Here is a 72,089-nt window from a genome sequence, read left to right on the forward strand (position 1 = left end):
AGTCTAAGGATTTTTTATTCAAAAATCAAGTGATAATTTATTTTTAAATAATAATAATATAAAATTAAATTAATCCACCTAACCCACCACATCTACCAAATTCAATTAAAGTCTCAAACCCTAATTCATTTCCTACCTATGTTCTCTCTATCTTCACTATCTTTATCCCTCTCTCTTCACCTACCTGACACCTCTCTCTTTTGAGGTCGGCACTGTTCCTCTGGCATGACGTGATCGTTGATCCTGTTTAATGCACACGGCAAAGCAGTATCGATGCGTGTAGCTGCGCTTTATTGCGACAGCACCGTTGGTTTCAGCGTCGGCACAACTCTTCTGGCATGACGCGACCGTCAATTATGTTTACTGAGCACGACGAAGCAGTATCTTTGTGCATAGGGGGCAAAACTCCCGAATAGAGATGGCAAAAGAACCCATTCAACCTGATACTCGTAGGTCCCCACCTCAAATGGTGTGGGAAATACCCGCCTAACCGGGTAAATGTGAAAGGTATGCCCCCATGCGGGTATGTGGCGAATATGGGAAACATAGTCCCGGCCTCGCTACCCGCTCCATTTAAAGCTAATTTCAAATTTAAGTTTTTATCAAACAAAATGATAGATTTATCATCATTTTTAAAAAGAACCTAACAAATCGGTAAAAAAGCAAAAATATTTACTAACTAAAGCTATAAATAATAAAAGCAAAAAATAAAATAAATAAAAAATAAAAAGAAAAAATAAATGAGGCAAGGGACATACCTCGCCTCGAACTCGTCTTGTCCCGTTTTAATCGGGTATGGGTATGGGTATGTGTATGTAGTAAGATAACAAAAATACCTGACGGACGAAGGTGGGAATGGCCGACACGTCCCATACCCGCTCTGTTGCCATCCCTACTCCCAAACCAAACTGAACTAAATTGAATCGGACCCGAACCAAGTTGAACCAAATTGAGTGGTTCTTCTTAAGCTAATTATCCGTAAAGAGAGACATAAAAGAGACATAAAATTGTACTACGTTATTTTATAAGAGTTATAATTGAACATATCATTAGTAGAATTAATGCAACTTTATAAATATTAAAAAAAATTAATTATAGTACAGAACTTAGAAATCAAGTAGAACCGAATCCGGATGGTTTTATAATTAAATTTGGATCCGACGATTTTACTTACTAAATACCCGAAAATTTAGGGTTCGATTCGGTTCTCGTTAGAATTTAATTGAATCGGACCTTGTCCAGCCTTAGTTGTGCTTAGCAACACTTTGCTGCGAAACATAGATCTAGCGTGGTTGGGCCTCGCAGCAGTCGTCTTCTACAGTAATTTTTTATTCGGTTTGTCGTAGGTGGTTTACGTTGTGGATATTGGAGTTTTAGGGGGTTTGTTGATGTTTTGCAAAGTGGTGATGGTGTTGCAGGTGATGGTTGTGATGGTTTTGGTAGCAATGGTGCTGGCAGAGGTGATGCAGTTCTTAATGGTGGTTCTGTAGTGGTTTTACGTGGTGGTGGTTGTTTCACGTGGTAAGGTAACATTCTAGCAGGTGATGGCGGTGGTTGTAGCTATGGTCATACCGACATGGATGCTGTAGTTGGTGGTGATTTTGGTGGGTTGTTTCGAGTGGTGATGTGGCATTCTATTGGTGGCCATGGTGGAGTGGGGCGTGGTCGGATTTTGAGTGATTTTGACAAATAAATTGGTTAATTTGTGATTAAAAATAAATATGTAACTTAAAAATATGATTGTGACTCACAATTTATTAAGTTGTTGGTAGTAGATTGGATCTGGTCGTGGCAATTTTGTTGTGGTAGTGGTAGTGCGATTTGTGGGGGTTGCAATGATGACGAGTGAGGGTGGTATATATATATATATATATACCCGATTTGTGATATTTTCCCTTAAAAATAATAAAAATTTCAAGTCAAACCAATATTTATTTTTAATTAGACATTTTATTAAATTTTTTTTATCAAAATTTTTAGTATATTTTACTTTAATTTACACGAAAAATGAGCTTAATGCTCAGGTTGCTTTTCACTATGTTTAGTGGTCGATCTCTTAACTTGACTGCTTTATGGGCTCATCGAACTACTCATTTTGAAAAGTTCGAAATATTTCTTTTAAAGTTGATTTGAAGTTGATCTTTAATAGAGACAATCAATATTTGTAGGTAATATTGAATTGTAGGGGTGTACATTTTTATCTCGAACAATCTAACAAGACCAGAAACGAACTAAATTGAGCTTTCAATACAATACAATTTCAATTAAAATAAGTCTGGTTCTAAATTCGTAGAATTAAGAAACAAATAGCTCTTGTATGGTTTTCGGCTCTAACTATGGAACTAAACTTTGATATGGTTCTAAAACATTTTCTTTATTAACTTCTTAATTAAATTATATATATGAATTAATATGTATCCATAATCTATTTATTTTTATTATTCAAAATAGAAAGCGTGAAAAGTGAAATGAGAAAATTACCGCAACAGTTTGCAGAATACAATTTATATTTGAAGCATAAAAGAATTGAATCATATTGTTTTAATTTTCACAGTTTCCAGTGATGAATCGATTAAATTCGACCTCAAAATACTCGAACTGAACAATGTGGTGCCTACCTCTTATTGATGTGTTGCTAATAGTTACTCTTAATATTGAAGCGGTGAAATACAAAATAATCCGGTAATGAGAAGCTTAGGTGTAAAGTGAAAATATTATAATTTGATAACATTTCTTTGAAGTTGTGAACATATAAAAAGACATGATAAGTTCCATATTATCGAAAGGTAAAGAATTGAAAAAATAGGCTTAGATTAGATTGGACCATGTAATTTAAGATTAGTTCGACATTTTTTTTTTCATCAGTAAATGTGCAATATACTGATAAAAAATCATAGATAAGTACATTGGGCTACTCAGATAATCAAAGATCAAGTACGAATACAAGTTCACAAGCATACCCAGACAAAGAAAGATCAAGTACAAATACATATATCCCGAGCATATTCGGGCAAACAAAAAGGAAAAGATGTACAAATGAGAAAATCTAGCAGTCTAATGCCTTAGACTGAAAGTAAATTAAAACATACGGATACAAAGAAAACATAATTTTATATACGTGTGTTTTAATTTGTCTAACAATGCTATCAACCTACAATCTAAGGCTCTCAAAAGTCTTCCCGTTTCGTACCGTCCATAAGTGGTAAACAGTGCTAGCAAAAGCAATTCTCTTAGCTTTACTATGTCAAATCATCCCTCGAGATTCCTTTTTAATCGACTTCAATACACAAGGGATCGTGGACATAAAGCGTCTAATGCCAAGCCATGCACAAATCTTTCCCCAAACATGTGCACTGAACTGACAGGTGAAAAATAAGTGTTGTTCCGTCTCTATCCCAACTCCACAAAATTTCAATTTCGGTCTATCTCTAAGTGTCTTAATTTGTCCTTAGTTAATAACTTGGAATTAGCACCAAGCCATAAGATAAAAGCATGCTTAAGGGTGATGGAAACATTCCAAATAGTTGCCGCCTAGTTTACATCGCCCTTCGGTTTGAAAATATCATATGTGATTGAAATGTTGAAGTTGCATAAAGATATCCAATTGGACAACCTATCCCTTACAGCGGCCTGAACAATTCGTTTAGGTCGAGTAATCTGGTCATGTATTTCCAATAGCCTTTTAAACAATGAAGAACTTTCTTCATGGTGTACTTCCAAATATCAGTCCCACGTAGAAAAATCTGATTTACCCACTTTACCCAAAGAGTGTCCTTCTTGCTATGAATGTTTCAAAGAGTTTTAACAAGGAGTGTTGAGTTCCAACATTTGATATCTCTAAATCCAAGCCCTCCCTCATATTTCAGCAAGCAAATACTTTTTCCAAGCAACCAATGGCTTTTTAAAATCCCAAAGAAAGTTACGACGAAGACTAAAACTCCTTGATTTAACTATGATCGGAATAGGTAGAATGGAAAATCAAAAACATTTCACACCTTGAAGAATGGATCTCACAAGTTCCGCTCTCCAACATAGGCTGAAATTTGTTGATAAACGAGTCATAAGAGATAATTTCAACTTTTCCCCTGCAAGTGGTATTCTCAAATAACGAAAAGGCATAGATCCCTTAGCCATATTTGTTAATTGTTGAATATCCACCAACTCTTGCCCATGAACTCTCGCCGTGTACAAGTTAGACTTGTTCACATTCATCCTTAATCTTGACATGTCTCCAAAGTTGAATAAGCACTCCATCAAGATGCCAACCGAAATAACATTCCCTTTAGTAAAAATCATCAAATCATCCGCAAATGCTAAGTGAATTGTCTTCAAAGGGTCACATTTAGGAATGATAGTTGAACTCACTATTATTGGTTGCTCCCTTTAACATTCTAGAGAAATATTCAAGACAAATAACAACAAAAATAGTGGTAAAGGGTCACCTCGACGAAGTCCCCTCCGCCTCTTTATGAATCCATAAAGGTTCCCATTAAGCGTAATGGAAGAAGTTGGTGTGGTAATGCATTGCATCACCTATTCAATGAATTTTGTTGGAAATCCAAGCCCTTCAAGCACATTTTTGGGAACTCCCAATTAAACGAATCATACGCCTTCCTAAGATCAATTTTCAAATGGCATCTATGAGCAACTCTCTTACGGTTGTATTGACTAAGAAGCTCTTGAGTAAGGTGAATGTTTTTCGTCATGCTTTTACCTTTCACAAACGCGGCTTGTGCTTGCTCAATAATAGTACTAAGAGTAGGGCCCAACTGAGAGGCAAGGATCTTAGTGATAACCTTATACAATACATTACAACATGCAATATGCCTATAGTCTTCCATGGTAGTTGCATGATTTGCCTTAGGCATCAAAGCAATGATCGTGTCATTCATTTGCTTAAGTAGTGAGCTAGAATTAAAGAATTCTTTGACCACTCGCATAAATTCTCTACCAATAATACCCCAAGACTTTTCGAAGAAGCAAGATGAGTATCCGTCCGGACTCAGGGATTTATCATCTCCAATAGAAAATAATGTATCTTTGATCTCTTGTCTCGAAATCTCCAAAATTAATGCCAAACCATGCTCTTTTGATAACATGAAACCCCTCCCCCCCCCACCCCCGGTCTTCAATATATCATTGTTAATAGGTTGCCTCGGGCTGTTTTTCCTAGTAAGTCACTGTAAATTTGCTTGAATTCATTGGCCATTTCTTCCAATAAAGAAGTATATGAACCATCTCTTCACACACGGTAGCAATGAAATTCTTTTTGGCATTCCTCTTTACCATCGAGTGAAAGAATTTGGTGTATTTATCACTATTCTTAAGGTGCTCACATTTAACTTTTTGGTAGTAAAAGCTCATTTCCCCTTCACAAAGATCTAAAGCTTTTTTCCTCATGCGTGCTACATTACTTTGAAGTTCAACATTGAGACGATCATCATGTAATTCCACTTGTGTCTCTTTCAAAGCCAAAGTAGCCATATCCGCCCTCTTGGAAATGTGGGCAAAATGTTTCTTATTAAGATTCTTAAGCCTCACCTTAAGACTTTGCAACTTTTTACATAGAGTGAGTTGCTTCGTTCCCCTAACCTCAAGTTCCCGACAATTTTGTACAACCTCATGGAAGCTTTCATGGTTGATCCACATATTGAAGAACCTAAAAGTCTTTTTCTTGCTTTTATCAAGCCCAAAGAGTGATACAATGCATGATGAGTGATCGAAAAGGCATCTTGATGGTAGAAAATTAGCAAGATTATTAAACCCCGCTTGTACCCAATCATTGTTCACCTTAGCCCTATCAAGTTTACTGCACATCGAGCTATTAGTTCAAGTGTAGAAACAACCAATAGATCTCATATCTATTAATCCAATATTGAGGCACATATTAGCAAGATCCTTTACCTCATACGGAGTTAACATCCACCCCATTACATTTTTCATCAAATTTGAGCACATTATTGAAATCTCCCATGATCAACTAAGGCAAGAAACAATTTGATCCATGCTCCAAGATGTTATTCCAATGTAGCCTATTATTCACAATAGTATGAAAACCATAGACAAAGCTAACAAGAATAGTAAGTGAACTAACCTTAGAAGTTGTAGAGCAATGAATAATTTGAGATGTAATCTCCAAAATATTCACTTGGACTTTCATAGAATTCCACAAAATAAAAATCCGTCTAGCTTGATGGGTATGAAGGTTGTTGATTTCCGAGAAACCTCCAAATTTATTTCGCATCACCCGGTCTAGCTTAGGTTGCCTTAACTTAGTTTCCAAAACACTCATAATATCAATATCATACTAGTTTATGAAATTCCGAACCTCATTTTATTTTGAGGGAGGTTCAACCCCCTAATGTTCCATGAAGCAATCATCCTGAAAATATAACAAGGGAATTACCCCTCTTTAATCCTTTTTGATAGATGTGGTCCTTTGCTCCTCAATCTTTCCGTTTAGTTTATCACTGCATCCTGTCTTGGTAATCCGCCCATCACAAACTGATTTAGTTCAAAATGGTGCCAGTTTTGTCCCAAACTTGTGCAATCAATTTGTAGTTAATCAAACGTAAGATAAATTGCACCAGTGGTCATCGAACTTTCACCATACTTGCAACTAGGTCATTGAAATTTAATCTGATGTAATCAAGTCACTGTACTTCGATTTAAGAGCAGTCAATTCATTCCATTTAGTTCCATTGATAAGTATGTTGACACATTCACTAAAACTAATAATTTATGCTACGTGTCAGCCCGTTTTCCATGCCAACTAATCTAAAATTGTATTGGAGGCTTACTAAACTTTCACCATACTTGCAGTTAAGTTACGGACTTCATTTCGTGGAATCATAACCCTATACTTTAATTTATGAGAAATCAATCCCCACAACACAATTGGACATAGATTTTCTATCAATTGTAACATCAATGTGATGTTGTGAAAAAATAGCGATCCTTAGAATACTATGGACAATCAATAATCCAAGTAGCGGATTTTCTAGATACAAGGGAATCGAGATATAATGTTAAATTTATTGCTGAAGAGTTGAAATGGATATTTTAGAAAAAAATAAAATTAAAATTAAAATGGGATCATAAAGAATGCTTCATTCCTTGGTTTAAGTTCTTGGTTTATATTAGATGTCTTTCATATAAATAGATTCAATCACTTAATCGGCCATTTTAAATTAGCTAATCATAGTAGGCTGGTTGACAAAATCCAAATGAACAGACCTAAGTTTAATCGTGCATAAATTAAGTATATTGTCCTAATTGCATCAAGGTAAATTCCGATTGACCTATTTGTAAGTATGGTAAAAGTTGAGTGACCTCCAGTGTAACATTAGATTAACTGAAGTGGAAAAATGGATTAATACAGTGGTTCGGTTTTTAGAATTGACGTAAATATGAGCAGATTTTGTCACTCAATTTTCCTTTCTAATTAATTTAGATTTATTTTGGAATACTTGCTTTCGACAATATTTGTATAAAAGATGTAAAAACTTATAATTACAAAATTTATAAGCATTTAAAAAAAAAAATTGAAAGCTAAAAATATCATTCAATTATAAATCTCATGACAACATAGATTCAAATTACCCTATGGGTAGGGTACCACAAAAGAAAGTTGATCTAACTAGGACTATAATATGCTATAGGGGTTGAACTGTTCGTCCATTATAGTTATATATGAGCTGAGTTGAAAAATTCATAAGATAGTTCGATCCATATTCGATGTGGCTAATTGTCATTCCGAGAGGCTGAAAGAGAGATTTGCTTTACCTGATCCATGCCCCTATGTATTCTACTCGTATCGTAGCATGAGATCCCACAGGAATGATTTAAATATACCAATATCAGCCATGTCATCTGAGAGCTCATGCCAACCTTCAAGAATATCATCCTAAATGTTGTAGATAAAAGAATGACAAAACAAAGTTAGTGAATAGCATGACACTTGTGCGATGATTGCACATAGGTATCTTATAAAGCACTTTTAGCCCTTGTTTGGTTCTTTAAAAAAAAAAAAATTTAATTTTTTAGTAAAATTTGATGAAATGTATTGTTGAAAAGTCGTTAAAAATTGTGGGTCAAGTTGGCCTATAAGCTTTGCCTTCTTTACATGTAGATCTATATGATCTTCGCATGGATAGTCCTTACGACCAACTTCACCCCTCTGATGAACCACTCTTCGCTAGAAGTTTGACAGTAAATTGCCAATAGGTTTAATGCCATTCAAGGCATAGTGCCCTGGCAACTAATCCTTAATTTGACTGTTGGCGTATCAATGATCTTCGGACCATTTTTCTAAAGGTGACCTTGGTGCTTAATGATTTGTCAAAGTGTACATCTAACATATAGATAGATAGCAACGCGACAAGTGTTTTGTTGATAGTAAGGTCTGTAAACTATTTAGTTGAACACACTTCTTTCTAAGCTTGATCATAATCACCAGGTAAGATTAACATCATGAGAACTAGGGGTGGGAATCAAGTCGAGCGGTTCATCGGCTCGGCCGCTCGACTCGTGGGTAGCTCAGGCTTGTATTTGAACGAGGCCGAGCATGAGCCGAGTGGGCTTACCGCAAGGTGACCGAACCCGCTCAGCTCACCAATGGGCGAATGCCCACGAGCCTAAAGTTCACTCGTGGGCTCGTAAAAAAATGGGAACAAAAGAGTTAAAAAAAAATTTAAAAATATATTTTGAGCTTGTGGCTTAGGTCAACTTGTGAGCTCACGAGTTCATGGGCCGAGCCGAGCTCGACCCTTGAGGAGTAACGAGAAGAGTTCGTGCCGACTCGGTTCATTGTCATCCCTAATAAGAGCTCATATCACATTGTGATGAATTCTTGTTTAAACATACATTTAAATTAATTATCATATTCATAAAATTCATACGATTTTTAATTAACTTCACACTTCTGTTTTTCATTCTTATAGAATCCTCAGCTTTTTCTTGTAAATAATTTGTAACATATGGCATAAACGTGAACATTCACATAAGCAACACGTATATCCATCCACAATTTCATCTTTCTTGATTATAAGTATAATGGAATCATCATTAAGAAATCCCATAGCCTATTTATGATTATCATAACTCAAGATATCTTATAAACATATAAATCATGGTGTACTTCCAAATATCAGTCCCACGTAGAAAAATCTGATTTACCCACTTTACCCAAAGAGTGTCCTTCTTGCTATGAATGTTTCAAAGAGTTTTAACAAGGAGTGTTGAGTTCCAACATTTGATATCTCTAAATCCAAGCCCTCCCTCATATTTCGGCAAGCAAATACTCTTTCCAAGCAATCAATGGCTTTTTAGAATTCCAAAGAAAGTTACAACGAAGACTATAAATCTTTGATGTAACTACGATCGGAATAGGTAGAATGGAAAATCAAAAACATTTCACACCTTGAAGAATGGATCTCACAAGTTCTGCTCTCCAACATAGGCTGAAATTTGTTGATAAACGAGTCATAAGAGATAATTCAACTTTTCCCCTGCAAGTGGTATTCTCAAATAACAAAAAGGCATAGATCCCTTAGCCATTTTTGTTAATTGATGAATATCCACCAACTCTTGCCCATGAACTCTCGCCGTGTACAACTTAGACTTGTTCACATTCATCCTTAATCTTAACATGTCTCCAAAGTTGAATAAGCACTCCATCAAGATACCAACCGAAATAACATTCCCTTTAGTAAAAATCATCAAATCATCCGCAAATGCTAAGTGAATTATCTTCAAAGGGTCACATTTAGGAATGATAGTTGAACTCACTATTATTGGTTGCTCCCTTTAACATTCTAGAGAAATATTCAAGACAAATAACAACAAAAATAGCGGTAAAGGGTCACCTCGACGAAGTCCCCTCCTCCTCTTTATGAATCCATAAAGGTTCCCATTTAGCGTAATGGAATAAGTAGGTGTAGTAATGCATTGCATCACCTATTCAATGAATTTTGTTGGAAATCCAAGCCCTTCAAGCACATTTTTGGGAACTCCCAATTAAACGAATCATATGCCTTCCTAAGATCAATTTTGAAAAGGCATCTATGAGCAACTCTCTTACGGTTGTATTGACTAAGAAGCTCTTGAGTAAGGTGAATGTTTTTCGTCATGCTTCTACCTTCCACAAACGCGGCTTGTGCTTGATCAATAATAGTACTAAGAGTAGGGCCCAACTGAGAGGCAAAGATCTTAGTGATAACCTTATACAATACATTACAATAAGCAATATGCCTGTGTCTTCCATGGTAGTTGCATGATTTGCCTTAGGCACCAAAGCAATGATCGTGTGATTCATTTGCTTAAGTAGTGAGCTAGAATTAAAGAATTCTTTGACCACTCGCATAAAATTCTCTGCCAATAATACCCCAAGACTTTTCGAAGAAGCAAGATGAGTATCTATCCGGACTCAGGGATTTATCATCTCCAATAGAAAATAACGTATATTTGATCTCTTGTCTCGAAATCTCCCAAATTAATGCCAAACCATGCTCTTTTGATAACACGAAACCCCCTCCCCCCTTCAATATATCATTGTTAATAGGTTGCTCCAGGCTGTTTTTCCTAGTAAGTCAGTGTAAATTTGCTTGAATTCATTGGCCATTTCCTCCAATAAAGAAGTATGTGAACCATCTCTTCACACACGGTAGCAATGAAATTCTTTTTGGCATTCCTCTTTACCATCGAGTGAAAGAATTTGGTGCATTTATCACTATTCTTAAAGTGCTCACGTTTAACTTTTTGGAAATAAAAGCTCATTTCCCCTTCACAAAGACCCAAAGCTTTTTTCCTCGTGCGTGCTACATTACTTTGAAGTTCAACATTAAGATGATCATCATGTAATTCCACTTGTGTCTCTTTCAAAGCCAAAGTAGCCATATCGGCCCTCTTGGAAATGTGGGCAAAATGTTTCTTATTAAGCTTCTTAAGCCTCACCTTAAGACTTTGCAACTTTTTACATAGAGTGAGTTGCTTCGTTCCCCTAACCTCAAGTTCCCGGCAATTTTGTACAACCTCATGGAAGCTTTCATGGTTGATCCACATATTGAAGAACCTAAGAGTATTTTTCTTGCTTTTATCAAGCCCAAAGAGTGATACAATGCATGATGAGCGATCGAAAAGGCATCTTGATGGTAGAAAATTAGCAAGATTATTAAACCCCACTTGTACCCAATCATTGTTCACCATAGCCCTATCAAGCTTACTCCACATCGAGCTATTAGTTCAAGTGTAGAAACAACCAATACATCTCATATCTGTTAATCCAATATTGAGGCACATATTAGCAAGATCCTTTACCCCATACTGGGTTAACATCCACCCCATTACATTTTTCATCAAATTTGAGCACATTATTGAAATCTCCCATGATCAACTAAGGCAAGAAACGATTTGATCCATACTCCAAGATGTTATTCCAAAGTGGCCTATTATTCACAATAGTATGAAAACCATAGACAAGGCAAACAAGAATAGTAAGTGAACTAACCTTACAAGTTGCAAAGCAATGAATAATTTGAGATGTAATCTCCAAAATATTCACTTGGACTTTCATAGAATTCCACAAAATCAAAATCTGTCTAGCTTGATGGGTATGAAGGTTGTTGATTTCCGAGAAACCTCCAAATTTATTTCGCATCACCCGGTCTAGTTTAGGTTGCCTAAACTTAGTTTCCAAAACACTCATAATATCAATATCATACACTTTATGAAATTCCGAACCTCATTTTTATTTTGGGGGAGGTTCAACCCCCTAATGTTCCATGAAACAATCATCTTGAAAATATAACAAGGGAATTACCCCTCTTTAATCCTTTTTGATAGCTGTGGTCCTTTGCTCCTCAATCTTTCCATTTAGTTTATCACTGCATCCTGTCTTGGTAATCTGCCCATCACAAACTGATTTAGTTCAAAATGATTCCAGTTTTGTCCCTAACTTGTGCAATCAATTTGTAGTTAATCAAATGTAAGGTAAATTGCACCAATGGTCATCGAACTTTCACCGTACTTGCAACTGGGTCATTGAAATTTAATCTGATGCAATCAAGTCACTGTACTTCGATTTACAAGCAGTCAATTCACTCCATTTATGTTCCATTGATGAGTGTGTTGACACGTTCACTAAAACTAATAATTTATGCTAACGTGTCAGCCCATTTTCCATGCCAACTAATCTAAAATTGTATTGAAGTCTTACTAAACTTTCACCATACTTGCAATTAAGTTACTGACTTCATTTCATGGAATCATAACCCTGTACTTTAATTTAAGAGAAATCAATCCCCACGACACAATTGGAGATAGATTTTCTATCAATTGTAACATCAATGTGATGTTGTGAAAAATAGCGATCCTTAGAATACTATGGACAATCAATAATCCAAGTAGCGGATTTTCTAGATACAAGGGAATCGATGTATAATGTTAAACTTATTGCTGAAGAGTTGAAATGGATATTTTAGGAAAAAAATAAAAATAAAATTAAAATGGGATCATAAAGAATGCTTCATTCCTTGGTTCAAGTTCTTGGTTTATATTAGATATCTTTCATATAAATAGATTAAATCACTTAATCAACCATTTTAAATTAGCCAGTCATAGTAGGCTGATTGACAAAATCCAAATGAACAGACCTAATTTTAATTGCGCATAAATTAAGTTTATTGTCCTGATTGCATCAAGGTAAATTCCGATTGACCTATTTGTAAGTATGGTAAAAGTTGAGTGACCTCCAGTGTAACATTAGATTAACTGGAGTGGAAAATGAATTAATACAGTGGTTCGGTTTTTAGAATTGACGTAAATATGAGCAGACTCTGTCACCCAATATTCCTTTTTAATTAATTTAGATTTATTTTGGAATACTTGCTTTCGACAATTTTTGCATAAAAGATGTAAAAACTTATAATTACAAAATTTATAAGCATTTAAAAAAAATAAAAAATTGAAAGCTAAAAATATCATTTAATTATAAATCTCACGACAACATAGATTCAAATACCACAAAAGAAAGTTGATCTAACTGGGACTATGGTATGCTCTAAAGGTTGATATGGTTATGCATGAGCTGGGTTGAAAACTTCACGAGACAGTTCGATCCATATTTGATGTGAGTAATTGTTATTCTGAGAGGCTGAAAGAGAGATTTGCTTTACCTGATCCATTCCCCATTGTATTCTATCGAATCGTAGCATGAGATCCCACAGGGATGATTTAACGTAGTGGGGGGGGGGCATGCTGGGCTGTAGCCCAACACTACTCCTCAGCCCATATAAAAAATTAAGAAGAAAATGTAGAGTTTTTGCCCAAATGTTAGCATTAGCACACTATTCTCCAACCCATATAAAAAATTAAGAAGAAAGTGTAGAGTTTTGACCCAAATATTAGCATTAGTCCAACTCTAGCTTGAATCTTAACCCAAGTCCAATGTTCAATTATTTAAATTGTATAAAAACACTAATTATTAATTACTCGTTTCATGAAATTCATAAAATGTGAATATTTTATTGTCAAATTAGATATTCTATTTAATGTATGTTTGACTAAAATTTACTTATAATTATTAAGTAAATTTTATTTTAGATAATTTGTATTGATTAAATTTAAAAGTAAATTACTTATTTTAATAGTTAGAGACACTACATATTTTTCAAAATTTAAAAGTAATTATTATTTTTTATTTCTGTGTTTGTTTTTATTTATTATTTATTCATATTTATTTTAAAAAAATTACTTATTTTGACCATAAAATAGATATTATGATTAAAATAAATAACTTACTATAGATTTGATATTGACAATAAAAGAATATTTGATAAAATATATCTATTTATGAAGTAATATAGATACGAGTATATTCTTGAAATTGAGCAGAAAATGGACGTGAATTTTATTTAATTTCTTTAACCCTCGAAATTCTTAGTTGGCTTTTCTTACTTTGATTGAGATTCTTCACTCACTTTGAAGTGCAATGATATAGAAGATCGATGAAAACGCCAAATAACATTTTGAGACAATAACATATGGATTATAGTGATATATTATTGATTGCATGTTTCAATCAAGTTTCAGTTGTACGAAAAGATTGGTTGTAAAAGTTATTAGAAGAGTACTCATTCAGTATTTTTTAAAATTTTCATTTGTTTATTTCTATTATGATTCAGTTAGTTTATATTTTTTAAAGTAAGCGTTTAGTAAAAAAATACAAAGATTTAGTAAAATATATTAATGTGAGATATCTAAACTTATTTTTTTTTTCATTGAGTGTCGTATACTTTTTATTGTGAATGTCACAAGAATAGCCTCCAAAACCGATTTCTTGTGGCGTAAGTTCATTAAAAAAAAATTTAAGTTTCAATCCATCCTAACATTATTTTCTGGCTCCGTCCCTGAATTTAAATATCTATTGTCATGAAACAAGTGTAAAATAAAAACATTTACAAAGTAAAATATAAAATTATAGAAATCTTAATATTTACAATTGTGACAAATACATAGTTTACGATTGATACCCAACATACATGTCATCTGAGAGCTTATGCCAACCTTCAATAATATCATCTTAAATGTTGTCGATGAAAGAATGACAAAACAACGTCAGTGAATAGCATGACACTTGTGTGATGATTGCACATAGGTATCTTATAAAGCACTTTTATCCCTTGTTTGGTTCTAAAAAAAATTAAATTTTTAGTAGAATTTGATAAAATTCGATGAAATGTATTATTGAAAATTCGTTAAAAATTGTGGGTCAAGTTGGCCTATAAGCTTTGCCTTCTTTCCACGTAGATCTATATGATCTACGCATGGATAGTCCTTATGACCAACTTAACCCCTATGAACCACTCTTTGCTAGAAGTTTGACAGTAAAGTGCCAATAGGTTTGACGCCATTCCAGGCATAGTGCCCTGGCAACTAATCCTTAATTTGACTGCCGGAGTATCAATGATCTTCGGACCATTTTTCTGAAGGTGATCTTGGTGCTTAATGATTTGTCAAAGTGTACATGTAACATATAGATAGATAGCAACGCGACAAGTGATTTGTTGATAGTAAGGTCCGTAAATTATTTAGTTGAACACACTTCTTTCTAAGCTTGATCATAATCGCCAGGTATGATTAACATCATGAGAACTAGGGGTGGCAATCGAGTCGAGGGTTCATAGACTCGGCTGCTCGACTCGTGGGCAACTCAGGCTCGTATTTGAACGAGGCCGAGCACGAGCCAAGCAGGCTTGCTCGCAAGGTGAGCCAAACTTGCTTGGCTCACCCATGGGCGAATGCCCACGAGCCTAAAATTCACTCTTGGGCTCGTAATAAAATGGGAAAAAAAGAGTAAAAAAAATTTAAAAAAATATATATTTTGAGCTCTTGGGTCGGCTCGACTTGTGAGCTCACGAGTTCATGGGCCGAGCCGAGCCGAGCTTGACCCTTGAGGAGTAACGAGACGAGTTCGTGCCGACTCGGTCCATTATCATCCCTAATAAGAGCTCATATCACATTGTGTCATTGTGATGAATTCTTGTTTAAACATACATTTAAATTAATTATAATATTCATAAAATTTATACGGATTTTTAATTAACTTCACTTCTGTTTTTCATTCTGATAAAATCCTCAGCTTGTTCTTGTAAATAATTTCTAACATACGGCATAAACATGAACATTCACATAAGCAACACGTATATCTATCCACAATTTCATCTTTCTTGATTATAATTATAATGGAATCATCATTAAGAAATCTCATAGCCTATTTATGATTATCATAACTCAAGATATCTTATAAACATATAAATCACAATAATTTATTAGTCACACATGACACTTAAAACGCATAATCTACGTACATGAGATCATACTTGTGATTTTGGAACATATAAACATTCTAGTAAGAGGCAGAGCCAGAGATTTCGTCCAGTGTGAGCACAAAAGTATCGGCGACCATGAGTTTTTTTGGTCAAAATTAGTCTATGAACAAAAAGAGTTTCACGTGATCAATATAGAGTACATTTTTTTAACAACGGATAAGATGTTGAGGTCCATTTTACAAACAATAAATTAATGGGCCAATAAATTCGTAATGGGGCCTATTTTTATTTTTTTTCCTCGAAAAGCCTAACTGAAGAAAAGGCCCAAAATCTAAAAAAATTAAAAAATTGACCCAACTAAACTCTTCTTCTTCCCTATCGCAACTGTAAATCTTCTTCCTCCTTCCCTTCTTCTATATTGGCAACTGTAACTCTTCTTCCTCCGCCACTGCTTGCAAGCTCACTTTTTCTTCTTCTTTCTTCCCTTTTCTTCTTCTTCTTCGTCCAGTGTAGGCATACTGGAGTTTCCCACGTCAATGTAGCTCCGTCCCTGGTTCTAGTCACCTCAAGTATAAGATGCAAAACTTAATTCATTCTTCCATTTCTTTTCTCTATTTTATGATCATTCCTACATATTATCACTTTTCATTTGGTACGTTATAAGTGACTATTTATATGGGCTAGCTCGATAAGTTAAAAATGAAGTTTTTGATAGTCGAATATTATCGATAAATAAAATGTAAATTCGTACTATTTTCAAAGTTGTAGGTAATGGCACTTGCCTTAACTTCCATAAATCTTTGACAAGTTTCACCACTCACAACCAAAAATTCTATACGAAAATTGGGAATGGAAAATTAATTTTTTATCGTTTCTTTCAACTATATCCAATAAAGCGATTTAAAATCCTACTTGAACATGCGTTCTTTTTCTTCTCTTAAAGGCAAGTCCCCACATGCCACTGGTTACAATTAATGGGCGATTCTCTTATAAGTGGAATATATTTAAGAAAAGATAACATGAGCGATGATGTGTGTACAGAGAGCATTTTTCATAGAATGGCCATAGAATACTCATATAGGGGGGGGGTGAATTTTTTGGCATTTTTTATTACACCATGGGACTCACCCGTGTGAGTGTCTGGAGGAATTGTGTGAGAAGAAATTTTGTACAAATAGCATTTTTGAGGTAACGTTACTTTATATGTTTAAATTAATGCTTTAAACTAGTGCTTACAAATATCAATTTATGTGATAATAAGGTTACCGTCTCATTATTCAATAAAGTTAAGATATATTTTAATTCATTGAAAAATATGATAAATGCCATATCATCTAATATAAGCACCGCATAAAAATAACATTAATCTTACTCTTATTAGTTAGACATGTCACACTATAAAATGATGAATCTTCTTCGAAATTAATGGGATCTCTTAGTTGATGTATATGTGTATGGATACATAAATAGACAATATTTTATTTTTTTTAATTTTTTTTACTATATATACACTTATATATGTGTTTATATGTACACATTTTTATTGAAAATAATTAAATATACATTTACATGTAACATTTCTTAACTATTTTTTCTTTAACATGACTAATTAGCCTATGTTTGACAACCATTAAATGGAAAAAAAAAAATCATGTTTTAAATAGTTATTTTTGGAGAATGCGTGATTTAAAAGTAGGAAAAATATTGAATTTATGTACAGAATATTTATTATGTGAACACATGATTGAAAATGAGTACTAAAAAAAAAAAGTTTGAAAATAATGGTTGTCAAACAGATTCTTAACATTCAACGATTATTTAAAGTATGCAAAATTCCTATGAGATGCAACTTTTAAAAATTTAGGAAATCTATATTTAAATGAATACTATCTAACACCAATAATGCCAAACACATGTCAGCATATCATAATGTCCTATCAAATGGACATAATTCGTTGTAGTTAATTGAATCTGTAATTTAATGTTACTAGTATTGTGACATGGTGTTAAATATTGGTAATATTAAATAGCATTACTCTTTCTAGATATACATATTAAATATAATAAAAAACTAAAAGTATTATATTGTTACAAACTTACCAAAATTTCAAACAAAGTTAACTGATTGTTCATAAATTATATTAGTCTTATTGTACTAAATTGAAGTTCAATGATCTAAATACAAGTATGAAGAGAGTTCAATAACCTCTACTGCAAGAAAGAGCTAGATATGTTTAAAAATCAAAATGTAAAATTTGTTAAAATACCTCATAACCAGGTGACCCCCTTGAAATCTATTTGTTCCTAGACTCTTTATTTTTTTTTTATTTTTTTTTGAGATCAATGCCTAAATTGACTTGAAAAAGAATCAAATTGAAAAGAAGAATTTGTTTAGAATTCTCGACTATCTATTCGATTCTTGACTATTTTAAATAAGAAGATTTTGTTTATTTAATTTATTGACTACCTATTCGATTCTCTCGACTCTATTTATTGAGATCAATGTTCTAGCTGACATTTAAAAGAATTTAAGAAAAATGAAAAAAAATTGAAGTTGATCAATATGATCAACCAAACGTATTTCTTTATTTTAAATAGTGATTTTTTTTGTTTTAATTTGTTAATAAGTTGCTGAAATTACGATGTAATAAAAATGAGCGGATAATATATAGGTAATAATTATGATTCATATAAAATCAATAATGAAAATTAAAAGTTGATATTAGCTTTTAAGTGATTATAAATTTTCCCAAATAAGCACTACACAATTTCCATTTTGCTAGGTTTGATTTATATAAAAGCAGTCCATAGCCTTCCTTCCATTTTCTAAAGCCCACTCATCAATATATAAAAATTTAAGATGACGTGACAGCCTGTTGTCTGGTGCACGCTTTTTATGGGTCCCTCATGTCACTGATATTTTCATACACCGATTAAGCATCTTCCACGTGTCAAATTTGTGGCCGTCAATTCTGTCTGTCCACTTTCCGCACGAGTCCCTCGCATGCTTGTACTAGAGAATATGTCATGAGAATATGTGCAGGAGTTGACATCTGCTGTTTAAAATTGACTGTATAATTTATTGTCTATCAAATGATTAATTGATACTTCATTTTTAATTAATATGTTCAATTTTTCTTTAACTATCATGTGTGCTAAAACTATATATAAAAGACGTATCGGTGAATTATTGAGTGAACAGTTAATTTTGAACAACAGATCTCAATTCGTCAGGTTGGTGACTCTTATTTTTATATTTAAATTGTATATATAAAATCTTTATTGGATCTTTTTTTTCCTTAAAAAATTTATTTTCAATCATATATTCATACAAAATAATTTACATGTTATAAGCCCTTGTTTGAGCTCCTTTAAATAAAAAATACGCATTTTTAAAATTTGTTTTTAATTATATTTTTTAATAAAATAATATTATATATAAATTTAAAATTTTTTCTTACTTTATAACTACACATACTCTAAAAAATTACTGTTCTAACACATTTTTTTTTTTTTCAAAATCTCATTAAAGTGGAGCCCAAACCGGGATTATATTTTTTATTACTTTTAACTATTAATTCTGGAAAAATTTTAGTTCTTATAAATTATATTTAAAAAATAAGGCTCAAGTGGGAGAAAATTTCAATAAATAAAAAAATATTATAAAATAATTCTACCCGTCCACTACCTCTCGTTGCCATCATCAGCTGGGGTTCAGAGTAAATGATTGCGTTGAAGAAGCATACTTTCTGTTAATATTCTCCAATAGACGTTTGCCATGTGTCAGCTATGCAAGTGGCCAATGTATCATTATTCATTTGATGATTTGTTTTTGTTTTTGTTTTTGTTTTTGTTTTTGCCTGATTTGATTAGGACTAGTCATAGCATTGAGAGAAAAAAATATTGAAATTATAAGATCTTAAAATTTTGGAGACATAATCAATTCGGCGATCCACTCGACTGTGAACACCAACCAAGAAAATCGTTATGCTTTATAGCAAAGCATCAAAAGCATTGCACGCATTATCTAGCCCCCGTTTGATTTTTATTTTATAAAAAATTATTTTTTCAAAATTTATTTTCAATTACACATTTTTCAATAAAATAATATTATACGTAAATTCTTTTCTTTAATTTTTAATCACACATTCTCCATTAATTTACTATTCAAAATGCATTATTTTCCTCAAAATAGGGATCAAATAAGGCCCTAACAAACATTTGTAAACTAATAAAAATGAATATTGAATATATGAATTTTAAGTAAGACAAATCGCTTGCTCCATGCACGAACCAAGTTGACTTGTTCGTCCTAGAGGCAAGTCGAACTAGATTTTCCCCCTATTAGCCACAATGACTCACATTGGAGGTTCGTCGGGTCGCATAGACTCATTCAAGAGTCGAGAGGTGAAAAAAAAATATGCGAGTCGACTCAACTTGTCGTGTGACGAGTTTATAGGGCAAGGGAAGTCGAATTTTTTCAAGCGAGTCCCATGCTTGGCTCACTCCAAAGCGAGCATGGGCCAATTCACCTTGTGGGTCGAGTGGAGCCAAGCTTATATTTCGACGAGCTGAATCGAGCTATTTAATGTTTCTAGATAAATAAGTTGATAGTAGTTATACATTTTCACAAAATATATAAATAGAAAGGAATATGAATTTTAGCAGTACTTACAAACACTTGACCAACATAATTGGGATGGTCAGTTCAGAAATATTAAGATAAATAATTGGTTATAACTTTTTGTAGCATGGTTTACACTATGGTATATAATTTAATTTACACATTGTCATGTGACATTACCTATTGGACAATTTAAATTTTAAACAGTTTCTAATTCAATTGATACTTGATAACAATGTAAGTGTCAAACAACGTGTCAAAAATCATCGTACAAATAGTAAAGTTCTTTTATATATATTTAAAAGATTTCTTTACAATGTAATTAAATATTTTTATTTTAATTTACGTTTTACTGTCGAGGGATTTAAGATCGCGATACGATAATTGATTGCACTCTAACTTGTAGAGGCATTTTAACTCTTATTATAAATTTTAGTTTTAACTTTAATTTTAATTATATGTTTAGATGGAAGTTATATTTTTCAATTACAATTTTTGTCCAAAAGAATGTTATCTTTATGTCCCACAATTTTGTCCAAATGTATTCTTTTGAATTCATCTCTGTCTCAGTTTCTTGTTTTAGACTCAGTTGAGTTACGTAGCCGAATTTTGCACTTGAATTTATTTATTTATTTTTTTTCCAGGGGGCTCAATGAATTATTTGGCAATAAACAATAACTTCTCTCAAATTGGTTCTGAATCATTAAACTTGATTGGTTTTTAAATTTGTACAACCTTTTTAACGCGTAAGTATTAAGGCTACGTTTGGTTTAATTTTTCGTCTTCTATTTTCGGTTTCAAAACGGTTTTTTGTTTTCCCCGAAAACGGCGCGTTTTGGACATTTTTCGCGTTTTGGGCATTTATAACTGAAAACGCTCAAAATGATAAAAAATCGTTTTACGTTTTCAGTTATAAATTTTACCTCGATTTCCGCATTTTCAAAAATGAAAGCTGGCCCGAAAACGTCAAACTAAACACAACCTGATCATCTCATTAAAAAATTTAAATTGTTAAAAAAGATGATATATCATTAATTAAACTTTACGTTCAACACATCATTCACATGCAAACTAAATTTAATTTTTTTAATATTTTTTTCGGACACGCGTATAATTTTATTTTATCTAAAGTATACATTATAAGAATGAAGAATAATTTTATTTATTTAAATTTTATGTATACACCTGATAAAGAGTATTTGGACGGCGTTGCCTTGAATTTACGTTTTGAAGAATTTTCCCTTTCCAGTTTGCACATAGACCATACTTGCACCATTTCTTTTGACTTGGAAAAGTAGGTTAACGTTATGGGTCCTTTTGGCCACATAATTGAGATTAGTACTAGTTTCTTGCTCAAATTGGTTTGATTTTGTTTTAAATTGTTGAAAAGTATTTTGTTGTTTTCCTTATTTCTACCTTGCTTTTTCTTCTAATAATACTAGGTTATGTAATACATCTATTCATTTAATCTAAGAGAATACTAGTATTTATTTCAATCATGACATGTAAAAGTTTGTGACAACGTCCACCTAACATGGAACCAAAGTAGATGCCACCTCTGCCTCCCGGGACACATCCCAACTGGCGAATGACGGAATTCTTCAAGACGGTTAGTTCAGAGGTTGTGAGTTCAATTCATGGGGCTCTTGGAAGGCAGGAGTTATTTGGAAGGCAAGACGCATACATGGGTTTGACTCCCTCGGCACTTTTACAGTTCAGTTGGGAGGACTCTTGGACTCTGGTCAGTTTGGGGCACAACCCGCAGTTTACCTGGTCTACGTGAAGAGGGGCTGGATTGTAAGCTCCAGGATTAGTCGCTGTAAGGCGGATATCTGAGTATAAAAAAATAAAAAATAAAAAGTAAACTATTTTGTATAAAAGTGTGTGCGCATCTACCATTCTCCTTCATGTATTTTGTATTAAATGCTGAGTTTTATATTTTTTCTTTGCATGGTAATTTTACTTGTGTACATAACTCCACCCCGAGTGGAGCTAAAGTGGGTACCATATAGGATCTCGTTGCATAACTTCAATCATGCCTAGGCCATGAGATGAGCATATAATAAGCTCGACATAGCATGAATATTTCGACATGTGCTTTTAAGTCCCAAGCCTAGCATAAATATTGGGTTTGGACTTGGAGAATTATTACTATACTCACACTTTGTGTGGAGTCAAAATGACACCACGCAAGGATGTCAAAAAATAAAAATAAAAAATAATAATAATAAAAAAATAAAATTAAGTACTATTACAATCAACCCTGTACTCGTGGGGACATTGACATGTACAGGGCGAGAATTCCTTGCTCATCGAGTTCACAAGGTGAGGCTCGAGTTCAGAGTGGGGACAGGTATTGCTTGCCCACCTCATTTGCCATTATTTTCAAAAACCAAATTTAAAGGGGAAAAATAAAAAAATAAATAAAATATTTAATGGGTTATTAAACAGGACAAATGAGTTCCATGCCTCGTCTTGCACGAACCATCTTAAGGTGCATGGGGTGAAAAATGCCCCGCGGGGTAGGACTTACACTGCTCAAGCCCGCCCCAATACCGCTCATCTTTAACATGAATTCAAAAATAATTCATAATCCGAAAAATAAATTATGAAAGGCAAATAAAACAATGATAAATTTCAACACAAAATCATAATTAGAGTTTAAAAAAGGAAAAAAGAAAAAAAAAACATGAAACTAACCTATCAAACATAACGCGAGTTAGCCTGTTAGTGGAGATTAAAATCATAATTTTAGAAAATTTTAATAAAAATTGATGAAATATATAGTTGAAAAGTTGTCGGACCCATAAAATGTGTGATTAAAATTCATTGTTGATTTTAACATAGATTAACATCTAAATTATAATCGATATCAAACATGGGTTAGTCTTATTTATAGACCGGCCAATGGCCGCACAGGTGGAACCGGCAGCAATGAGGACTACACTTCGCGTAGCAGGCAGCTTGGAATAAAATGCACATATCCTTTGGCATGAAAAATCGAATTGCAATCCGTACGTTGCATTGAGCTTCAAATTCAATAAGATTTTCAATAATGTATTATTCTCGTGGAGCTCTAAAATGTTCACTTAATCTTGTATTCGGCGCCTATCGTCTCTCCTTTATTTGCCCTAATGCGTTCTTCATACTTAATTTTGTAAGATATAAAAACACAATGAAAATGAATAGATACTCGAGTAAATCACTAGAAATTGTATAACTTTTATCAACAGGCAATACGAATTCGGTTGGATATTGGCTAAAAGAAATCAACTTTCACATATATATTCGATACGTCTGAACTCACGAAGGAAAATCAATATTAAAATTTCTATTTATTAAGAATGTCTTCTCCTTGGGAAGAAAGATGACAATGCTTTCCAAGAAAATAATTGATATATTTTAAATCAAATGTTAGTTTTCTTTATTTTTGCTAAAACAAGAGCCATCTTTCCGCTATAGTTCACCATCGGACGGTTGGGGATGGTACTTGTAGAGTTCAACAAGTGAGCTAAAAAAATTTAGGTGATGAGTACATGATATTAAATGATAAATTAATTTAAATACAATATCATATTATTCATTTAATTTAAACAATAAAATGTGATCATGTAAACCGGTGCTTTAACACCATTGATATTATTCAAAATATAAATATTACTTTCAATCATACATTTGACCAAATTTTTGGGTTTTCATTTTTGTACCTAAAATTGACCAATGCAATAGTCCAAAGAACAAAAAATAAAAATAAAAATAGAGTAACGATATTTACTCCCTGTTTGGTTCCATTTTTTTATCATTAAAATGAAAAATATGACCGTTATCCATCATATCAAACCACTAAATTTGAATTTCTATCTCTAGTGTGGGGTCCATAAAAACTATATTTTTCATTTTCATTCTTTCAAAAATGAAAAACAAACGGGGGCTTAGTACTGTCAATCTAGATAATAACAATAATGATATTAAATTATAGGTTCAATTATCTAATATGACTTATAGTTTGTTGACATCTAGATTGATACCACTTAGCCAGATTGAAAAATAAGGAGTGAAGATAAAGACTGATGTGTCATCAAATGATCGAGTATTTTCGTTTTAATTTTTCAAACTATTCAATCATATATTGACACGTGTTCCATCTGAATTTAAGTTTGGATGTGACGCATGATTGACTAATATTTAATATCATTAAGGGGGTATTTGAGCCACATTATTTTAAAATTATGCATTTTTGAATAGTGCATTGATGAGAAATGTGTGTTTAAAAAATAAGGAAATTTTTTTGATTTGTGTGTAATATTATTTTATTGAAAAATATATGATTGAAATAATATCAAATCACTGTTTAAAAATATATTTTTTTGAAATAATGTGACTCAAACAAGCCCTAAATAACATTACTAAAATAAAAATAAAAAATAAAAAATCCCAACGAGGTATTTATATAGCTTTCCAATACACGTCTAACGTTGGTATGAAAAGCACTTTCCTCACATGATTCGCTTGCACTTTTAGTTGGATACTTCCAAGATCCGGACTTGATTGATTGCTATTCTTTTCTTCCTACTTTCCTCTTCACAAATTTCCTTGCAATTAGCGGTCAAAAATAATTGTCTAATTATTTACTAATAAAAGGAAAAGAAAAATGCACAGTTTAAAATAAAAATATCAATTTTTTATTTTCTGAAAACAAAATTTTTTCCTCACTGTATTTTGTTTCCCAGGATTTTTTTATATTATTTTTCCTTATTTATGTGTACTCAAGAATCCCAATTCAGGGTTCAATTCCCAGTGATATATAAGATATTTGTATATCTTTATCGGCGTCAGCCCTCGTGGGAGTAACAGAACCATCTTCTTCATCTCCCAGCCTTATCTCCTCTTATTTTCAGTTCATAAAAATTGTATCATTGAGTTTCTTGAGGAACTTCTGTGCATAGAGAAAAATGCACGCAGTTTTACAGACAAAAGGGCTTCTTTCTTTACCCTCAAACCCCAGAACCAGAGCTTTTCATCCACCACCATCACAGGGGTTGAGGCATAGATTCAATCCTTTGCATTCCTTGTTGTTAAAACCGAAATCTTTTAATGTGTCCTCTTTATCTCTTGATGGGTCTTCAAAATTTCAAGGATTTGTGACAAAACCCCAATTGGTTGGGCAAAAGAACAGGACTTTCCCTATCTGCAGGGCCGAGGCAGCTGCAGCATCAGGTGATGGGCAACCTGTGTATGGAGAGAAAGAGTCGCCAAAGTTTATGGGCATGGAGCTTGTGACCCTTAAGAAAATTATACCACTTGGGATGATGTTTTTTTGTATTCTGTTCAATTATACAATTCTTAGGGACACTAAGGATGTGTTGGTGGTAACAGCTGAAGGGTCTAGTGCTGAAATTATACCTTTCTTGAAAACATGGGTGAACTTGCCTATGGCTGTTGGGTTCATGCTTTTGTATACAAAATTGGCAAACGTGCTGTCAAAAGAGGCTCTTTTCTTTACAGTTATTTTGCCATTTATAGCCTTCTTTGGTGCATTTGGGTTTGTGTTGTATCCTCTAAGTCACTATGTCCACCCCACAGCTCTTGCTGATAAGCTTCTGAATATTTTGGGTCCAAGGTTTCTTGGGCCACTTGCAATTATGAGGATCTGGAGTTTCTGTTTGTTCTATGTCATGGCTGAACTTTGGGGAAGTGTGGTGATCTCTGTGCTGTTTTGGGGATTTGCTAATCAGGTAATTGACTCACCCCATATTACATCTATGCATATATATGTTTTCAATCATCTGTCTTGTTGATTGCCTTTTGTAAGTAATTCAAAGTTCAAATAGATAAATAGAACTGGTCCGAGATTAGTACACATTCTTGTTGAAGTATCAGCATCTGTTTATATTTATATATTCTCTTGTTTATCTTGTGTTCCATATTCCAGTGATTCCCAACTTATACAAATCGATGTTGTACTTTTGAACTGAATTGGAATCAGGAAACAAGAATTTTTGTTTCAATTGAATTAGCAAAAGTTTTGTTTCTTAAAAAATATATTTTCCATTTTTTTTGATGTTGTCTACTTGGTATAGCCTAATGTGTGGATTCTAGTTGTTGTCAAAAAAGCTTTTACTACTCTATATTCTTAATGGTGGCCCATTTATATATTAAACTAGTTGTGTGATGTTATTATTCTGCGATCAAAGTCGTTCTTTTTATTGTTGTGCTCCGTGATAAGAGAAAATGAAGATAGAAAAATTCTCATTTTGGGAAGTCTATTGTGCCTTTGCCTGCTAACCACATTTATGTGGAATTACAAAGTGATTTGGAGAAACATCGGCAACTTTTCTATGTATTATGTTGCAGATAACTACTGTTGAGGAAGCCAAAAGATTCTATCCCCTTTTTGGACTTGGAGCAAACGTCGCTCTTATTTTCTCTGGCCGTACTGTTAAATACTTCTCTCAATTGCGACAAAATCTAGGTCCTGGTGTTGATGGTTGGGCTATCTCCCTGAAGGGAATGATGAGTATTGTGGTGGTGATGGGTCTAGCTATCTGTTCTCTTTATTGGTGGGTGAATCATAATGTTCCTCTTCCCACACGTAGTAAGAAGAAGAAGGTAATCAACCACATTGATGCTTTTGCTTTATTTGTTATATTCAAATGTTTTATCTCTTATCTAATGAATTTTGTTTTCCAAATGAAGAAGTTTGGAGACATTGGTTCTAGCTAGCTTTACACTTATTTAATAGCCACAACAGAATTGCATTTACAAAACTGAAGTGTCTGAAATTCACCTGAGACTTGTTTTGTCGACAATTTGAAGTTTATACATACTGATATATTTGTGCTGCTGCATTTGGAAAAAGTTGAAGTAATGCCAAGTATTTTGAATTTGTTTAATAGTCTACTAATAGGAAATGAAGTTTGCTGATGTTCGTCAACTGTATTTTTAACTGTTATCATTTATCTTTTGGCAGGAAAAGGTGAGGATGGGAACAATGGAGAGCTTAAAGTTTTTATTGTCTTCAAGATACATTAGGGATCTTGCCGCATTGGTGGTAGCATATGGTATTAGCATCAATCTAGTTGAAGTTACATGGAAATCAAAGCTTAAGGCTCAGGTGAAATTAAACTAGGCCTTTGCTTCGAATATGAACTTTTTTTGACTTCTGTTTGTTACATATCGTCTCTAATTCTTGTGGTCTCTAAATTATGTAGTTTCCAACGCCAAATGAATACTCATCCTTCATGGGCGACTTCTCGACTGCTACCGGAATAGCAACTTTTACGATGATGATATTGAGCCAATGGATATTCGACAAATATGGTTGGGGAGTGGCCGCAAAGATTACACCCACGGTCTTGCTTCTCACAGGAGTTGGTTTCTTCTCCCTGATTTTGTTCGGCGACCCTTTTGCTCCTGCTCTTGCCAAGTTTGGGATGACTCCTCTTTTGGCTGCTGTGTATGTGGGAGCAATGCAGAACATTTTTAGTAAGAGTGCGAAGTACAGCTTGTTTGATCCATGCAAGGAAATGGCTTACATTCCCTTGGATGAGGACACCAAGGTTTGATACTTTCCTTGCCTAGTATTTATGCTTCACTTCATCTTAATATATTGTCATCAATAGTTTTGTAACGTATTTGTTATTTAAAATTAGTACTATGCTGTCAAAGTTTGCAGTGTTCTAAAAAGAGACGCTTAGGCTCCAAACGTGCGCTAATCGCCTCGCTTGCTCTTTTAATTTATTTTTTATTTTTAATTTTTTGCTTTGCTGCCTGGGCTCGCCTATTGTAAAGTTTGGCCTCAACGTCTCGCCATGCTTTACATTTTTTAGAAACAGTGATATTATGATATCAGAGCCAGCTGGGAGATCTAAGTCCAAGTTACACTGTGACCATTTATTATGCATATGTCAAGCATTTGATGAAAAATTAAATTCGGCTTACACGTGTAGGGGCATTTTGAAGACCTAATTTAAATAATTGTATCATCTTTCTAAGGGTTTAAGCTTTTAGATAATGAAATTTCAAGTTTTGGATTTAAAGAAGCTAGGATGTGTATAAACCACCATGAGCACTTCTAATTTTTTGAATGGTTGGATCAGGTTAAAGGGAAGGCAGCAATTGACGTCGTCTGCAATCCTTTGGGGAAGTCGGGAGGTGCTTTGATTCAACAGTTCATGATATTATCCTTCGGGTCACTTGCGAATTCAACTCCCTATCTAGGAGGTGTACTTCTCGTGATTGTTCTTATATGGTTAGCAGCGGCCAGGTCTTTAGATGGCCAGTTCACTGCACTGCGCCAAGAAGAAGAACTCGAGAAGGAAATGGAAAGAGCAGCTGTCAAGATCCCGGTTGTTTCTCAAACTGAAAATGGAGGCAATGGTTCTCTTGCTACTGAAGGTGATTCCGCGAAAACATCATCTGAACCCTCGTCTCCTCGAAATGTGTAATAATATTATCCCATGACCTGCAAAACAGGAGGGTAAGGAAGGATAGAAGAATTTGTCAGATGGTTTGGTAATAGATAGGATTTACTATTATGAATTCTTGGATTATTTTTGTTGTAAGATTTTGTTTAATTTGTAATAATAAGTGGAACCAGTAGGCTTATAATCGACTTAAGCCATCATTTCGAGTCTTCTACAGGCGTAATATGCGAATTTTATTTGTTTTATTTCGCGAAAATGGTACTAATTTACTTTCTTCTTTCTTCTTTCTTCTTTCTTCTTTCTTCCAAGCAGTCCCTTTTTTGGCAAAGATATAACAGTTGGTTACAAGTATATGCTTTCAAAGTTATATTGCGTTTTCTCATACTGAGTGCTTTTAATATTTAACGTCGTTTCGCTTAATGGTATTATATAGGATTTAATATTTGTTTTTATTTACGAGTGGCCATTATTACAACAGTTTAGAGTTATTATTATCGTGAAAAAATAACTGTAGTCATTATTGGCACAACTACTCAAGAAGTCAATAGCCATTGAAGTTTTTTATTTTTTATTTTTTTTTATTTTTTATATCAAGGTGTCCGCCTTCGACAATTATTCTTTAGGTCTGTGATCCGACCTCTCTTCACACAGACCAATTAAACGGTGGAATGTGCCTCCTACTGACTAGAGTCCGAGCACTTCTTCAACTGAATTGTCAAAGTGCCTAGTAAGCCAACTTACGTTGCGCCTTGCCTTCCAAGACATTCCTACCTTCCAGTATATGTCTTGTCTTCTAAGAGTCCCATGAATCGAACTCACGACCTCTGAACTGCCAGCCTTAAGAGAACCCTTCCTTTGCCAGGGGAGAAGTGCCCCGGTGGCACCATTGACGTGATTTAATTGTATAGCCATGTGTACAAAGTGGAGAGTAAAATTTTGAATCACACACTACTTTTTGTTTTTTTATAGAAACATTGTTTTCTACTCGATAAAGTAGAAGGAAATTCACAGCTCTGCTTTTGGAGATAAATGGGAGTTTTCCCAATTCTTGATCCATTCCTTTCTTTTTTGTTGGTCTGAAACATCGTTCTATCTCCATGGAGGTAAATTGATATGATTTAAGATAATGCAAAGCATCATTTACTTGTACGGTTCTTCATGGAAAAAAAAATATAAAATTGACCTGATATTTTAAATAGACTTTTATGTTTTGTTTAGAAATCTATATTGCCAATGATGTGAATGAGAATTAATTTGCTCAATTTCATCATTGAAAGATAAAAAAATTTAAGACCACAATTGCAATTATTTTCCATCGTGGAGGAACACGAAAGCTATCGACAAAAAATCTATAGCACGAAAAATTAGATTCCATCAAAAGGACGATGACATATAGCCTGAAGTCGGAACATTGTAGTTTCATATGATCAGGACGACAAGCTTGAGTTCATCAACCTATACAAAGGGACGAATGGTGAATGAGAGAGTTAATATCTTTAAGTGGATTAAAAAGTGCAATATCATTTTTTGTCATCAACAAAAACGTCTACCCATCGTAAAGTAATTGAAGATGGTGAAAAGCTTTTATATTTGAGTTTAAATTAGTTTAATATGATTAATAACGTTTGTGAAGACAATCTAGGACAATGAAATCTTAGTTTTGAGTAAAATTTGAACTTATAATGAAATGTTCGAGCGTTGCTAGAGACATCTTGTTTAAATTTATAAAATAGATTTGATTGGACAGAGATAGGGAAATTGTTCCTTGTCACAACACAAGAATATCCATGGTAATTGTGTCCAAAGGTCTAAATTGTGTGAATCTTTTTGTATAAATTGGATGAAATAAAGAAACAACGAGATTACATTATCTTTTCCTTCACTTGAAGGTTTTATTAAATACAAGAAGTTAACACGGCATTGTACTGCCCAATTATGAAAGAAGTGTGCAAGTATTAGTCATTTCAAGAAAGAAAAATGAATATAACAAATCCCAGGAAAAAAATTCACAGGGGAATTACAGACCCATCACATGGGTCGGCCCTCATGCGGGGCCGGATACAATATAAAATGGCAAAAAAATAAAAAAAATAAAAGAATGAAAAAAGAAAAAAAGAACCGACTCCATCCATATGAGACCCCTGTAAAGGGTCTGTAAGAGCTAAACATGTACGCTCAGTTCGATTGAAATGAATATGACATGCATGTAAGATGGGTGTAAAAAATAACTTAGATAAATAAATTGTCCAATCTCTAATAATTTGTTGAAACTGTCCCATCTCTAGCAATTTAATTTTTATAAATGTGGGATTTTTTTATTTTTATTTATTTAATTTTTGGGGACACAGGAAGAAAAAATAGAATACATACAAAATCTACTAATGGCCTTAACGGCCACCCTATTCTTTAGCTTGAAGTAATGTAATAATGTTGATAGGTGGAGTTTCCAATATCAACATATTTTCTTCTTGTAATCTACGCAACCATATTTCTCTCTTAGCCCCGTTTGACTCCCATTTTGTGATAAAATTAATAGGGGAAGTAGGTTTTTTTTTTTTAATGAAAAATAAATGGTTGAAAAAGAAAGAAAAACTCGATTTACATGTAATATTATTTTATGGAATATTGTGTGTTTAAAAATAGAAGAGAGAAAAATAAATAATGGAATAAAAATTAATGGGGGCAAATGGGAGCTTAATATACTCATGATTCTTTGTCCCCGTTTGGCCCCCTATCAAATTACATTTTATTTTTCTTTCTTCTATTTTCAATCACACAATCGGGGATGGATCCAAATTTGAATTCAAGATTGAATTAATACGTGAAAAAAAAAATTATACGTAAAAAACTGATTTTTATTTAAAAAAAAAAAACTTTAAAAAAACTTCTTGGGCCAGAGCGAGGGGACTACAGCCCAACCTAGTCTCCCAAATTTCGTCCCTGAACACAATCTTCCATAAAATGATATTGTATGTGAATCGAAAATTTTTCATTATTTTTCAAAAAAATACTATTCTATCAATTTTCATTTCAAAAAAATGAGGGCCAAACGGAGGCTTAATGTTCAGTTGTTGAAATAGGTAGCGACAATTTTCAAGTAAAGCTAGATTGACAATCTCTTAATAGGGTCCCATATTTTCTAATGGACATAAACATTCTTATTCTAGTTCATTTTGTGGCAGTTAAGAATGTAGGCACTAGCAGGGTAACAATACACTACATAAATATTGGCTAACAATAGAATTAGTTCTAAATTTTGCTGATTTATGTAAAAAAAGAATGAAAAAAGAGTCATGAATCGAGTTTCAGTAATCCAATTATGAAAAATTATTCAAATATTAGAAATTTGATGGAAAAAAAAATAAAATCTGACTCACTTGAAGATTCATGGAAAATAATTTAAATAAATAAGTTGTCCCATCATTAATAAATTAAAGTTACACATTAGGGTGTTTCACGTGGGCAAAAAATGACTACTCGATTAATCATTTTTGGAAGTCAATATCGACGTTAAAGCCATATTCCAGCAAGCAAATAATCTTACATTTGTTTACTTCTGCAATATCAAAATGGGCATTTCATTTTAAACGACAAGTTCGTGCTGTGATGATACGTGAATTTTGAAACCGAATTGCCTATGCTTGATCAAGTACTAATTGCTCTCCTGTAGCCCACTTAGCCCCTGTTTGGTATTGATTTAAATCGAATTTTAATTTAAATCAAAGTTAAATAATTAATATAAACCATATATTTTATGGCTTCTACGACTTTTGAACAACATATTTCAAAAACTTTTATCAAAATTTACTAAAATTATAATTTTAATCCTCACCAAACAAAGATATAGACTAGGAGTGCATTGTCCCTCATAACTAGGAGTGCATTGTCCCTCTCATTTCTTACCAACGATATACCATAATTCTGTACCAATATTTTTACATAAATATTTTTGTCCATACTTTTACATGAGGAAAATGCTCATTGTACAACTTTGGGTTATAATTATGGGTTACAACACGATGTGTACGACTCTGAAGCAGTTAGGTTGGATGGCTCAGATGCAAAATGAAAAGAAAAATGTTACTCAACCACATTGTTTGACACAAAGGTTGACACATCTCTCATAGCCGAGGTGTGAGTCCCGTGCGAATAAAATAATGTCTAGCTCTCATGTGTGTGTGATATGTCAACCTTTGTGTCAACCGATGTGGTCATGTAGCACGGCTCAAATGAAAAATAAAGTTCTTGTTCCACCAACCCCACTTCATTTTAGGCGGGAAATTTCTCTTGGAAGAAAAAGGGGCCTTCTATCATCAATTCACCTTTACCCAAATTATAGTGGAAGGAAAAAAAAAACTCTATAGAGCATTATCATAGCAATATACCATACCATTTTTTCAAGGGGCCTGCTATTGAATTTCTATTGGAAGAAACAACTCTGCGATTTCGTCTCATCTGAGCTTGATTTTTTCCGAGAACTCTATCGGACAATGTGAAACAACCCATTTTTTCCGGAAACTCTACTTGCCTTCGAAGAATCTCGACTTATATGGTGATGTCTTGCCTCTTTTAAATCAAGATACTGAATAAGAAAATATCAATCAGATTCGCACAGTTTCTGATTGATATGAGCGTCTGTATGTGCCTCCTTTGAATCAAGAAGCGAATCAAGGCGTCTTTTATTTAGTCTCATTCACACAGTAATTATGTTAGATTCTGGACTTTTGTATTGGAATGCCTTTGCTTTTCTACATATTCTTCCATTGATCGTAGCTTCTGCCATAATCTCATGTATCTCCCTCCAGAATGCTTTGAGCTAAACAAGACACCCCTTATTTTTTCTTTGTTTCAAGGTTTTTTAGGTCCAAAATTAACTGTTAGATGTTAGTTAATTCGAAATCTAATCTTTTTCCTCTTTTTCTTGCAGTTCGTTGTTGGTGGAAATTGGAAGTCATGTTTTACTGAAAATGTCCACTAATTTTATCGTAGGATAATCGATGATGGAGGAAGGGGAAAGTAATTCTTGAGTGGACTCCGAAAATGTCAACATGGAGCACAATATGAATGTAGTTGAAGAGGAAACGTTGAGAGGAGATGAAGTGATTGTGCCGGAGGTTGGTACGAGATTCAAGGACGAAAATGAAGTCTTCGATTTTTACAAATTATATGCTTACAACGTAGGTTTTCCAATGAGAAAAATGAATTCTTTGAAGCCACAGCCTACAATTCAGACAGGTTGTAAAGCCAGGATCTCTGCGTCTGCAGATAATCATGGTTACTGGAGAATTAATACGGTACACCTCGACCACAATCACAAAACAAATCTAACGAAGTCAAGATTGGATTGATGCAATCAAGAACTAAGCACGGTTGTGAAACAAAAGTTTGAAGTGAATGACACGACTGAAATTCCATTGCACAAAAGTTTCAATTCAGCAGTTGTGGAAGCCGGTGGATATGAAAATATGATATGCATTGAAAAGGATTGTCGAAATTATATTGAACAAGTTAGGCGATTAAGCTTTGGAGAGGGAGATGCGCCAGCAATACAGTCCAATTTTTCAGATATGCAGGCAAGGTTCGTAGGATTTTACTTTTGTATAGATTTGGATGACGATTCGCGTTTAAAGAATGTATTTTGGGCAAATAATCGATGTAGGGAATCATATAAGGAGTTTGGGGATGTCGTGACGTTTGATACCACTTACTTGACTAAAAGATATGACATGCCTTTTGCGCCTTTTGTTGGCGTCAATCAGCATGGACAATCAGCACTGTTCAATTGTAGTTTGGTCTGTAATGAGAACACGGATACATTTGTGTGACTTTTTAAGACATGGCTTAAGTGTATGCATGGTCAAACTCCACATGGAATAATTACTGATCAAGGCAGGACAATGCAAAATGCCATTCAGATAGTTTTCCCAAATACAAAGTATAGATGATGCTTATGACACATTTTGAAGATGTTGCCCAAAAAAAATTGGGTATCACAACGATAAGGGTTCAATATTCTCAACAATACATGGTTTGGTGTATGATTCTCAGACAGTTGAAAATTTTGAACATGGTTGGGGATCGATGATCGAAATATTTAAGTTGCATGATAATGAATAGTTGTCGGGATTGTATGAGAACAGAGGTTGTTGGGTCCCTTGTTTCTTAAAAACAAGTTTTTGGGCTAGGATGTCAACAACATAGCGGAGTGAGGGCATGAACGCATTTTTCAATGGGTATGTACACTCGAAAACTTCGTTGAAACAGTTCGTTAAATAGTATGAGCGAGCGTTGAGAAATAAGGCAAAGAAGGAGTTCTAGGCTCATTTCAAGTCATTCTCCCAAATGGTTCCGTGTGCAACAACATATGGAATGGAAAAGCAATTTCAAAAAACCTAGAATAAAATTGTTGAAGCACTCACATAGGTTGTTAAGAAACATTTCACACTTCGACTAATCTGAGAAGTGAGATCTAGTCCATGCAATTGGTGAATTTTTAATAAACCATCCATATGCATTCTCGTTAGCGTTTTCAATCTGCACCATCCAATACTCGAAGGATCCCAAATGGCTTGACTTTGTTGTCGCTACACACAATCCTTCAAATGTTTACCCTTGAAGTCACTACAAAAGAAATTCTGAAACATATGCCGAACACAAAACCTATGTTTTACTTTCGTAAACAAATCCTGCACAACATTGGTTAGTCTATTTTGTCTGTCGCTCATGAAGGTATCGGTAGGGATGACAATTGGGCTTGTCGGCTCTGGCCTCCCATAGATTGGCCTGGAAAAAGCCCGAACCAGCCCGAATCGAGGCTCAGAGGCACCGAGCCAAGGCTCGAGCCGATCCCCATTTTGGGGAGTCGGCTCGATTCGGGCAGTTTAAAAAAAAAGAGGGTTGTCAATTTGCTGCGTGTTTGGCAATTAAACTAACTTAACTGGCAGCATCCGAGCTGCTTGTTTGGCAGAAGAAAAAAATTTCCAAAAAAGCGAGCTGGTTTGGCTCTGGTCGAGCCTTAATTTTTTGGTCTAACTTTTGCTCGGCTCGGTTCAGGCCAAAAAAAGCCCTCGTTCAAAATGTCCGAGCCGAAAATTTCGGCTTGCGAGCCAGTTCGGCCCGACTCGACTTATTAACACCCCTGGGTATCGGATAACCAATTCTCCATAGCTAAGTCTTCAAACAACAATGTCAAAAACCATTGCCAAGAACTAGTGCTCTTTCTCTCAACAATTGCATATGCAATTGGATATATGCAATCATTCCCATCTACCCCTATTGCTGCTAGAAGTTGCCCATTGCATTTTCCTTTCAGAAAATATCCATCCACATTAACAAAACACCTACAACCCTATAGAAAACCCTTTGCTTGCATTTATACAAACATAAATATACCCTTGAACACATGTTTTGCATAAGAAATGATGACAGTAGAACCAGGATTTGTTCTTCTCAATTCCTCAACACAACAACCTAACAATTCCTCAACACAACAACCTAACTTCGCAAATTGTTCTGCATCCTTCCTTTCTATTAAGACTTTTGTGTATTTCCTAGTATTCCAAGCAGCTGTCTTTGTAATATGCACTCTAGTTCTAAAATGTTTTGTCTTCCATTTAGGATCGACTCTAAAGTCCTCCATGTAATAATCAACAAGCTGCTTATATGTTACATACTTATTCATACGTATCTTTATGCAAGTATGTTTAGGGTCGTATATTTTTATCCGGTCTGTGTCCTGACCTTGAAGCTTAGATGCCCATAACTTCCATGGACAACCATCATTACATACACAATGGACTCCATTCTTATCATTTCACTAGAAAATTGGTTCAACCTAATTGAAGACTACGTAATTTCTAACAACATTTTTCAACTCCTCGAATACACCAAACAATAACCCTATCTCGAGGTGTGGATTCCACTTCTCATTTTGAGGAAAAAATTCAGGAAAGTCATGTGTACTTATGTTCTCATCCGAGTCCAAACCACTACCTAATTTTATTTCTTCAGAAGATGCATCTGACGATCTATCTGATTTCAGGGCATCTTCATCCTGTGGCTCGATATGCAATCCCATTTTGATGCCTTCGATCACGTTACAATCAAACAATATGTCATCATCATCATATACATCATGGTTAGAATCGTTGAAGTCTGGATCATCATCTACCTGAATGTCTGCAAGCGTACCCAAAAAAATAAATTAGTATACTGAATTCTGTTTTTATCGTAAACTGAATCCAGTCAGAATTCAGCAGGTTTCGAAAATAAAAAATAAACCTATATACTCTTAAACATACCATTTAACATATATGAGAATGCAAATAAGAAATGACCCTATATAAATCTTATCATTCCATGAATGAAACTTCGAACACGAAAAATTCAGTTGACAAACCATGATAGAGAAGTTCAGAATAATGGGGATTTGAAGGGAAGACATTAAAGGAGCCGAGTTAAAAAAATGTGCACATAACGTCAATAACGCGCAAACACTGGATGATTGTTGCTTCTTACCAGTTGGATGCTGCTCGGTGTCGGCCGTGGTCGATTTCTTGTTGCTGGAGCTAAGTTCAATCTTCGTTCGGCTACAATCAATGCTTGGGTTGCTGTAGTTCCAGATTGATCGGTTGTACTTAAGGTTCTTGGAGGCGATTTGGGGATATAGTTGTTGGATGGACGGGAAAGGGATAGGGTTTTGTGGGTTAATAGAGTTGGGCTTGGGCTTGGGTTTAAATTGATTTTTTTTTTTGTTTTTTTTTTAAACTTGTTTTAACAATTTAAAATAATCCACCTAAGTAGCACTTGTTTGATTTGGCAGCCACAATATGATACAACAAGCCATGTGCACAGCTACGTCAGTAATCCATCAAGTTTTTGACGGCACGGGACTATAGTGGCGAACGGGATTAAAATTTGCAAAGTTTAGTGATGAATTGGGTGAATTTTGAAGTTCAATGATTCCGTTGAAACCTTTTGTAAGGTTCAGTGACCATTTCGGTTATTACCCGAACTTATGATGGCTCATTCTTTATCAGTGAAGAACAAAACTCATCATAACACCACAAATGTTTGATAGAGACTTAAATTGGATTTCTCATCACGCACCTAACTCTCTTCGCAATCTTGTCCTTATCCTTGCATCAACCATGTTCCCAACTTATAGCGCCAATGGTTGAAAAGTTGTCTTTTTGCTCCCCAAAATAAAATTAGAAAACAAGCAAAGGATGGGGACATCCTGCGATTAACCTCTCTCATGATACTTCAGGGACAGGGCCATGAGGGACCCTTAAGATTGGGGTTCAACATTTTTTTTTTTTTTAGATAACAAGCAAAGGCTACACATGGATTTATAATGATTGCCCACTTTCCCACCGCATATTTTCACAATAATGAAGAAGACGCCTATCACACCCTCAAAAAACAACCAATTGCTTTTGGTCTACGTATTATGTATAAGAATTTAAGGTGTGTTCGATTGACTTTATTTTTCATAGAAAATGTTTTTTTTCCCACCCAAGTTTAATTTTCTTTATGGAAAATATTTTTTCAAAAGTTGGTAATGCAACCATGCAGGGCCGACCCTAAAAATTTTTAGACCCTAAACGATAAATTATCATGCCCCTACACATAATTTTTTACAAGCGTATTAGAATCAAACATGAAGAAATCAAACGGTTTTCTTGTGATTTGGACCACTATATGGTACTCACTCACCATTTGATTCGTTTGAGAAACAAATTTTGTGTTCAAGAAATAAAATATAGATGGTTTTTGGAAACCAGTGAAGTATGAGGGCAGTGAGTATAATTTATTTTCCGAAATGTATTATATTTAGAAATAAAAAAATTCAAAAGCAGCAATTAGAATAGAAATTAAAGACATTATTGGGTAGGGAGACGACCTTATGCTTTCTTTGCGCTATTTGATATAATAAATTTCACAAATAATACTCTTTTTGTGCTTTCAAAATGTTTTTGAGGCCGTCTCATATCTTGAGATCCAAGGTTGCCTAGGTGGCCTTGGGCAGAACTAGGCCTGTGATCATGTTTTTTTGAAAAACAAGGAAAACATTTTTTTTTATCGGGATGTATTTTTATTTTTTGAAGCAATTTACACTTTCCATAAACTCAATTTTATGAAAAAGTACAACATTTTTTAAGCTTGATTGATAATTTTAATGCAAATATATTTATGAAAATCAATTGTTTAGAATTTATTTTTCTTTACTACTAGTTTCATAGTTTTAATCAAACACACCCTTAGTATAAAATTAAAATGAATAATAATGGTATAATTGTGGATCAAGGTGGATATTATTTTTTAGTTTTTTTCATTCAAAAGAAAGCCATTTATATTATTTATCTCATGGGTCTAGATACATTTTCACCATCCGCATTTATGTTATGAATAATTCTGGCTGTATAGGCTAGATACATGTCGAGGTAGGTGGGCCAGGGATGATTATTTTCAAAAAAACTAAATTCACCCACCCCTTTGCGTGTGTGAGTGGCCTGTACAGCCCTGTGACAAGCTCGATTCTTATGTTATATGGTTATAGTGCAAATGATCCTTTTTTTTTTTTTTTTTTTTTTTTTAAAAAAAAAAAAAATTATCTACCCTAGTCCACCATATACCTACTGCTATACATTCTTATTTTATTCTCCATATTTTTTTTAATACAATGTAATATGGTACACAAAAAGCAACCTTAGGATAGGTCGGTTGGGATCACTGAGACCTAACATATGGATACAGTATCTTAACATTAGGTGAATTGCATACTTTTCCAATTACTGTTATGCAGTGTCTTGAAAGAGCCATTCGTTACTATAAAAAAGGTTCTTCATTTCCAACTCCAAAAATTAGTCTATCAAAATGCAGAAACTAACATCGCCTGAATACAACACTTTTTCTTGCAAGGCAGCAGTGTTAGACTCCAAATTATGCTGGTTCGACGACGACTGCATTCTCGATATGGATCATTTCGTCAAGAGACTCTCCAGCATCAAGGAAAAGGGGGTGAGGCCTGATTTAATTGGTTCAATTATAACACATTACGCTTCGAAATGGCTTCCTGAACTGTCCGACAGTCAAATATTGATAGCGATCGCCAAGGAGTCCCCCAAGAGTGTTACCACTTCATGGATGAAGAAAAGGTTCTTTGTTGAAACTCTAGTGGGAATTCTACCTCCAGAGAAGGAATCAATTCCTTGCAACTTTTTGTTAAGGCTACTACGCATTGCTAGCATGGTTCGCGTCGAGCCTGCTTATCGTGCTGAGCTTGAAAAGCGCGTTTCATGGCAACTCGACCAGGCTTCCTTGAGAGAATTGATGATACCATCATTTAGTCACACTTGTATGACACTGCTCGATGTGGAGCTTGTTCTTCGACTGGTTAGAGGGTTCATGAATTTAGATGAAGCTGTAAGAAGTGGAGCTGCCCTTATTAAAGTCGTGAAGCTTGTGGATTGTTACCTTGCAGAGGCTGCCATCGATTCCAACGTCACATTGTCCGAATTTGTCACTCTTGCTAGCACGCTTCCAGGCCATGCTCGCACCATGGATGATGGACTGTATCGTGCCATTGATACCTACCTCAAAGTAAGTTATATCTAACGACATTTCTTTGTTTTGGTTACCATCTAACTTTAACTTTATGCCAATGTGTGTTTAGGAGCTAATTGAGGAACAATCTTTGCAACCCTCAATTGATTATTCAATCTATTTGTAGACAATGAATTTTAGAAATCTCAAGGTTCTTTTAGCTGGTTCAAAAATTGGATAAAAGTGAGTGGGAGTTCTTGTATTGTCACCAGCATTAGATTCTTCACCGAACAGTTTAGCAGCTAGGATACAATATTTCTATAATTCTGTGGCTATGTTAAGTTGCATAAATATATTTTATCCACACAAAAAGCTACCGAGATGCCCTAAACATTAGATTTTATACACGTTGTCCATTACTGTTTGGTGTGGCACGATCCTCTTTAGTCTAATTTTGAAGAGAACCGAATCAAGAATCAATGGGAATAATGTAAATCGAACCATTGGCTCCTATTGAGGAAACTCTTTGAAATCTCGATTCCGAGTTCACGAAAACTTACCAAACAAATACCAACCAAGGAGACTCGATTCACAACTTTACCCACTTGGTTGCCACAAGTTTACTAAATGGGCTGCCATTTAAAGACCACAACTTACCAAGAATAAATGGGTCAATAAATATCACCATCCAACAAATAACCACAACTTTGGCCCTCCAAAAGTGTTGGGTCACTAGCAACATTAACTCAATTAAAATCATCTAATATTGTTTTTACATCGTCATTGGGATTTATTGGATATCAAAATCGAATAAATCTCCATTTTGACACCTAATCAATCTGCAAGCAATCAAAACACAAATTTAATACTTGCATAATTAAAATAACTAATAAAATTGGGATTACAGGCCTTACCTGGTATCTTAAACCTGAAACACAAACCATGCCTACACGATGTACTAGGCTAAGGGAAAAAAAGAAAAAAAAGAAAAAAACTAAGTAGGAACAGATAATCACAGTAATTAATCAAGAGCAAATAAACCTATAAATGAAGATATAACACATTATAACACACAGATCTTTCCAAAAATGCTTACACAGAACAGCAGATTAACACCAAGTTAATAAATCAAATGGTCAAACACATATCCAACAAATGTATAAATGAACTCATGAAATGATCTTACCACACTTATCCTATCCCGTTTTGTATTGCTCATATCGTGAGAACAAATAACTCCTCTCATTGCCCACCTTGTTCACTAGACTGATCGCTAAACTCATATCTAAAGGTAATCCTCTATCACTACCTCACTTTTCCCAACTTAAGTGGATAATGTGTCTCTACTTAACAGAAGTGATACAAGTGTCAATCTCACACTCCACTTGATTAGGATCTTCACAGATAAATGATTCCAGGCATTTAATCATCTCTCCACTCGTGATCAAAATATCACACTCTACATCGTCGATACAAACAACCAATGTATCCTTAGACTTTTATACTTCACATTACCAATAGACATACACACTGTCAACACCTTTGATACCATGAAGGTTAGGATTCAATTTTAATTGACCCACACACCATAAGGTTATTTTAGCACCAAAGCTCAAAAAATTCACAAAGGATTTATCCCATAAAGGGAAGGGTGAAAGTGGTACTCACAAAGAGAATAGAAGAAAGAGTTGGTTACTTTACTACACTCACAAAAAAGGCTGATAAAGAGGAAGAAGATAACTCATATATGGCTGCCCCATATAATCTTTCAAACCACATAGGCTCAAAAAGATAAATGAGAAAATGACTTGCCCTCTTTCTTCTCACTACTACACTTACACCACTCACAAAACAAAAGGAGTACGTTATAGATTTCAACCCACTATGCATGCAAATACATTACACAAAGTAATAAGATCACAAAGATTCACATGCAGTAACCATATTTACTTTCAAAAACCTCACTCGAGTTAAAACTTAACTGAGTGGCAACATTCACCTCACCTCTCTCAGTTTGTTTACTAAATAGGCTGCCATTTAAAGAAAAAGGAAGTTAGAACCACAACTTCACGCACCTGGTTGCCACAAGTTTACTAAATGGTTTGCCATTTAAAGACCACAACTTACTGAGGGTAAATGGGCCAATACATATCGCTATCCAACTAATAACCACAACTTGTGCCCTCTAAAATTGTTGAATCATGAGCAACATTAACTTAATTAAGTTGATTCTAGTGGCTCCAAGTTGTTTTCTGGTCCAGCCATCTCTAAATTGTCAATATAAAATTATCTAACATCATTTTGACATTGTTGCTTGGGATTTATTGGTTATCAAAATCCAATAAATTTCCACCTTGATACTTAATCAACCAACAAGAAATTAAAATACAAAGTTAATACTTATATAATTAAGGTAACTAATAAAATTGGGATCACATGCCTTATCTCGTGTCTCAATCTCGAAATGCAAACCATACCTACTCCATGTCTTTACTAGAGCTAGGGTAAAAAGAAAACTCAAGTAGGAACAGATAATTACAGTAATTAATCAAGAGCAAATAAACATCCGATGAAGATATAACATATGATAACACACAGATCTTTCCTAACATGCTTACATCGAACAAAAGATTAACACCAAGTTAATCAATTAAAGGGTTAAACACATATCCAAAAAATGCACAAATGAACCCATGAAAAGATTTCGCCGCACTTATCTTATCCCTTTTTGTGTTGCTCACACCTCGAGAACACACTGGAATGATCGCCAAACTCATGTCTAATTAGTAGATCTCCATAAATCCTAAGTCTAATGTTATTATCCTCTATCATCACCTCACTTTTTCCAACTTAAGTAGATAATGGATTTTCATCTAACAGAAGTGATAGAAGTGTCACTCACACTTTACCGGATCAGGATCTTTACAGATAAAGGATTCTAGGTGTTTAATCACTTCTCCGCTCGTGATTTAAATGTTACAAACCACCAATGTACCTCTAAGCTTCTATGCTCCACCTTACCAATAGACATATACACTTCTAATGCATCTCATTCTATTATGACGAAATCAACACCTTTAGTGACCACAAAGGTTAGAGCTCAATTTTAATCGATTCATACACACAAGGTTATTCCAACGCCAAAGCTTAAGAAGTTCATAAAGGATTTATCCATAAAGGAAGGGTGAAGGTGGTATTCACAAAGAGAATAGAAGAAAGATTTTGCTACTTTCCCACACTCACAAAAGAGGCTCATAAATAGGAAGAAGATAACCCACATATGACTGCCCTATATAATCTCACAAATCATACAGGATCACAAAGACAAATGAGAAAATGGTTGTCCCTCTTTTTTCTTACTACTACGCTCTCTCTTACCACTTAGAGAAAAATGAGCACGCCACAGATTTCAACCTACTATGTATGCAAACACATTACACAAAGTAATAAGATCACTTTAATTAATATAGTTACACATACAAATAAATTGAAAGTATAACATATCAACTTGACACAACTAAGCAATTATATATGCAGAAAGGATCACAAAGATGCACATACAATAACCATGTTTACTCTTAATAAACCTAACTAAGGTTATAACTCGACCTATTGGCAACATTTACCTCACCATTCTCGATCTTAACTCTAAAATTAGAACTGATTAATATAACCAGCATGTTTTATTAGTTCCGATTCAGGCTCTTTCAGTACAATAACCCAGATAAATTTATGAAAATTGAAGGATTTATGGAATTAATCAAGATTTCATTATTCTGCCAGGCACATCCAGAGGTGTCAAAGCAAGAAAGAAACATGCTCTGTAAGTTAATTGATAGCACAAAACTTTCACCAGAGGCATCCCTTCATGCAGCTCAAAATGAGCGATTGCCCATTCGCACTGTTGTTCAAGTTCTCTTCTCAGAGCAAAACAAGCTCAATAAGCGGATTCTTGATTACAGTGGATATTGCAGTGGCATGCTTAGTCCAAACATTGCTCTAGACGCCCCTGCAAACTGCCCGTCAAAGCATGAAATGAACTTGCAAAAAAAGGAAATGAAGAGGTTAAAAGAAGACGTTCTAAGGCTGCAGAGCCATTGCACGACCCTTGAAGGGCATGTTGAAAAATTAATGGAGAAAAATAAAAGATTTTTCATTTGGAAGAAGATTGGAATTCCAACATTTAGGGGCAAGAAGATTGAAGAAGTAGAAAAAGAAGGCGAGTTAGGGATCGTAAAAGCTAAAACTCCAAAAAAATGGAGGAAATCATTGTCATGATCAAGCTTGATGAATACAAAAATGCTGCCCAAATCTTTGATCTTCCAAATTATATATACTAGTTAAAGCAAGAGATGTATGTGAATTTGACTTTCCTAATTTGTATTACACTTTTATCATATTTACTATGCCAGTGTATTTTCTATCAAATCGATTAATAGTTAAGGATCATAGTTTATATGCAAATTATGACACATGACCGACCATGTGTAGAGTGAAGGATCAATATTCATAGACTTGTAATTGCTAAAGATCCTCTAGGACAAATATCAATTGAATAGGAAAAAAAGGTGATTAAAAAAAAAAAAAACTCATGTAGCTGACCAATTTTTTTATTTTTTTTATTTTTTTTTATTTTTTTTATGAAACATGTGGATCATTTGTAATGACATAAAATCCATATTCCTCACCTTATCTTGGATAACTAGACAAAAGAGTGTATTTCTCCTTCAATTTACATTTGGGTAAATGAGGGATGTAATTTCTAACCTTTCACTTGGTTTGGTTATAGGTTCTCAACCTTCAAAAGTGATTTTCGGAGCCCAAGCCTTTTAAAGTTGTTCCCCACATGATGGAAATCATCAACTTAGATGTTCAAATTGCATGTGATTTTAAATTGAACTGAAGATAAATATTTAATGGTTTAGTAGTATAGAGTTGTAAATAATGTATCACTAAGTGTTATTTTAACGTCTACACTGATGGTCATAATCATGTGGAGATCCAAATTTAACAAGTTAAATTAGTTAGGAATTGTTAGGTCTCTATTTATAATTGGTTATTATCTAGACAAAATTAAAGTAATGGAATTGTAATTAAAGTAAAAAAGTCAATGGGTTGGTAGTTTAAGTATTGAAAGAGTCAAAGAACTAAAAGATGTCCATGAGGATTATATGATCAATAGGATGCAATTAAAAGTCAAAGGAGTGTCAAAGTGCTGCGTAAGTTATGCTCCAAATTCTCGATGACAAGTTGCGACATATTTTTGAAATAGAATAAATTTGAATTTGAACAATGCCTCTTCTAAAAAAATTGTAGCATTTGAGTTAGCTTTTTCATGCACTTTGAATAGCTTCAGTTCGATATTCGGGAGAAAAATATATGAAGAAAATACTAACAATTGCTCAGAAAGAGCTTGTTGGCCACCATCTCGGCATTCGAATGCCCAAAACAGATTATGAGAGCTCGATGGACGTCCTAATGGCTCTCAAGTGGCTGTGTTACATGTCCAAATCCTAGATTGCAATTTTTAGTCTCTTTACAATCCCAAACAATTTCAAACACTTCAATTATATATACTCAAGCCATAATTTGTCTCCAACCATCTCTATGCTATTGATGAGCGTTTATATATTCAAGGGACCATCCTACAGTGATCAAACATTAATTCTAAATTTTTCTTGATTCAATCAAATTGAAAAAAATACAAAATCTAAAGATCAAACACGAAAAACTCTTACCTTCACCTATAAGCCTTTTGAGTTCTGAAATTAGAGAGGAGGCGATTGAAGTTGTAGAGCTCCAGAACGAGTTCGTTCTTGGTAATCCATATTGAGAGAAAAGTAGCCCAAATTTACTATAAAGTACGGGTCGCACAGTCGAACAGTTCTTCAATGATTTACAAGTTGGGTTGTTGGAGTTAGCTAAGGTTTAATAGTGTCTGAGCTAATTGTAACTTGACATTTCTAGTGGATCTTTTTGGAAAAGGTTTGCTCGGAGGTTTTTGATTCCTATGGCGAATTCTTAAAAAGGCTTGCCTCCTCATCAATTCTTGATGTTATTTAATTTATTGCTTTTAATTTTGCACGTTTATGATTGGTATTTAGGTTTTAATTGAATTAATGATCTTAATCATCTAGAGATAATGAATAAGCAACTTATTGCTTGTTATTGATTTAATTTCACATTTGGTTCTTAATATTTTTCAACAAGTAGTATCAGAGCTTAATTGTAATTCATGATCCAGTTTTGTTTAGATGAGTCAATTATCTTCTGAGAATGGAATGGATATTCATGATGTTTATGACCAGCTGTTTGTAGAGTCTTAAGTTATATGAGGTTAATATATTAGTCTTTAAGAAGCTGAATAAGCTTGAATTAGAAATAGAGAACCTTCTAGTCGAACTTGAGGAGTATACCAAATGATTAAATGAATTAAAGGTTAAGAAAGAGTCCTTAAAAATTAAGGTTAACACTCTTATTAGTGAATTTGAAAAATCAAATGTCCGACTTCAATCTATCAACTAGTGGTTTTAAGAAGTTTTAAAACATAATAGAATTGCAAAAATCAACTGGGAATAGATGAGGTTTAGGCTTTAATAAAACAAACTTCTATACCGCTTTCTGTTTTAAAAATAAGTTTGTACTAGTCTATTTCCAACCTAAGGTTCAAAACTCGAAATCTAGATGCTCCTAGGTTCATCCCCTCGTGTCACTATTGTGGTAAGTTAGGACACACAAGACTTAAGTGTCACAACTGTTGAGTAGGAACATGACCAAGAATGCAAGTGCTCGATTATCGAAATCATACAACATAGGTTTCCTCCACCTAATGTCCAGAATTTGAAACTTAGAGTGGCTCATAGGTTTATTGCTACATGTCATAAGTGTGGAAAGTTAGGTTATGTAAGACCTAAGTGTTGTAAACTTTTGATTAGGAACAACAAACAAAATCTAACTGCTCATGTTAGATTCTTAACCAATTAGGTGAGTTATTTAACTAAATTGATGACTTAATGACTAAGATTACATGTCTTCTAAGAAGATTTGGATAAAAAAGAGTGAATTCAGAAGTCAAAGTGATGATATGAATTGCGATATTGCTCACGTTGCTCTCATGTTAAGAGCACTCATGTGCCCCATTGATTAGGTGTTTAGGTCTATGCATATTGTTCATGATATCTATATATTCATGTATGCACCTACATTCATTGTATATAAGCTATTTTTTGCTTTATCCTTATTATAAAAAAAAAAAAGAAATTTTTTGAAGTCATAGCACTTTCATTGATATTGTTTTATGGACATGTTATTTTGTAATCAAGTACTAATTTAGTTTATGAAAAACAAATAAAATTTTCATTAACTTTGTTTAGAATTAGTTTGGAGTACTTGGTATAGGCTATTGCACGTATCTTTTGCACTGCACATATTAAACTTTTATGAGTGGATTTTGATTGTGCATATTGAGATTTGGAATGACGATCATTTGTGTGGTGGTTTAACTAGTTGACCTAAACTCTTGCATATTTCCCATAAAACTGTGCTTCAAAAAAAATTAAATTATTATGATATATTTTATACTTGTCTTCACAAACTTTTTGACTTGAGGAATTAAGTTTACTGTGTATTTTAAAACTTGGTGCCCTATAGTCATCCGACTTTGGAGTCAACGGTCTAAAATTTGTTACATGGGTCCTTAAGTATGCTTAATGAAGATAAGTCTACACATAAAATATATAAAAAAAGGAGATAATAAGTTATATATACGTGTTTACAAATAGGAGAGAAAGAAAAGTTATGTATTGAAAAAAAATTAAATATGAGCCTTCTAATTTAAAGGTCCTTGTAGCATTGAATTTGATTTTCATAATTTAAAGAATATATTCATTCGCAAGTGATTTGTTTGCATATCTTTTCTCGTTGATTTAAGATTTTGAGACTTGCTTATAGGAGTTTAGTGATACTTTTCACACTTGTAGCTTGTACGATTTATTCATATAGGCTTAAAATAAGTTATGTGGGAAAAGTTTATGTCTATGAATTGTGCTTGTATAAGCAAGCAAATAATTGTTTATGATGTCATATTTAAAAATCTATGAAAAATATTTGTCTTAAAAGAATATTTTTATTCTCATGTCACGCGTTGCATAATTTGTCCATATGTATTTTGTTGCCTAATTTTTCTTTGTGTTATTCATGAGTATATTGGTGGCCTTCCTTTGTTATTCATGACAAAGGGGGGGGGGAGTTAGTATTTATTTCAGAGAATTGATAAGTATATGAGATAGGGAGGGACTTTAAATTTGAATTTGAGTTAGGGGTAGTCATAGTAATCCTTGATTGATTGATAATTTGACTAGCAATATTGTATATTTTGCTTATTGATATTATTTTACGTGTTGTGTATAGTATCAATATCATTATTTTGTATTGTTAGTTCAGTTATATATTTTATCTTGTCATATTTAGATTCTAAGTTATTTGATATTCATAGTAGTACATGCGTTGGTGTTATACATGTTTTGCTCAAGTTGTTTATCCAACTTAGGTATATGCCTTATAATAAGTTTCCTCTTGCGTTTCATGTGGTGGTGTTGTTTTCACGTGTTTCAGGAAACACGTATGACAATATTTGAGTTAATGTTTGGGAATTGAGTCTTTGGGTAGATTGTTGTTAAGTTTTTTTTTTTTTTTTTTTTTTTTTTTTTTTTTATTTTTTTTTTTTTTTTTTTTTATTTCAACTTTGTAATAAATGATTTATCACAAAATGCTAGGAGGGGATTTGTTAGTCTCTATTTGTAATGGCTATTCTTTAGACAAAATTAAAGTAGTGGAGTTGTAATCAAAATAAAAAAAGTTAATATGTTGATAGTATAGGTCTTGAAGAGTCAAAGAGCTAAAAACTGTCCTAGAAGATCACATATGATCAATAGGATTCAATTAGAAGTCAAAAGAGTATCAAAGTGCATCAAGAAGTCATGCTCCAAATTCTCAATCACACGTTGCAACTAAATTTTCACATAAAACATTCGAATTTGAACAGTACTATTCTAAAAAAATTGTAGCTCTTTGGTTAGCTTTTCAGTGCACTTTGGATTGTCTTAACTAGATATTAGGAGAGAAAAATATGATAAAAATTACTGATGGTTGCTTAGAGAGAGCTCGTTGGCCATCCTCTAGGTTCTTGAATGCCCGAAACAAATTGTTAGCACTGGCTGGGTGCTTTATGATACTTGAGTGGCTATGTTACGTGTTAAAACCTTAGATCACGATTTTTGTCCTTTTTACAATCTCAAACAACTTCAAACACTTTATATTATATATTCTCACGTCATAATTTGTCCCAAGCCATCTTTGTGCCTTTTATTGAGCCTTTATACATTCAAGAGAACATCCACAAAGATCAAACAACAATTTCATAATTCTCTTGATTCAATCAAAGGATCAAAACACTAGATCTAAATATCAAACACAAAAAACTTTCATTTACCTATAAGCCTTTAGAGTTCTAAAGTTAGAGAAGAGGTGCCTAGAGTTCCAGCGCTTCAGAACAAGTTCGTTCTTGGTAATCCATGTGGAAGATTAAGTAGCACAGAGTTTCTAGGAAATTTGGATTATCAATCGAAGAGTTCTTTGATGATTTACAAGTTGGGTGATTAGAGTCAGCTAAGGCTTAGTAGTGTTCGGACTAATTTTAAGTTGACTTCTCAAGTTGATCTTTCTTATAATGCTAGTTCGGAGGTTTTTGATTCCTGTTAAGAGTTTCAAGGGGTTTTCTCAGTCATCAATTCTTAGTATTATTTACTTTATTGCTTTTAATTTTGCATGTTTATGATTGATACTTAAGTTTTAATTGGACTAATAACCTTAATCATCTAGAGACAATAAATAAGTGACTTGTTGCTTGTTGTTGGTTTAAATCTAGTGGTGGCAATGCCGGCTCGGCCCTTAATCTCACGAGCTCGGCTCACACTCGTGGCGAGCCAAGCTCATGGCTTGTTGAGAATTTGGGCCGAGTCGAGCTTTGGCTTGTGGGCTCGTCCAATTTTTTATTTTTTTTAAGAGTTTGACAAATAAATGAAATAATAGAAAACACTTTTAAAAAAATACAAAGTGTTAAAAAATACAAATAATTTAACGAAAATTATTTTTTATTTTATTTATTTATATCATATTGTGATACTTTTTATAAAGTATAAAATATTTATATAATGAAAACGAATTATTTTTTGAAATACATTTACAAAAAATATATATTTTTGATTTCTTTTTAAAGTAGATAAAATGTAAACCCTTTTCCTTTATCCGGGCTTAGGACTGGCTACATCAATTTTAAGTAGACAGAGTTAAAAATTGTATACGAATAACTTGTTGTAACATGTACAATTTTTTAAAGAAAATTAAATTTAACAATTAAAAAATAAAGAAATTTAGATTAATATAATTAAATCAAATGTCACTTACCTGACGACATGCAATTTCATCGTATTTATCTTGTAGTCGTAAATGAGCGTCCTGCCAATCCTTCACGTACATTAACGCTTCCAAAACATTTTCTTTCAGTCGGCTCCTGATATCGGTCAAAACCCTCTTACCTACACTAAAAGCAGACTCCCAAGCAACAATGCTAACCGGAGATGTCAGTAGATCTTTCGCGATTTCAGAAATAATTGGCCAACGTCTTTCATACTTTGGCCAGAAATTCAATTACTTCTTCTGAATTTTTTTCATTGTTCTGTCTGTTGGTATATTATGATTGAAGTAATCAATTAATTCGGCAGGTATCATATTTTGAGTTTCGGCCGATATTTGATGAGATATAAATGTAGACGACATGGCACTAGGTGAACACATTGTAATTGCATCATATCTAAATGTATTAATTCCTTGAAATAAATTCATTATTTCGGCATCATCTTCTTCAATTTCAGCAAAAGGAGTAGGTGCAGAGGGTACCCGACTAACATTCTCACCCATTCTTTCCGTATATAAATTATACATTCCACATAATGTTTGCTCTAAATTCTTATAGGTGATAGGTATATCAAGTATTAAACCTTTATTGATTTGATTAATTATGTATTTAGTTCCCGAAATATTATATCGAGGGTCTATTGCACATGCTAAAAGTAACATAGACAGTTCTTCCCAATATTTTCTAAACTTTAATTCTATAGCAATTATAATTTCACTAAAAGCAGGATCATTTTTATATTTGTGAAATGTTCTTGCAATTATATAAAGGCGTTCAAGCACCATACAGCTTGTGGGATAATAAATGCCGGATAAAATCTTTATGGTCTCATAAAAAGATGTCAAAAATCGTTTAACTTTCAAAGCTAAAATGCAATCGGATTCATTTAACATATCATCGTCATCACTTCTAACGTGTCTATTGTTATAAGAGTCAGTTATTAAATTTTCGAAACCTTCACATGACTTTAATAGCAAGTAAGTAGAGTTCCATTTATAGCCTACGTCCCTAACAAATGTTTTAGTAGTCGTCAGCCTTAGTTCGACACAAAAATCTTCAAATGCTTGTTTTCTACTAGAAGAGATCGTAATATATACTAATGCATTCCTAATCCTTTGAAGTTCATCATTTATATGTTTTAAACCATGTTGCACAATTAAATTCAAGATATGACACACACAACGAATATGAAACAAATACCCACCAAAATCAGGTTGAAGTGTCTTACACAATTTATCGACGACTAACTTATTAATACTAGCATTATCAAAAGTAAAAGAGCGAATTTTAGTCTCGCAATGATATTCTCTAACAATACTGATAATAACATTATATTTATTATTAGCATTGTAAGGAAACTTAATAATTCTAAAAGCAATAAATTTCTTATGCATGCACCAAAGTGGGTCTATATAGTGTGTGGTTGCAGTTATATATGCTTTTTTTATTAACCCCTTCCCATATATCAGAAGTTAAAGATATAACATCCCCATATTGTTGCAAATCAATAATTAATTGTTGTTTTGGATTATTGACATAATTTATTGTATTGGTACGAAGAGTGTTTCGACTTACCTCAATATACCTCGGTTGTAGATATTCTTTCACGAACGAGACGAAGCGTTGGTTTTTTGCAATAGCCAGAGGCAACTCAGTGGTGGTAACAAATCTCACCATTCCGGTTCGAGTATTGTCCTCCGAATACACCCACGTGGATAGGGGTGAAGTTGTAGAACCGGCGCTTGGACTGCCAAATTGCCATTGTGTTTGACCAGCTGGAAGAAGTCCATGTCTGGCCGCACATGCTTTGTAGTGGCGGTTGAAATGTGTGGTACCAATTCCTTTTTGCCATGCCAATCTTTGTTGACAGTATTTACATACTGCTTTAGATTCTGCAAGGCCATTAACAACTTTTCTCGTTGAAATTAACTTAAAGTGATCTTTTTGGCCTTTCGCTTTCACCTCGCATTTGGGATATTTAATTCGGCATTTTCATCCGCATATTCAGATTCGAGAATGTTAATATCATCCAAATCAATTGGATTGTGGCTTCCCTGACCGTGAATGTGAACATCTTCAGGTATCGTTATGTCATTTAAATCGACAAATTCTTTTGAAAATTGACATTACGGCGTCCTAGGCGGTTCGCCATAATGTGGCCCACATCTTGTATTGAATAAGCTCTCAACAAATGAACATTGATCCATTTGTTTGATTGTTTATGATGAAATCTTAACTAGAAGAATATAAATGTAGTGAGATTGTGAGAATTAATAATTTGAAGAATTGAAAGTGTAACTAATAAACTGTAAAAATTGAATTGATATTGTATATTTCGCAGCACAAGAGAGTAAAAACTTGATAATTGATATAATAAAAGAGAGTTGGAGACTTGGAGTAGTAATTGATATGGAAAAAAATAAAGGAGGGAAGGGATATTTATAGTAGAAGGGGGGAAAAAATAATTTCAATGACCACTTCGGTTACTGATAAAGTGACCAAAACGGTCACTTTTTTTAAAACGTGATCGTTTTGGTCACTTTAAATTCGGGCTAATGACGAGCCACGAGCCGGGCTCGTGGCTTGTTCAATGAGCCCATGAATGGCTCGCCTCTCGAGGAGGCCCTCTCGGCTCGTGATTTTACGAGCTCGAGCCGCCGAGCCTTTTTGACATCCCTATTTAAATCTGCATTTGGGTCTAAATATTTTTCAGTGGGAACAAAACCTCATTTTGAAAGTTGGAAGTCCATAACCAACCATGTAGAAGGATGGAAAAATCAATTCTAGTTTTTCCTTTATATCTAAAACCCATATAGCATCATTTAAATGACTATTGGAGAAAGGGGGCCGAACCCTTTTGACATCCCTATTTAAATTTGCATTTGGGTCTAAATATTTTTCAGTGGGAACAAAACCTCATTTTGAAAGTTGGAAGTCCATAACCAACCATGTAGAAGGATGGAAAAACCAATTCTAGTTTTTCCTTTACATCTAAAACCCATATAGCATCATTTAAATGACTATTGGAGAAAGGGGGACTCTTTACATTTTCCTTGCTTAATCCTAGTGGCAAAAAAATATTCATTTACTATCCATGAATCATTATGAACATGACTTTATTGCTATATTTGTTGTACACAACTACCAAATAAAAGGCCAAACTTGTCAAGTGCACCGATCTCATAAAGTTGATTAATTGGAACATATATTTAATTGGGTTGTGCTATATGTACATTGGGGTATCCACCCCCTTCACATGGAGAGAGGCCCGCTTCAAATAAAATATGATTTATTCAAAGCTGGCTCCCTCCATGTGAGGAGGGTGGAAATCGCTTGATGTACAAGTAGTTTTATCGTATTTAATTTGCTGTAGCTGACTTGATAATCCTATTCACCTTTGCAAATCTGACTAAAACTATTGAAAGCATACCAACAAATTCTTGTCTAGACCTAGAATAACATCTCAGGAACTTTTGAACCGATTGCTTTGTGCCAAGCTCATGGTTTACACCTAAAATGTCAGGTGACTAAGCCATATAATGTCCAGGCAACGAGACATGCCTAATGTAACCACCTTCCCTATACAGTAGTCCACTATTGAACGACAAAAATAAATACTACAACTAGTTCATATGCATGATTGTAAATTTACTCATATGCATACTTTATGTCAAAATAAGACTGAGAGAACTTACTCGTTGTAGAACCATAAATCATGAAAAGAGATTCATAATGCATAAATCCTAGATGATATGATGTTGGCAATGTGAAGATTAGATGTTATGTGCATGTGTGAAGTGTGTACTCCCAAAATTAGTCTAAAATTGTGCTTTTAAAATGCGACTTTGTGAGTAGGTGCATTTAATTAAATCCTGATATGTGGCTTGCTGTTGGACGTTAGATTGGCTTTCGAAATCTTTTTAGGCTTAAAATGCTTTATTTGTTTCTGTTATGGCATTCAGTTCACCCCTGGCATTTGGATTTTGTGGGACTTTATAGAGTTAGAGCCAGGAAATAATGTGGGGGAAGGGGGGTAGAGGACAAAAGATTTTAAAAATTTAATGTACGTATAAAATTTATATATAAAAAGAAAAAAAATCATGATATAAGTTATCTATTGTAGTTGTACCCGACGATATTTTACAACATAAAATTTATTTATAGTAGAATCTAGATCTAAATTCATACTAAATTCCCGTTCAATGTTTAGTGTTAAACAATCAGCAAGAAAACCATCATCCATTTTGTTACGAATTTTCTTCTTCATATGTTTCATTGCTGAAAATGCTCGCCGTTGAAACAGATAGTGTTAGTACTAAACAAATTAACTAACTGCACAATGAAATTATGAAAGGAAAGGCAAGCAATTGGCAAAGATAACATTTTTTCCAGTTCGGTGGGTTTCCTAGTAGGCAATAAGCTAACATTTTTCAAGTCCCATGATTTGCTTTGTACAATATTATTATTTCCCAAACAACAAAATAATACATGTGAAAATTGTGATTGCGCAATTGCCAGCAAGTTGCAGGCTAGGGTACTAACTAGTAAGTTAAAATCTTTAAACCAATTACTGTTTGGCTATGCAATGTGATTTTTCATCCAAAGTCAGAGAATCAACCTTGAACCTTCTCAACTAGTTCAATAGCCTCTAGACCGAGAGACTCTCTTCTTAGCACAATACAACCTATCAAAATGCTTCACCTACAAATCTAAAAAATCCCAAAAACTAAGAACCCAATTTCTAAATAATAAAATAAACCGTAAAGTTCAAAGAATTTCTTGTTGGAGTTGGTTTGCCTGCTTAATTTGCTTTACATATGCTTTCTTGATTTTTTTTTGCATTCTGCTGGGTAAACATGAAAATGCTTAGATGTAGTCGACGGTCGGCAATTGATGGTAGTTGGTCAACAGGTGGGTGAAAAGATATAGGGTTTAAACTTTAAAGATTTTGGGAATTATTTCAATTGTGATTTGCAAATGATGTGAAGAAAGATAGAAGAAATGTGCATTGATATAAATTAAATAAGTTTGTGGTAAAAAAATTGGGCCTAAAATTAAATAAATAAGTGACCCAAAAATTAAAACAAAAAATCATATGAGGAATTGAGGTGGGCTTGGCCATTGAAATTAATTGTTGGTGGGGCTAATAAATTGCAATTAAAACCAAAATTTTTTAGGGAAAAATCACGTTTCAGGGGTATAGAATACCCCAAATAAAAAAGTGGAAATTACACAAAACCATACTTTAAATATTCCACCTTCTAAAATCAGATTGAAAATTTGATATTTCAAAAATCAGATGTTTTGTGTTTAAATATTAAATATTATAATACAAATTTTATTACAAACCCTAAATAATTATTCTCTCTCCATTTTTCCCCTCTCTCTCTTCTCACCCGCTCCCTCCCCACTCTCAGCCGCCACCTCTCAGTAACCTTCCCCGACGGTACATCACCGACGACAAACGACTGCAACAGCGGCGATTGGAAGTGTTGGCGATGGCGTTGTGGTGATGGTCCTCTCTTCTTACCCGCCTCCCTCTCCACTTGGAATCGCCTATTCTCTGCCCTCAGTAGCCTTTCGATGACACTTCTCCGACAAGAAAATAGTTGCAATCACTCTCTCCACTCTTTGTAACGCAGCGGCGACACACGGCTGTGACGAACGGGGCTGCTGCGCCAAGATTTTTCGGGGTGATTGGGCTACCGCGACAAGATTTTTTGGGGTGATTGGGCTGCCGACAATACACGACTGCTTAGGGTTTAGATGTGTTCTCTTTTTGGTGATTATTGGTTGATGATGACTGAGGCGATGGTGGTGGTGGTGGTTTTGGGCGATAGTGGTGGTGGTTTTGGATCTATGGTTTACATTGATTTGGTTACTTCTGTGGTTTACATTGATTGTTGATTTGAAGTGGATTGTAAAGCTCGAAATTTCTGTTTTACATTGATTTGGTTACTTCTGTGGTTCACTATTGATTATTTTAGTTTTGTGGTGGTGGTGGTGGTTGCGGTTACGGTTGCCGTGGTGGTAGTGTATGGTGGGATGATGGTGGTGTATGGTGCGGTGGTTGCGGTTGCGGTTGTTGTGGTGGTAGTGTATGGTGGGATGATGGTGGTGTATGGTGCGATGGTGGTGTGCGGCGGTGGGGATGGTGGTGATAATTGTGATTGTGACCGTGACTCCCAATTGTGACTTGACATTGAATATGTGACCGTGACTCCCAATTGATTAAATTGTGACCTATAAAATTTGTGTTTGTGACTTATAATTTATTGAGTTGTGACCGAAAAATTAATCTGTGACCTATAAAAAATTTTATTCGTGATCGAAAAATAATATGTGACCTATAAAATTTGTGTTTGTGACTAATAATTTATTGAGTTGTGATCGAAAAATTAATCTGTGACCTATAAAAATTTTTATTCGTGATCGAAAAATAATATGTGACCTATAAAATTTGTGTTTGTGACTAATAATTTATTGAGTTGTGATGGAAAAATTAATATGTGACCTATAAAAATTTTTATTTGTGATCCAAAAATAATATGTGACCTATAAAATTTGTGTTTGTGACTTATAATTTACTAAGTTGTGATCGAAAAATTAATCTGTGACCGATAAAATTTTTGATTCGTGATCGAAAAATAATATGTGACCTATAAAATTTGTGTTTGTGATCGAAAAATAAGTTGTGACCAATAATATGATAAGTCGTGACTAAAAATTAATCCGTGACTAATTATTTTTGGATTTGTGACCAATAAACAAACTGTGACTTACAAAATTTTTAAATTGTGATCGTAAAAAAAATTGTGACATAAAATTTTTGATTTGTGACCAAAAAATAATATATATATAACTCCAAATGATAAAAATCCATGACCAAAATTCAAAAAAATCAGTCGGATTTCATTATGCATGGCAATGAAATTGATGTTGCCGATTGATTTTACTGAAATTGATCGATTTCATTCCTCTATCGGGTCACAGAGATCGGTGTTGATTCCATAAAAAAAAAATTGTCAAAGAAGCCAATCCAGGTAATAATATGAATGTTATGTTCGTCGATTCGAATGTCACGTTTCGAACTGAATTCGTAACACGAATTGATCCTAAAATCACCGTTGTATGGGATGATAAATCATTGCTGGCCACGGAAGTGCTGATCGTCCCTGGCTAATATAAAATAGGTAACCGTGTATTTTGTTGCGATCACAACTTGAAATCGATAATCACGAATGTCGTTCGTCAAGGAATTAGTATAATATCTAACTTATGGGTCACAGCTGCTCATATCGTCGTTAGCTGGTTTTTCCTCACAGGTTGCTATTCAATAGAATCGCAATAGATGCCTGTGACACGTATGCGAACTGTTTGTGTAAATGTGACCTGATTTGTAAAACTGTAACCTCTCTATTGTGAAATGTGAAGTGTTTCAACAACTATGTTCATGTATTTAGCATCAAACATGTTGTTATTCACTTTGAGCATATGTGACCACTGTGTAACAATGTAGAAAAAGTCATATGTGATCTGATTTGTGGCTCTGTAACCCTAAAAGGTAATGTGTGACCTACTTTGTGAAATTGTGACTTGACTTATGAAACTGTAACCTATCTGATGTGACATGTTTCGCCCACTATGTGTCGAGAATGTAAAATTAAACATTTCGTCATTCGTTTCGAGCATATATGACCCTCCCTGTCAACTCTGTAGTCTAAATGATACGAATCTGTAACCCGGCTTGTGATTGTCTTATCCATAACTATCTGTAACCTGGTTTGCTAATTTGTGACCTCATTGCTGTGCAGTGTGACATGTGACATATTTTACCTATGATGAAATTATTGATATTAATTGTAATTTGCAGAATGATGTACTTGCACGTATGTTTACTGTATGGATTGCAATCCTCATTGGCGTTGGTAGCTCGCAACTACAGTTATTTAACCTTTGTGGACATAGTTATGACAGAATTTGCTCTGGATCCTACAAAGGTAGCTGTGTCATTGAAGTACATACTGAAGGAAGATTTGCCTCCCATCAGGATGAAAAATGACAATAATGTGCTATCATACATTCTACTAAAGGACATGGAGCATGAACCTGCTAAATATCCGATAATCGTTGACGTTGCTGAGACAGAAATAGATAATACGTCCATCATAGTGCCAGTCAATGCACATTCCAGCGGTGAGATGTTTACATTGGAAGACATGACATCAGACATATGCGAAGCATCAAATGAAAAAATGGGTCACATTTGTGACATTGAAGTCACAGTTGTGTCTATCGCGGATGCTAGAGAGGTAGAAGAATTAAGGATGTTTCGTGATAAGGATGTTTTGAAAATGAGCCTGTCGTTTTTTGCTATACAGAACATGTTTGAGTTTATGGTTGAACGGTCTGACAAGAGAGAATATGTTGCGAGGTGTTCGAATGGTGGATGTAGTTGGATGTGTAGATCATCGATATAGGGTAAAACAGATCTGTTTAAGGTTCGAAAGATTGGTAGTCACACATGTGCATCAAATAGTATTGAGATCACATAGGCAAGTGTCATCTAAGGTTGTGTCATCTACAATTAAGTACAAGTACACATCGTCCCGTACTATATATACACCAAAGGACATATGCAGTAACATGTTGAATACTTTTGGGGTTTATTTGAGTTATTTGAAAGTTTGAAGATCTCGCAAGCAAATTTTGAAAATGATTAGGGGTGATCCAGCCGAGTCATTTGATAAGTTGCCAAGTTTCTTTTACATGCTCCGACAGAAAATTCCTGGTACAGTCACATAAATGGAGGTTGATAGTCACAGTAAGTTCATATATTACTTTATGGCACTAGGTGCATCAATACAAGGATGGGAGCATTGTAGACTGGTGATTGTTGTTAATGGTACATACTTGAATGGTAAATATGGAGGTACCATTTTTATAGCATGTACACTAGATACAAATAATATCATATTCGTCCTTGCTTTTGGAATTGGAGATAATGAGAACGTCAAATCTTGGAGATGGTTTTTCGATAAGTTGAAGAAGGCATATGGAAACAGAGAAGGGCTGTGTTTTGTGTTGGACCGTCACCCAAGTATAAAGAATACGATAGAACATGTGTATCTGGGAGCTTGTCGCAGTATTTATTCTTATCATTTGCTGTAAAATCTAAAATCATATTATCAAAAGTCAGGTCAAAACATTGCACAAACATTCAATTCAGCTGTTCATGCTTATACATTGGAAGAATTTGATTATAACACGTCTCTACTGACAACGATAAATGAGAAGATTATTTCGTACTTGGTAGTGTACTACATCTTATTTCATTTCACATACATATAATGGTCACATATGGTATTCGTATGATGAATTGATTTATATTTGCAAGCTGATGTTGGACCTGAATACTGGTCATGAATACATATGCCAACAAACAGATATTCTACAATGACATCAAACATTATGGAATCGGTCAATGCGATCACGAAGGCAGCCAAAAATTACCCTATTGTATCCTTGCTAGAGTCATTACGGCAAACCATACAATCATGATTTTGTAGACACAGGGATGATGCGCATCGAACTTTCACAGAGTTGTCGAGTAAGTACGAGTAAGAGATTAGAAAAATAAGCATGGATTTGAGGAACTTGAGAGTAATTTTCTATATTTTCACATTCAGATGTATATGCGACCCATCGTAAGTGTCAGTATCTTGAACTGTAATGTAACAAATCTGATATGTGACCTGTTTTGTGATTTTGTGACTTGGTTTGTAAACTAAGTTTGAAGCTCTATATTTTGTTTCATAGCTATTTGTAAATGGAACGAATTTTTGTAACCTGATATCAAAATCTGTGACCTATGTGATGCGGTATGTGATGTAACTGTGTACTCTCTATCAACTCTGTATTCTGATACATGTCTATCTATCAAGTGAGGTCTGGACTACTTATGTAACATGCTTCCTGAATCTGTAAATGAACTTAGGGATATAAGTCATTCATGTGTGACCAACACGTTGGAGTATATGTGACATGTATACAACTACATGTGACCTGACTGTATTACATGTACGCTGGTATCTCCTTCAAACCAGTTAATATTTTCTATCAGCAACGAAAGATCGATGTTTGTCGTTGATATTGAGCAATGAACGTGCACTTGCAGGATTCTACAAGTTGATTTGTTACTGTGTCCACACACTTTGGCTGTAATTGCAAACACAAAAAGAGATCCATATGATTACTATTCTTATTATTACACAAAAGATGCATACTTGAATGCATACCAATATTCTGTCTAATCCATTGGAAATTAAGAGGAATGGATAGTAACGGAAGAAGTACAGTGAGAAATAGTGTTACTACCTAACTAGAAGAGGAGTTGTGGAAGCCTGCGGAGAAAAGAAAGAGATCATCTAGAGAAGGGAAACCGACGGTAAAATACGAACGTTGTGGAGGACAGGGTCACAATCATAGGAGATGAGCTAGTTTGGCTCCATTACATTAAAATGACCAATAGAATTGCATACAAATATTTCATAGATAGGTGATATTCTTTTAAGGATAATGTTCATTAAAAATAGTCTTTTTAAAGAATGCATTCAGATTAATCAACTAACAGTTAATTGTCTGTCCACTTTGGAGTCAGAATAATAATTTTCTGAGATTTAGACCACATTTGTAACCTGCTATCAGATCTGTGACTTGTGTGCTGTGACCTATGTTGTGTGACGTGCCGTATGAAAAAGTTAACTGATTTGTGAATATGTAACCTGGAATGAGAATATGTGACCTGAGGTGTGGACTCATACGGGTAACATGAATCTTAATGTCTGTAATCCATGTGATGTGACATGTCACGTGTTGTATGAAAGGTATGTGTGACGTGATATGTAAATCTGTGACCAAGTTGAGAAACCAACTGTGACCTGTCTGCTGTACCACATGAAATAAAGGACCTGTATAGTTTACACCATATATATAAAAATATAATTAAAATGTAATCGAAGATGGATGAATCATGAACGTAAACACTTTAATATCCTTTATTACAAATCAAAGCTTACAAGTTACTATTGATTACATGAAGCTCTATTGACCAAACATATGCAATGTTCATAACATTTACAAACTAAATCATTGTCATCACTAACAAATCTAAAGCCAGTTTTCATTCTAGAACAAGCGCTTCCTCCATCATAGGCTGATTCACTCTTTTCGTGTAAACTTGCTGGTGTTTGTAAAGTAGCGTAGCAATATCCATTCTAAACTTGCTAGCATCAAACTTCTTGGGAATGGAATATCTACCACCACGGACTTCTACGGCAAATAGGAGATAAAGTTGTAACTAATTCCATCTTAGTGTTGATGCCGTGATTGGTTGAATTTCAGGAGGAATTAGAAGCCAAGAGTCCTAAATTGGGAAGGAAAGTGTATCAAGGTTTTCCTTGGTGTGAAAATTCTAACATGGCAATTGGAGGAATATTGGATCAAATTAGTAGATAAAAAATATTTGGTAGAGAGAAGATAGAAATTTAATTTTTCTTATCACCCTCAATCATTCGAGTATGGACATCTTCCAATTAATCAATTAGGCAATAATTTTGAAAATGCTACAAATTTGATAATTTTGAGGAGAATTCTATAATTTAAAATGATCTGCCAAACACGAAAACTCCACTAGCGCTATAAATTGGAGTTTTGCAACCGTGCTTAGCCAAGAAAAAAAGAGAAAGAATTAGTGACTTAGTAGATAAGAAAGATGGGGATTAAGTTGCTGGTAATGTTAGTGATGATGGTGCTTTCATTATTAAATGGACGGTATTGTTTAGTGTGTTGGGAGGAAGAGATGGTTGTTTTTTTGCACCTCAAAGCAAATATATACTTCCCAAATGGAGAATCGCGTCTTCATGGGTGGTTAATGAAACTGTAACTGACTGTTGTCAATGGCATCAAGTTAAATGTAACAACACAACTAAACGAGTAATCCAACTTAATCTTAATTTCGCTAGGGATCTGAAACTAGGAGATTGGTATTTCAATGCCTCTCTTTTTGGGAATAATTTAGTAGGGTGGATTGAGAATGAAGGTACGATGCCATCTCTTCTTAATTAGGTAGGCACATTAAATTTCATTACTACTATTTTCTTTGAGTGATAATATAAATATTTTGAACTTCTTAAAGTTTCACGAGTTTTTTTGAGTGAAACTGGACTTTGTTGAAGGTATTGATAAATTGTCAAAACTTTTAAAAATTGGAGGCCCTTGATCTGAGTGTCAATTCATTCGATTACAAAATTTTGTCATCTATTAGTAGTCTTTCTTCTCTCAAGCATCTGAGATTTCGATACAACTGTATGGAGAAAAAATTATGGCAACATTAAGTTCAATATACTTAGTATATTGATGCTGCTTTGGTAGATCATGTCATTATCAAATAATCAACCCTCTGGGAAATAAATCAACTTATTATAATAATTATAATATTTATTTATTTAATTTTTTTTGTGGGTTCAATATAAGATAAGCAATTTCTCAAAATCTTTAGTTTTCAGTATAGATCAAACAACCAATTTAACCTTATTAATTATACGTATTACGAGAAAGGCAGAGGATATATTTTTTAAATACAGTAACAATATAACATTTTTGAGAAAAAAAAACAAATCCAGGTAACTAACAATAAGTGCAAGAACTCTTGGAGAGCGAAGACAAGTAAATATATCGAGTTCCAACTTTCACCGATTCAATGAATGCAAAAAGAGTGTCCATGGAAACAACAATTTAAAATATAGAAGCTCAATTTAAATTTAATCATTAATTTAAGTTGTTTGTAAAAAAAAAATTGTCAAGAATGACCACTTTCATCTCGATTTCATTTTAGATAAATCTATTTAGCATACTGTATGTAACTTGAAAATTACTCTCCTATTTCATCAAAACATTTTCCATTTGTCCCTTCCTAATAAGGTTAGCATCGCCAAATGTTTATGTTAATCGTATTGAGATAAATTAACTCAAGTAATTAAAATGTAAAAGATTAAGGGCATGATTGGGACTTGATAAACACGATTGTAAGTGTTATGCCCTATATCCAATCGATTTAGGTTGTAAACACTTTTAATATGTTTAATGCATTTATTTTTGGCAAGATCTATTATTTAATCAAATTAATATTCTGATAAATAATATTAAATAATAGAGTTTGAAGATTCAAATTAAATGATTTGTTAATCACAAGGAGTTGTGATTGTGAGATACAAATTATATATGATTGGATCTTGAATAATCCATGGTCGTAAGTAATAACGAGATACGGATATTGTTGTTACGGATAGACCATCACGTGTGACATTTCTTACTTGTGAAGTAAGTAGCTGATCTCACGAGTTAAAGTGTGGTGACACTTAAATGAACACGTGGATGTTTTGTTATAGAACGAAACATTGGAGACCCATTAAGAGATTCCACATGGATAACTATCTGAGTGTCAGTGGTTAATCTCTAACGTTCGATAGTGGAATTGGTCATTTGACTTGAGTTCGTCATAATGTCTTGTATGAGGACAGTCATGCTTTGGCGGTGTTGGATGTTGCTCTGCTAAGGGCCGCTAATACGGCATCGTTCGGGTATGTCAAGAACCATATGAAGGTTGTGAATGACGAATAGAGGATTCGTCATTCTTAGATAGTAAGAGATTGTGATCTGCATTTTGTTTAATTAAGTCAATAACGAAATCCTTGGCCAAGGTATGCTTATAAGTCGAAAAGGAGTTTTCGACTCACGTTGACTTAATAGTAGGATGAAAATTATAATCGATAATTGAGATTGACACACCTCCATATCTCGTAATTGATCAGATCATACTGACTAAGAGATTATAGTTTCATTGTAAACGAACAAGTGTGGTTTGTTATACCACGTGACATTTCCCGTCACATGTGTTGCCCTGATACATTGTTGGATGTGAATTTGGGATGGCGAGTGTGAATTTGTGATGAATTAAATGCGTGTTTTAATTTATCAATTTTGTTAGATCAAAATAATATTTCACGTCATTAGTATTGTGGTAGGGAACCTAATAGGTCGCACACAAAAGAAAATTGAAAGATTGCAATTTGTCAATTAATTAATTTAACAATTGTTGGATAAATTAATTAATTGAGTTGATTATTTATAGGCCCGAATTAATTGATTAATTAATTCACAGAGCATATTTAATTAGATGAATTAATTAAGTATTGAACTGGACCAGACCAACCCCATTTGGGCTTATATAAATACATGGTTAGGGTTTCAATTTGTAGAGAATCTCATAATTCTTGCTAGCACAAGAGGAGAAAGCCCTGGTAGCTACGATCTGCTCTCTGTGTGGAATTCATTGGAGGCTGGATAATTGGACAGCTGTGGGAAGCAGATCCAAGTTGCTGGAACAAATATAACGCAAAGGAGTTTGCAGATTTAAGAAAAGGTATAACTTTTATCATAGTTCTTATCTAAATACAAAGATGAATCCTGGTGAGAATCGAAATTGTTTTTATTTCTGCTACGCATGTTTAAGTACATTCCCAACAGTAGTATCAGAGCTGACTTTGTATTTGATAGGAATTGATTTACATATTTATGAAATCAAAAGTTGATTTTTCATTATGTTCTTGAATTTAGCAATTAAAGTAATTTTATTTCTTCAAAATTTGATTTTGAAAAAAAAAAAAAAAGTTTTTCTGCACGCCGCCGCCACGCGCACAGTAGCAGGCGCCGCTGCAAACTGCGGCGACATCACAGCCGCTACTACATTGCTGCTACGTAGCAGCGCCTTAGTGCTGTTGTAGGTGGCGAGGGACTGCCTTCTTCCAGGCGGCAACCCCTCCCGCTCTTTGAGCGGGCAGCGTAGACCGAAATTAAAAAAAAAAATCTTTTTTTTAGAGTTTCAGATTGGGGAAGGTGGAGGCGGAGGCTTCTATTGCAATTAATGTAATTGCGAGCCCCCCTGCAATTAAAGTTATATGGGTGTTTTTGCAATTTTTAATAGAGGGCCTGTCATGCAATTTACGAAATTGAGGGACTTGTGTTTTAATTTTGACTTGGGTCAAATTGCAATTTTTGAAATTGGTTTTAAATTTGAATTCAAAATGGATTTTGAAATTATGATTTTATTGGATTTGGCCCATGTTTCAATTTGGGCCCAAAATTAATGATTTATTGAAAATTTGATGACTTTTATATTTTTGTTAAACTTAGATTTTAACTTAAATATTTAATTTTAACCCTAAATTGAATTTTGTTTTATTTAGGGGTTTTGTCCTAAATTAAAATATTAATTCAACTTTATTAGAGTTAGACTCTAATATTATGTTAATTAAAGTTTGATTTTAATTATTACTACTTCCCAATACATATTTAAATTACAGTCGGACGCTAATTTAATAATTAATTAAAATTTGATTTTAATTGAATTATCACACCCTAATTTTTTTTTATAGAATTGGAGTTGGACTCTAATCCGGAATTTAATTAAAATTTGATTTTAATTAAATAACTTAGCCCAATAGTTATGGAATTAGAGTTGGACTCTAATTCGGGATTTAATTAAAATTTGATTTTAATTAAATAGGCCCGCCAATTAAGTTAATTAATTAATATGATTAATTAATTATTTAATTATTTCGATCCATTTTTTTAAATGAGTTTTGACAACTATAATTGCTAGATTCTTAAGACATTGCATATAATATTAGATATTATATAGGAAACATTTATTTGATGAATGTTTATTTATGGATGATTATGGACTCGACTGTGTGGATGTGTTGAATGGTTGATTTAATTCTTGGCATTTTATGGGCCTGCGAGCTCTTAATTATTTTGGATCTGTGAGTCTAATTTTATTTAAGTCTGCGTGCCAACTAATATAAGATATATGTTGCAGTTGGACTAATTAAAGGCGCGAGAAAAGAAAGAAACCATGAAGATGGTGCGTGATAATGATTCAATGCTGTACCCCCTACGAATTGACCAACTAGTCTTCCCTTTGGCTATATATATATAATTACTTGATGACACTGCATGCTAAATCCCTCGTTAAAATATTAAGTTGGTATTATTTGCCTTCCGTCATTATAGTGAAAAACGAGAATCCTAAATCGATCTCAACTTATTGAGTACACTCAAAGTTGGTCTATTAGGGATATGTTTAACACTATGAAATATTTGATATTTTTAAATGATGAGTTTGACTTAACTAAAATGTATCTTTTGTTGAGTACATTCAAGGAGACAAATTTTAGAAGTATATTAAGCTAACACATAAAATGTGTGAAGATAAAGAGTTGTTAGCTTAATGATCAAGGAGTTGTATGGAGATACAATTGATAATACTATCTGGCCAGATGTTTTATTAAGGTTTGTTGAGTATACTCAAGATCTTGATATAACGAATAGGATCACAGCCCACTGAGAATCAAATGTGGATTCCAATAATTTATGTATGAGGGTTATGAATTTATTTTAAACAATGCGAAGACATTTAATTAAAGTCAATATTGAATTTGTGCAAATGCATTATAATACATATTGACTTTATATTTTTCGTCATTTACAATTTTTGAATCATGAGTACTCATATGAATTTGAGAGGCATACTGTATGCCAACAAATTGACTGAACCAAATTTTCTCGATTGGCACCGCAATTTGAGAATCGTTCTCAAGTATGAGAAAATTGGGTATGTCCTTGAGTAGCCCCTTCCAGAAGTACCTACTGAAAATTCCATTGAGGAAGAGGTGGTTGCTTACAACAAACATAGTGATGACGATAACATTGCAGCATGTGAGATGATTGTAGCTATGTCACCTGAGTTGCAGAAACAACATGAGGGTATGGATGCTTATACTATAATTTTTCATCTCAAGGAGTTGTATGATGAATAATCTCGTGTAGAGAGGTATGAGACCTCCAAACGACTGTACCGGTGCAAAATGGCAGAGGGATCTTCAGTCAGTGCTCATGTGCTGAAGATGATGGGTTTCATTGAGAAATCGGCTCAATTGGGTTTTATTATGTATCACGAACTAAGTATTGACTTGGTTCTACAATCTCTGCTAGATAGTTATTCGTAGTTCATTATGAACTTCAATATGAATAAGATCGGATGCACACTCCCTGAGTTGCTTAATATGCTTAAAACTGTGGAGCCCAATGTCAAGGTTAGCACTGGGCATGTCTTAACCATTCAATCCTCCAAGGGCACTAAGAGGAAAATCAAAGGAAGTTTTAAGAAAACATTCAAAAAGGTTAAGGACAATAACAAAGCAGTCAAAGCAGGCAAGGACAATGCCAAATCTGATGACCCGTGCTATCACTGTGGAGTGAAAGGTCATTGGAAGAGGAACTGCAAGGCTTACCTTGCACGCTTGAAGGGAAAAAAGTCTTCTGAAACTTCTACTTCAGGTATTTTTGTTATCGAGGTAAATATGTCTACTTCATTAGCTTCTTGAGTATTAGATACCGGATGTGGATATCATATTTGTATAAATATGCAGGGACTAAAGAGAAGTAGATCACTGTAAAAAAGAGAAGTTGACTTGCGCGTGCGGAATGGAGCAAGAGTTGTTGCTGTAGGGACATACTTCTTACCATTGTCTTCAGGCTTAGTATTAGAATTAGAAAATTGCTATTTTGTCCCGACCATTACTAAAAATATTATTTCTATTTCGTGTTTGGACATGAATGGTTTTTCAATTAATTTTAAGAACAATCATTTTTCGTTTTATAAAGATGAGATCTTTTATGATTGTGGTGTGTTGTAAAATGGAATTTATATTCTTAATAATAAGTAATCTATTATGAATATAGAAAATAAAAGGTATAAAAGAGATAATCTAAATATTTCCTATCTCTAGCATTGCAGATTAGGTCATATCAACGACAAACGCATTTTCAAGTTACATAAAGATGGATACTTTGGGTCAACTAATTTTAAATCATTTGACAAATGCGAGTCATGCCTATTAGGCAAAATGACCAAATTTCCTTTTACTAGATAAGGAGAAAAAGCTGCAGAACTGCTAGGATTACATATTGATATATGTGGACCCATGTCAATTACCGCCAGAAGTGATTTCTCTTACTTCATCACATTTACTGATGATCATTCTAGATATAGTTATGTATATCTGATGAAATTCAAGCATGAAGCACTTGAAAAGTTCAAGAAATTCAATCTTGAAGTAGAGAAACAAATCGGTAAAAATATTCTCACGCTAAGATTGGATCGAGGTGGATAATATTCAACAGGAGAATTTTTAGATTATCTAAAGGAGAATGAGGTTCTCTCGCAGTGGACTCCACCATATACACCGCAAAATAATGGTGTATCTAAACGGAGGAATCGCACATTGTTAGACATGGTGCGATCAATGACGAGCCATGCAAACATCCCAAAATCATTTTGAGATCATGCACTAATTGCTGCGTGCTACACACTTAATCATGTCCCATCTAAATCGGTCGACAAAACTCTATACGAACTATGGAGAGGAAAAAGACCAAACTTATCTCACATGAAAGTTTGGGGCTGTGACACTTATGTAAAGCGAAATGAATTGGATAAGCTTGATGCTAAATCTGATAAATGCATATTTGTGGGATATCCAAAAGAGACAATTAGATATTAGTTCTATAATCCCGTTGAGAAGAAGATGTTCATCTTAGGACATGTCATATCCTAGAGAAAGAGTTTATTCTAGGAGAGAGTAGTAGGAGCAAGATAGAACTTGAAGAAGTTCATGAATCCATAGATACTGTTGACCAATTAGATGAACCTGAGTCTGATCCCACACTTGTTGATGACAGACTCTTGATCAGGATGTAGATACTCCTGAGGACACTCTAGCTCAGCGTAGATCAAGAAGGATCATTTGACCTCCTAGAAGGTACGAGTTCACGATTACTAATCAAGTATCATTAGTCGAGGATGATGAAACTGCAAACTACACAGAAGCAAAGTCAAGTATTGACTAAAAAAGATGGCAATAGGCCATGGAATCCGAAATGAACTCGATGTATGAGAACAAGGTTTGGACCTTGGTTGACCTTCCTGGTGGGATAAAACCCATAGGTTGTAAATGGGTTTACAAGAAAAAGGTTGATGTTGATGGAAACGTTCATATATACAAAGTAAGGCTAGTAGCAAAAGGTTACACACAAAGATAAGGTGTTGACTTTGATGAAACCTTTTTACCTGTAGCCATGCTGAAGTCCATTTAGATTTTGCTTGCAATGGATATATACCATGATTATGAGATATGACAAATGGATGTCAAAATCGCTTTCCTTAATGAAAACTTGTAAAAGGAGGTATACATGATACAACCAGAAGGTTTTGAATCCAAAGAAGCTAACAAGGTATGTAAGCCTAATTGTTCCATTTATGGATTAAAGCAGGCCTCTAGGAGTTGGAATCTTCGTTTTGATGAGACAATGAAAAAGTTTGATTTTATAAAAAATGAAGATGATCCGTATGTTTACAAAAAGACAAATGGGAGCGCGGTCGTATTTGTAATATTATATGTTGATGACATATTATCAATGGGCAACGACATCCCAATGCTTCAATCGGTAAAATTATGACTGTAAAAGAATTTCTCCGTGAAAGATATGGGAGAAGCAGCGTATATCTTGGGAATCAAGATCTATACAGATAGATCTAAAAGATTGCTTAGCTTATCCCAATCTTCGCACATAGACAAAATCTTGAGAAGATTTAACATGGAAGAGTCTAAGAGAGATTTGTGTCCTATGTCGCATGTGATTTATCTCTCAAAAGATATGTGTCCTAAAACACATGATGAAAGAAATCGCATGGATAAAATTCATTATACTTCAGAAATAGGATCTACCATGTATGCGATGCTATGTACGAGAACAATTGTTTCATATGCTCAAAGTGTTACGAGCAGGTTTCAAGCAAACCCTGGTGAGAAACACTGGATAGCGGTTAAGAACATTTTTAAGTACTTGAAAAGGACTAAAGATGTATTCTTGATCCATGGAGGAGATAACCTAAAGGTTCAAGGGTATACTGATGCTAGTTTTGAATCTGATAAAGATGATAGCAAATCTCAATCTGGGTATATGTTTACTCTCAACAATGGAGCGGTTAGTTGGAAAATTTCCAAACAGGAGACAACCGCTGATTCAATAATAGAAGCCGAGTACATTGCTACTTCTGAAGCAGCGAAGGAAGCTGTTTGGATTAAGAAGTTCATTAATGAACTGGGAGTCATTCCTAGCATTGTTGATCCCATACCTTTGTATTATGATAATAATGGAGCCATCGCACAAGCGAAGGAATAGAGGTCTCATCAACGATCCAAACATGTGCTAAGACGATATCATCTCATCAGGGAGATTATACAAAGAAATAACGTAAAGATAGAGCGAGTTCCCATAGATGACAATATTGCAGATCCATTGACAAAGCCATTGTCACAACAGAAATATGATCGTCATGTGGACGCTTATGGTATTAGATACATGAGTGATTGGATCTAGTGTACGTGAGAGTTTGTAAGTGTTATGTCCTAAATCCAATCAATTTAGGTTGTAAACACTTTTAATAGGTTTAATACATTTATTTTTGGCAAGATCTATTATTTATTCAAATTAATAATCTGATAAATAATATTAAATAATAGAGATCGAAGATTCAAGTTTAAGTGATTTGTTAATCATAAAGAGTTGTGATTGTGAGATATAAATTACATATTATAGGATCTTGAATAATCCATGATCGTAAGTAATAACGAGATATGGATATCGTTGTTACGGATAGACCATCACGTGTGACATTTCTTACTTGTAAGTAGCTGATCTTACGAGCTAAAGTGTGGTGACACTTAAATTAATGCGTGGATGATTTGTTATAGAACGAAACATTGGAGACACGCTAAGATATTTCACATGGATAACTATCTGAGTATTAGTGATTAATCTCCAACGTTCGGTAGTAGAATTGATCCTTTGACTTGAGGTCTTCATAATGTCTTGTATGAGGACAATCATGCTTTGATGGTGTTGGATGTTGCTCTGCCAAGGGCCGCTAATACGACATCATTCGGGTTTATCAAGAACCATATGAAGATTGTGAATGACCAATAGAGGATTTATCACTCTTAGAT

At 34.0% G+C, this 72,089-nt stretch overlaps 6 protein-coding genes across 6 annotated transcripts; 3 read left to right on the forward strand and 3 right to left on the reverse strand.

Moving 5' to 3' along the window:
- Window positions 1–8,936: 8,936 nt before the first annotated feature.
- Window positions 8,937–10,315, reverse strand: LOC111400395. The gene is made up of 6 exons (XM_023027811.1): window positions 10,238–10,315; window positions 9,958–10,193; window positions 9,587–9,805; window positions 9,421–9,509; window positions 9,252–9,322; window positions 8,937–9,083 (listed from the first exon to the last, which is right to left on the reverse strand). The coding sequence occupies exons 1-6, from the start codon at window positions 10,313–10,315 to the stop codon at window positions 8,937–8,939; spliced, it is 840 nt and encodes a 279-aa protein (XP_022883579.1).
- A 22-nt stretch (window positions 10,316–10,337) lies between these two features.
- On the reverse strand, window positions 10,338–11,229 carry LOC111400396. Its single transcript, XM_023027812.1, has 2 exons — window positions 10,648–11,229; window positions 10,338–10,538 (listed from the first exon to the last, which is right to left on the reverse strand). The coding sequence occupies exons 1-2, from the start codon at window positions 11,227–11,229 to the stop codon at window positions 10,338–10,340; spliced, it is 783 nt and encodes a 260-aa protein (XP_022883580.1).
- Window positions 11,230–25,224: 13,995 nt separating this feature from the next.
- On the forward strand, window positions 25,225–29,122 carry LOC111401471 (plastidic ATP/ADP-transporter-like). The gene is made up of 5 exons (XM_023029210.1): window positions 25,225–26,186; window positions 26,806–27,060; window positions 27,422–27,565; window positions 27,663–28,010; window positions 28,551–29,122. The coding sequence occupies exons 1-5, from the start codon at window positions 25,404–25,406 to the stop codon at window positions 28,896–28,898; spliced, it is 1,878 nt and encodes a 625-aa protein (XP_022884978.1). The 5' UTR covers window positions 25,225–25,403; the 3' UTR covers window positions 28,899–29,122.
- A 4,803-nt stretch (window positions 29,123–33,925) lies between these two features.
- On the forward strand, window positions 33,926–34,702 carry LOC111400397 (protein FAR1-RELATED SEQUENCE 5-like). Its single transcript, XM_023027813.1, has 2 exons — window positions 33,926–34,171; window positions 34,262–34,702. Exons 1-2 carry the CDS (start codon window positions 33,926–33,928, stop codon window positions 34,700–34,702), a joined length of 687 nt encoding a protein of 228 aa, XP_022883581.1.
- A 1,911-nt stretch (window positions 34,703–36,613) lies between these two features.
- On the reverse strand, window positions 36,614–39,701 carry LOC111400398. The gene is made up of 4 exons (XM_023027815.1): window positions 39,619–39,701; window positions 38,831–38,915; window positions 37,395–37,602; window positions 36,614–37,055 (listed from the first exon to the last, which is right to left on the reverse strand). Exons 1-4 carry the CDS (start codon window positions 39,699–39,701, stop codon window positions 36,712–36,714), a joined length of 720 nt encoding a protein of 239 aa, XP_022883583.1. The 3' UTR covers window positions 36,614–36,711.
- Window positions 39,583–44,797, forward strand: LOC111402673 (coleoptile phototropism protein 1-like). Its single transcript, XM_023031038.1, has 2 exons — window positions 39,583–40,481; window positions 44,208–44,797. Exons 1-2 carry the CDS (start codon window positions 39,756–39,758, stop codon window positions 44,700–44,702), a joined length of 1,221 nt encoding a protein of 406 aa, XP_022886806.1. The 5' UTR covers window positions 39,583–39,755; the 3' UTR covers window positions 44,703–44,797.
- The last annotated feature ends 27,292 nt before the right edge of the window (window positions 44,798–72,089 follow it).

The sequence above is a fragment of the Olea europaea genome, chromosome 10 (genome assembly GCF_002742605.1).
Source record: "Olea europaea var. sylvestris chromosome 10, O_europaea_v1, whole genome shotgun sequence".
Lineage (NCBI taxonomy): Eukaryota > Viridiplantae > Streptophyta > Magnoliopsida > Lamiales > Oleaceae > Olea > Olea europaea.

What these genes read in the sequence shown, in the direction of transcription:
- LOC111400395 (XM_023027811.1), bottom strand. Translation starts at nt 10,315, where the DNA reads ATGAATCACACGATCATTGCTTTGGTGCCTAAGGCAAATCATGCAACT. An exon ending in TGTGAGATCCATTCTTCAAG is followed by an intron (nt 9,323 to 9,420) that starts GTGTGAAATGTT and finishes AATTCTAAAAAG; the next exon opens with CCATTGATTGCTTGGAAAGA. An exon ending in TGGATTTAGAGATATCAAAT is followed by an intron (nt 9,084 to 9,251) that starts GTTGGAACTCAA and finishes AATCATAAATAG; the next exon opens with GCTATGGGATTTCTTAATGA.
- LOC111401471 (XM_023029210.1), top strand. Translation starts at nt 25,404, where the DNA reads ATGCACGCAGTTTTACAGACAAAAGGGCTTCTTTCTTTACCCTCAAAC. An exon ending in TTTGGGGATTTGCTAATCAG is followed by an intron (nt 26,187 to 26,805) that starts GTAATTGACTCA and finishes ATTATGTTGCAG; the next exon opens with ATAACTACTGTTGAGGAAGC. An exon ending in CCTTGGATGAGGACACCAAG is followed by an intron (nt 28,011 to 28,550) that starts GTTTGATACTTT and finishes TGGTTGGATCAG; the next exon opens with GTTAAAGGGAAGGCAGCAAT.
- LOC111400396 (XM_023027812.1), bottom strand. Translation starts at nt 11,229, where the DNA reads ATGTGGAGTAAGCTTGATAGGGCTATGGTGAACAATGATTGGGTACAA. An exon ending in CTACCGTGTGTGAAGAGATG is followed by an intron (nt 10,539 to 10,647) that starts GTTCACATACTT and finishes GATATATTGAAG; the next exon opens with GGGGGAGGGGGTTTCGTGTT.
- LOC111402673 (XM_023031038.1), top strand. Translation starts at nt 39,756, where the DNA reads ATGCAGAAACTAACATCGCCTGAATACAACACTTTTTCTTGCAAGGCA. An exon ending in CCATTGATACCTACCTCAAA is followed by an intron (nt 40,482 to 44,207) that starts GTAAGTTATATC and finishes TTATTCTGCCAG; the next exon opens with GCACATCCAGAGGTGTCAAA.
- LOC111400397 (XM_023027813.1), top strand. Translation starts at nt 33,926, where the DNA reads ATGGAGCACAATATGAATGTAGTTGAAGAGGAAACGTTGAGAGGAGAT. An exon ending in GTTACTGGAGAATTAATACG is followed by an intron (nt 34,172 to 34,261) that starts GTACACCTCGAC and finishes GTGAAACAAAAG; the next exon opens with TTTGAAGTGAATGACACGAC.
- LOC111400398 (XM_023027815.1), bottom strand. Translation starts at nt 39,701, where the DNA reads ATGGCTCTTTCAAGACACTGCATAACAGTAATTGGAAAAGTATGCAAT. An exon ending in ATACTGTATCCATATGTTAG is followed by an intron (nt 38,916 to 39,618) that starts GTCTCAGTGATC and finishes ACATGATCACAG; the next exon opens with GCCTAGTTCTGCCCAAGGCC. An exon ending in CACCGAGCAGCATCCAACTG is followed by an intron (nt 37,056 to 37,394) that starts GTAAGAAGCAAC and finishes GTACGCTTGCAG; the next exon opens with ACATTCAGGTAGATGATGAT.